The sequence below is a fragment of the Pseudonaja textilis genome, chromosome 11 (genome assembly GCF_049901715.1).
Source record: "Pseudonaja textilis isolate UNSWEBS1 chromosome 11, rPseTex1.2, whole genome shotgun sequence".
In the NCBI taxonomy this organism is placed as follows: Eukaryota; Metazoa; Chordata; class Lepidosauria; order Squamata; family Elapidae; genus Pseudonaja; species Pseudonaja textilis.
Genome location: NC_142000.1, coordinates 9,226,752 through 9,298,840, shown reverse-complemented (window position 1 = coordinate 9,298,840; position 72,089 = coordinate 9,226,752).

Genomic DNA, 72,089 nt, shown 5'->3' with positions numbered 1-72,089 from the left:
TCAGTCCACTAGAAATTCATTTCCCATATGACAAAAATCAGCTAATACAAAATCAGAAATCAAAAAGCTATATATAGTAGCAGCTAGCCTTCTTGTGTCTTTCCCCCCCTGTATTCCTGCAAAGTAATGAAGATTTGATTGCAATCAAAACCTAAATTATGAGGAAAGAAATGTAACAATTGATGAATAAATACAATGAGGTTAAGACAATTTAATTTCAATGATTCACAGCAAATGGCAAAACAAACTAAAACCAAAAAAAGGAGGGGGAATGATGAAGTGGATTTGTGATAAACAGAACTGTGAATACATTCAGAACATTCTTCCGCATTGTTTCACTTGAATCACTGTGTTAGTTGGGCAACAGCGTGAAAAATTACATGAATGGATGAACTATTATTAACTAGGATCAATTAAATAGAGACTGTATGAATGTAGCACACATTCTTAAGGTGGAATGCATACAGAGATAGTCTTCAACTTGTGTTCTGACCTAGGCTTTCCAAGATCATGAAGCAGACTCCTCGTCCCAATAAAACCTCTTTTATTTAGGTTAAAGGGAATTCCTTTCCTGCAAAGTCCCAGCAAACAGTTTTTTCATATTAAGCAAACGCTTTCATATTAAGCAAACGCTTAATAATAAAGCTCTTTCATATTGTTCACCATCTCTAGATGTGTTTTGTGATTTTTCTCACAACTATGGCAAGAAAGGTTGTAAAACATGGCAAAGCTCACGAACAAGCTCTTATCTGATGCCAACTTGCCTTGACCATTAGCAGATCAGACTTTGTGTTTAGGGAGTATGAAATAAAGTACTTTTGAACTCTGTCCTGCTCCCTGACTTCTTGCACAGGAGGCATTTTAATCAGTTTGCACTAGATTTTGATTTAATTTTAAAATCTATTATCCTTGCTGGTATCCTGCCTCTGGTCTATCACACTTGGAATTCCTGCAGCTACTGTGTATCGTCACCCTCACCCCAACCACACTGAGGGAGTCGTAATTTTAGCACATCTGTAGGGTGCCAAATTGGGAACACTGTCTTCTCCCATCTCTAAGGTTGAATGTTCTTCATAAATACAGTGACAAATTCCTATCTTAATTTATGCCCCTTATAACAGAGACAGAATTCTCTAAGGAAAGCTGTCTAACCATATGGCAAGAGGAAATGCTGCAGTGAACAAACTGGCATTTATTGTTTGTCACATAAAAAAAAGATGCTTTTTGAACATTTCCTATTTTCTAGGGTTTTGTTTCCTGTCGTTCAATCTTGATGTAACTGATATAATTCAGTGGGTGATTGAATCCATGTTGAAATGATGCCACAAGATAATAAACGATGCTTATATATTCAAACAACATAATATTTTGTGGGCTTTGAAAGGGGGGGTATATTTGTGAGAGGTTTCAGTGAGAATTTACAGTATATGAGAAAGAAATAGGTGAGTAATTAAGGAGGATGCTCTGGAAACTATATGTTTTAGTGAGATTGAGGATAGGTAGGTAGGTAGGTAGGTAGGTAGGTAGGTAGGTAGGTAGATGAGAGAGAGAGTAGATAGATAGATAGATAGATAGATAGATAGATAGATAGATAGATAGATAGATAGATAGATAGATATGGATGATGGATGGATGGATGGATGGATGGATGGATGGATGGATGGATGGATGGATGGATGGATGGATGGATAAATAGATAGATAGATAGATAGATAGATAGATAGATAGATAGATAGATAGATAGATAGATAGATAGATGATAGAGAGACGGACAGATATAATCTAGGCATAATAAATGGGACATTAATTGCGGAATTCTACATATAGCATTCCAAACTAACTTCTCCCTTGTCCTAAGTAACACTAGCTTCCAGGAACAGCATTAAAATGAAGAGAACCAGAACTTAGACTACATTAGGCCCAGGGTGAATGAACCACATCATGAAGACCATTTAGGGCTCCCAGATCATTAAGCAAAATGATGCAATTTTTAGCAAATAAATACTAAACAAACAAATACTGCTTTCAGTACCACATGATTCAGTTAAATGGTTTTTAAAAGCAGACTGAAGTGACGCCAAAGTGAGTTTTTGTTTAATTCTTTCTGAATATCATTAGGGATATTTAGAATAGTTTTAAGATAATTATTATCCTTTCTCTTATGGTCAAGCCTGCCCAAATTCAAATAAAAATATTTAGGAATTTGATAAGCAACTGCATTGTTTGATAATCAAGGGAGAATGTTTAATTTATCTTTCTATACCAAGTAGAATGGAATATATTTCAATATTCAAATATAAAAGCAATAAAACTTTATATTAAAATATATAAATCAGTATTCATGAGTAGACAACATGAGAGATCAGACCCCATCATGAATAATAATTGAAATAATTTTGGTATTCCTGAAACATTAAATACAATATAAAGAAAATATCTTATATCTTATCTCTCATTTTTAACAAAAATGGACCTTATTAGCTTATGTAGTGCATTCCAGAGTGTGAGATGAGTGGTACCTAAACTTGCCAGCTAAATAGATAAACAAGTTCCAAGCCTTCTCACACTACTGTCAACTATGTAATTTTTTTCACAATGTCTACAAAAATTATGTTGTTTCAAATCATTGTGAGGACAGTAATGAATGCCACCACATAAGTCGTTAGTTTTTTCACCCTACTTTTGACAACCATCACTATTTAAATCCAATGTTTTAGGATAATGTAGTCACTATGTTGTATTGAGTATATGAGGTAAGGATCAGGAGATGACTTTTGAAAAGAAAGAAAGAAAGAAAGAAAGAAAGAAAGAAAGAAAGAAAGAAAGAAAGAAAGAAAGAAAGAAAGAAAGAAAGAAAGAAAGAAAGAAAGAAAGAAAGAGAGAGAGAGACAGGGGGAGGGAGGGAAGGGAGGGAAGGGAAGGAAGGAAGGAAGAAGAAAGAGGATAATGTTTTGGAATGTCACAAATATAGAGATAAAAATAAAGTTATCAAAAAGCAATATTTTCTTATCATTATGAATTCATTTCAAGGTGATGAATTCATTTCAAATATGTTTCAACTATGCTATTGGGCTTCTCATTCTGAAATAAATGTTGCAACTATTAGATATACAGGTATATACAGCAGACATGAATTTTGACCAGATTTATTGAACATAGAACAAATTAGCTAATTGAGGTGTGTCTTTTTAAATTGCCACTTGCTAAACAGAATCTCACAAAAATTAGTGGAAGGCAAGGCTGGCAATGTTTCCCAGACCCAAATGTCACTGGACAGTTTCTCACATCGCTTTTTTTCATATCATGCTCTGAATTCCCCCCTTCAAAATCTGAAACAGAGTTAAGAGCCTTAATAGGCATTGCTAGTTGAGGTCATGGCTTAGATCTGTCTTCCGATTTGGTGTAAACATTTATTGGCTGCTTTATGCACACCCAATGATTTAACTGTGACTTCCAGAATTCTTTTCAACTTTCAACAAGGCAAGTCTTAAAACATTTATGCTTCCCAGAAATTATCCGTATCAAGTATTTGCATGTATGTGCAGTTGGGGAAGTGAGACTAAGGAGTCTGGTCATCTTGCTGATCCCACAAAATGAAAATAATCAAGCATGATGTCTAGGGAGACTCTCAGTCATCCAGGACATGGTTATCTCAAAGGTGCTTTTTCAAAATAGAATAGAATAGAATAGAATAGAATAGAATAGAATATAGATAGATAATATAGAATACAGAATAGAATAGAATAGAATAGAATAGAATAGAATAGAATAGAATAGAATAATAGAATAGAATATAGAATATAGGATAATATAGAAATAGAATAGAGAATAGAATAGAATAAAAGAATAGAATAGAATAGAATAGAATAGAATAGAATAGAATAGAATAGAATAGAATAGAATAGAATAGAATAGAATATAGGATAATATAGAAATAGAATAGAGAATAGAATAGAATAGAATAGAATAGAATAGAATAGAATAGAATAGAATAGAATAGAATAGAATAGAATAGAATAGAATAGAATAGAATACTTTATTGGCTAAGTGTGATTGGACACACAAGGAATTTGTCTTGGTGTAAATACTCTCAGTATACATAAAAGAAAAGATACATTCATCAAGAGTCAAGAATCATCAGGTACGACACTTAATGATAGCCATAGGGTACAATAAGCAATCAATCATATTAGGAAACAGTCAATATAAATCATAAGTATACAAGCGACAAAGTTACAGCCCTACACTCACAAGTGGGAGGGGATGTGTGATAAGCAGTGATGAGAAGATTAACAGTAATAATAGTGCAGACTTTGTAAAAGTTGAACAGTGTTGAGGCAATTATTTGTTTAGCACAGTGATGATTTTGGGGGAAAAACTGTCCTTGTGTCTAGACTCTAGTTGTTCTGGTGTGCAGTGCTCCATAGTGTCGTTTTGAGGGAAGGAGTTGACACAGTTTATGTTCAGGATGTGAGGGGTCTGTAAATATTTTCCCAGCCCTCTTTTTGACTCATGCAGTATACAGGTCTCAATGGAAGGCAGGTTGGTAGTAATTGTTTTTTCTGCAGTCCTAATTATCCTCTGAAATTGGACTTCCTTTGTTTTTCCTTGAAGATGTTTCTCTTCTCATTCAAGAAACTCCTTCAGTTCAGAACTGAAGGAGTTTCTTGGATGAGAAATGAGGGAAATGCTACTGCTTTCTAAAAGTAATAATTTTTGAACTTCTTAAAAATGTCTGCACCTACAGTATTCGCCTCCTTTCTAATATAAAGATGATCAACAAGGGGGGAAATTGAACAGAACTGGGCATTTGTTATTTCAACTAATTACTTGGAGGGGAAGGGGAAAAATAAGTTTCTTCCTGCTTTTCTCTCATGCAAACAATTCCGTTTTGTTCTTTAACATATGCTGCTTCTCCCTCAAAAAGTTTAATTGCTTCAACAAAGTTTATTTCCTGTGCTGAATTCAAAGCTGAAACATTTTTTAATCAAGCAGCATGAATGGAATATTTAATGAAAGAGCTTTAACCTTAGATCAATGCAACTGATGACCTTCTCTGTTTATTGTGCTCAAAAGAACAGGAACCTGAATCAAATTTGATAACGACAATGAACAATAATATAGAGCCAAGTCATCTGCCTGCATAAATTGTGTCAGCCTCATTGAATTAATTGAAGTTCTATTTATCTAACAGCTCAAGGTACAAGTCTTTTATTCTGTAATTTCAGATTCCAAATATTGACAAAAATAGGGGAGTGTACAGGGATGAGGGGTGCTGCATGTTCCCTAGGCAAATATTGACTTAAAACCATTCACTAATACTTGCTCTTTTATTGGGTCCCATGGAGTTGCTTTGCAGCTTAAGCTTCAACATGTGAAAACAAGATTGCTTCTCACAGGGGGGCGGGTGTGTGTGCTTTTTTCATGAATATTGTAGTGATTTGTATGCTCATTTAAAACAAAAATTACGAGAAAGTGGCATGTGGAAAAACAGTGTAGAAGGAAAGATTGCTTGTAAATCAATAAATATTACATCAACTTTTCAATGTAAAACTCTGCTAAAGGAGGTGGGATTAATCCTAGTTATCAAAAGGTTGAGAGGAAGGCGGGAAAGAAGCTATGCAGTGATGTTTCTTTGACCCATAAGGAAGGCATTCATTTTAACTGTAATTTTTTTTTAAAGAATAGAGCACTTTATTGGCCAAGTGGATTGGACACACAAGGATTTTGTCTCTGGTACATAAACTCTCAGTGTACATACAAACAGCAAAGTAATATAATTTGAAGATACCAATAGGAGAAGGCAACAGGAAAGATGACAAGGATAATAGTAATACAGCCCTAGTACATGGGTAAATATTCGTAGACATAAGATATTTCTGTGGGAATTAGGTATTAGTAGAGTCATGGCATGAGTTGGGAAAACTGTTTTTGTATCTAGTTGTTTTGCCATGCAATGCCCGACAGTGGCACCCTGAGGGAAGCAGATGAAACAGTTTATGTCCAAGATGTGAGGGGTCCATACTATCTTATCTGAAGATTATCAAATTGAGTTTTATTTCTATGTAATCTCCATTTAAAAATATTTATTTTCTTTAAGTTACTTTTATTTACTTTATTTTATATACCAACTCCTCCAAAGTAACTTTAGGAGACTTAGCGGATACATATCAGCATTAAAAGGGGAGGGAAAGCTCTAAATCTTTTCAAAGAGCCCAAATAAACTGTACTAAAAATAATTTAAAAATTGCATTTGGGAATGTCCTGCCTCAGTTCTATAGGCACTTTGTAGTCCTATTGTATAAGTAATTGGATTTTCCTTAACTTTGTATATCAAAGTCAAACCCTTGATTTGGGCTTGGAAAGCATCCAAGCAATCAGTGGAGCTGTTTCAGAATAGAGATGAGGTAGCATTGAATTTATAATCTTCTTCAAACAACCTGAAAAATTACATGTGGAGGAGAAATTGACTAGTTTTGATTTCTCTGTCCCTAACTTTGAAATACTGATGGAGAAAATAGTCAAACTAGGATTTAAAAGAAGAGTACCAGGTATTTCTTTCTTCATGGTTTGGTCCAGTAATATAGAACCAGCAATACACGAACCACAGTAACACATGACATCTCATAACATCTATTGTTCCCAACTCAACCAATATCAGCATACACTTGGAAAGGACTCTCACAAAATAAGGATATAAGGGAAAAGTGGTATAGACTTCACACCACACTGTGAATTGTTGCATAAAGAAAGCTATATTTCTGAAAGTTTGTTTAGGTTTCTTTGTATAGGCACCTTCGAGTCAGTCTTGACTCCTAGAAACTTCCAAGATTAGCCTCTGCAATTTTCTTGGCAAGATTTTCAGAAATGATTTGCCATTGTTCCTTCCTAAGGCTAAGAGAAGGTAGCTATTTGAAGGTCACCCCTGAGTATCTGTAATTTAGAGGGCACCAGAATTTGGGTCTCTCTTGCATCTTAATTCTAGACCAACCTGGCTTTGCAAGTTCAGAGAAAGTGACTGGCCCAAGTCAGCCAGCTGGCCTCAAGATTGAAATGGGACTAGAACTCATGGCCTCTCATTTTTCTAGTCTGGTACCATAACCATGAAACCATTCAGATGGTTCCTGAAAGTTGTATACCAAGAAACATATTATTGATAATTGCATGAAGGTAAAAGAAAAGATTTCTTCCAGCCAACTCAACTTTTAATGATTTTGTTTCTTGCCAATATGAAAGTAATCCAATTTTGTCCATGCTATTTTTTTTGTATTATTTTTATGTATTTTTTTCCACATAGCAGATCTGATCCCTCATGTTCTTCCACATTTTAGAATCCTTTAATATTCATGTAAAAGAGTCAAGTTTTGCCTTTTGCTATTCTCTTACTGGTCTATAAATCTCATGTTATCACTTTAGCATGGAATTCTTTTTCTGTATTGTTCTCATTGCTGCAAAAAGAGTTTGTGTGGGTTTTTTTCCAATAAAAGGCAGAATGGAAGTATATAAATAGATACAATGCATTACTGGCAGATAAAATGACATTAAACCATTCCACTTCATACTTCAGAATGGAGAATATTATGTTTCAGTTTACCCCAATATAATAAAATATGTTTGTGAGAATGTAAATTCCTACTGTTCTCCCCAAGACATACTTTTTATATGTACAGAAATTATTTAATGCAAAGGGATACTCATGCATGGAACCCAAGATTGAAATGATTAATAATTAAATTCAAGCCAGGTAAATCTCTTTCAGATCTATTCCTCAATAACTTCCGATTTTACCTTTTCATAGGTCTCTATGGTTAGCCAAGGAATATAATAAAATTATCTAAACATAAATACATTCCAAAGTTAGAATCCTGGACATGTTTCTCTTTTAGGATTAGCTGTCATTGATTGATTGGACTTTATTTATGTTCTGTGAATTATAGAAACACACAAAGGGGTTAAGAGTACAATAATGCATAAAGTGTTAAAGAAACTTGACAAAAGGTTTTGAGGTCCCAAAGCTATCCAACCCAAGTTGCCCACCTCCCAGCCAAGTTTCAAGGAAACATAGAAAAGAAAGTGGAAATCTCTGATGAACTAACCCAACCTCATAATGGAAAAATGCCAGTTCTTCCAAATACTGTTATTGTGGAGGTGCCATTTATGACAGAGCAGTCTTAATGAATATTGCTTTCCTTTGTCTTTCTTTTTGCCCTTCCCTTTGTGTGCTTGCAGAGTCGTGTCAACTCACACCTTTCAATTATGGAAGAGCTTTTCATTTTAGCAGTAGGCACTTATTTCAATATATCTTGCATTCTTTTGTCTTGCCTTTAAAAAAAATGACAGCAGACAATTTTCTTTTTAATTAGGAAAAGGGCTTCAGAAGTGAGAGAAGATGTGACATTTGACACATGGAGTGGGTGGAAAAAGGCACACAACACACATGTACACACAGAGCATTGGGGGTGAAACTTCTCCTAGATGTTTTCTCCTTAAATCATGTCTGGGTTCATTTAAACATGACTGTATAAATCTTGGCTTCTCTAGCCCAATACTCTGTTTTCACATCATGAGATAAAATGTAATAAAGTTTTATGCTGAGTAACCTAGGCATATGGGCATCTGTGTATTTTTTTCCAAGCTGATCCCAATGCTAAAATGGACATTCTAAGAATTCCCATAACATGTTTTCAACCTTCCAGTTATGCTCAGTAGCCAAAGCTCTGGAGATCATGGACTTATAATTCATGTTATGTGACCTAGATTGAAAGAGGTCTACAACAAATGGTGCTTGCAAAATAGAATTTCCTAATTCAACCGAGGAAAAAATCTGTAAATTCCTCTAGCCCTTTTTCCTCTGCAAAACTGACTTCATTTGATTCTAATTGCTCTAGATCCTGCTCTTCGGTGGCTGAAAGGGAGCATCCAGCTCATTTCACTATTCATGATGCACCCAGATGGATAAAAGCAATCTTTATTTCTTCATTGCTTCTAGTTAGACAGCTCAGCCATACATATTGGATATGCATGACAATCACTTTTAACCTTGAAAGAGTGAGTTTCCAGCTGAAGGACGCTTAGCATCCATTCAGCACCTGCATCTTCCCCAGAGATTTGGAAACTGTTTGGCTTTTCTACTAGAGCACCTGCCAAAAATCTACATGGGCCTAACATTGAATGTCAGGTGTGGTAAACTATAAGTCAGTTAGCATATCCTCACTCTAGCTGAGTACTGTAGTATTTGGTCACTTCTACTCAATAACTGGGCAACAATTTGACAACAAATAACAGTTTCCAAGATAGCAATAGCAATAGCACTTATATACCGCTTCACAATGCTCTACAGCCCTCTCTAAGTGTTTTACAGCCCCCAACAATCTGAGTTGAGGAAGGATGGAAGGCTGATTCAGTCTTGAGCCTGGTGAGATTTGAACTGCCAAATTGCAGGCAGCCGGTAGTCAGCAGAAGTAGCTTAAAGTACTGGATTCTAACCACTGCGCCACCATGGTTCAAGATAAAACCAATGAATGAAAAAGAGGAAATTGTTGATATATGCATCAGTACTTTTCTTCTCATAGATTTTGTTCCAAGTATGTTTTGTGTCATCTTCTTGGGGAATGTGTAAGGGTTCGTGATGTTGTTCTAGATAGAATCTAGGTCTGGCTGCATTATGAGCTGTAATTTATAATGCCTGGTAAATTTTGCTTCAGTCAAAATGGAGTTGACTCATAATCCTTGAATATATAGAAAGGTTTGTTCCATAATCAAATTCAAATTATATTGTCAGTCAAAATATTTACAGCTATATACCAGACAATATATATTGAAACAATTGTTTTGGATAGTGAAGCGGGTGGCATATACATTTAATAATAAAAATAATGCATAAAGAATATTTTCACAAGGATCAGAGACATCTCAGAACCACTGGAATCTACGTTGGGTGAAGATTAATATATTGACATTCTGCTTCTGTGTTTCCAACAATGCTATTTGACCAATACTGTGCTGTCTTCCAAAAACACACAATCCATACCATAATCATTACACTTAACCACAAATAGAGTGATTTAGTTTCCTCCCGCCTTCTTTTTTTCTGCTACTCAACGCTTGAACGAGACTAATAGGTCTAGCAACTTATAGTTTCACAGAATTAATCTCATAGATTCATAAAGTTGGAAAGAACCTTGGAGGTCTTCTAGTCCAACACCCTGCCCAAGGCAGGAGATCTTATACCATCCCAAACAATGATTGTCCAATCTTTTCTAGAAAACCTCTAGCAATGGAACCCCACAACTCTAAAAGGCAAGGTGTTCCACTCTCAGAAAATTCCTTCTTATTTCCAAATTGGGTCTCTCTTTAACAAGCTTCCACCCATTGTTTCTTGTCTTACTCTCAGGTACTTGGAAGAATAAGTCAACCCCCCTCTTCTCTCTCACAGCCCCTCAGAGAAGAGGGGGTTCACTTATTATAGTCAGCTTACAGTCTGATTCAGCCATGTTATCTTCCACCTGAGCTCATGATATCACTTCCAGCTTACTATGCCTTATTAAGCGTATTATTCCTTTGTTCTGCTGTCCTTTCTTAAAGGTAATGATTCCTAGCAAGCAGTAGAAAGATTTGCAGCTTTCTAAATTCCCATAACAATGAGCTGTGATTGAAGCAAGGAAAGGGACTGTGTATACAGCAAAATTTCTTCTTGTCGGCTAAGATGATACTTTATTCCAAAGTAGATTAGAATAATTCAAGTGACTGGAATGATTTACAGGCTAGTTTGGATGTACAACTGGCAGATAAGTGAAAGGGGAGGGGAAAATCTTGCCATTTAAATAAAATAATACGTACTCTGTTATACTGAAAAGCCCTTATCTTTACTGCAGAACCCATCGTTCTGGCACCTTTCAATACACACTTCTGACAAATGTGTGCAATGTTCTGTCAACAACAAGCTCCTCTATGTGAGCCTAATGCACTTAGCAATCATTTATTTGCAAATCTGCTTTTTATTTCCATTGAAAAGGAATATTTGGTCGGTAAGACTTCTTATTAATGTAAAAATAAAAAGTCCTTTGTTAGAGTTGTCATCATTACTGTTAAGCCCACCAGAATAGAGCTTACAGCTGGCATTCCATGCATTTTGCAAACAACACATGTTTAGGGAAAGAAGCAACTTGTTTAATAGAACAAGTAGCACTAATTCTGAATGAATGTCTCATTCAAACAATTTAGTTTGAATCGATAGAGTGGTTTGATTTGCCTTTTATTACTGATTTAGTAAATCATTTTTAAGGAAATCATGGCTTGGCATCCTATTGAACTCAGTCATAACATTCTTGAGGTTGAAAAAAGGGTAGGGAAGAAATTATTTTCATTCTCTTTCTAATATTAAATTAGCCTTAAATTGCATTTCCTAAAATGCAGCTATGAGCTAAAATCTGCTGCTTTACTTCTATGGTAATATAAATGGGGAAAAATATGCTTACACCAGTATATTAAGGATATATATACAGGAAATATGTGCAGAAAGTTCAACACATTGTACAAAATTACTTGAAACCTACAATATACATATACATATACATATACATATACATATACATATACATACACATACACATACACACACACACACACACACATACATACATACATGTATGTATGTATGTATATATGTATATATATATATATATATATGGCATTCAGCTTTGTTCGGGTATTTTCCCATGTCATTGTAGTTGTGCTTTTAAAGTTGTAGCGACGTTTCAGCAGAATCTCATCTGCCATCATCAGTCTGCCATCATCAGGCTGATGATGGCAGATGAGATTCTGCTGAAACGCCGCCTAACTTTAAAAGCACAACTACAATGACGTAGGAAAATACCCGAACAAAGCTGAATGCCATACATGTAAGTACCAGCGAAAACTTAAGAAAACTTAATATATATATATATTAAGAAATATCAGAAACATGAGTATATTAGAATAAATGTACATAAAATCTATGCATGATTGCATGGAAATAGTTCTGAGATTTGCAAGAGAAGAAAGTGAAAACAAACTTGAGAGAGATATTTGTCACGAAAGAAGGCAAATATACATGTCCCAGGACCATGTTGCAAGATCCTGTCTACAAATATATTTTGCAAGATATATTCTGACATCTGCTAGGAATGGAATGGTTTCCAGATTGGAACTGTATCTTTAGATCACAGTGAATATACTTACACTTTCAGACTTGCTTCTGTATTAATCTGTCTTTGTATTGAAGCATCAAGAATATAAGGCAAGATATATTTGTCCCTTCTTATTCTTGATGCTTCAATACAAAGACAGATTAATAGAGAAACAAGGCTGAAAGTGTAAGTATATTCACTGTGATCTAAAGATACAGTTCCAATCTGGAAACCACTCCATTCTGAGCTTCCTAGCAGATGTCAGAATGTTGATTTTGACATTTGAAATCTGTACCAATGGTGAATAAGCTGAGAACTCCTTGTTCTGAAACAATTCTCACATATTAACTATATTTCAGACTCCAAACACCAAGAAAGATATGTTCCAAGCAGATTTCTTTATGGTTCCTCACCCATAGACAGAATCTTGCCAAACTAAAGCAAATTTTCAGCCACATAAAGCAATACTCTGGGAACTATTAAGGAGGAGCTATCTTCACCCTCTTTCTCTCACACAAACTGTCTGAACTGAATTATTTCTTGTTTCTCTGGAATGTATTCCCTCTTTCCTAGGAATTCTATCAAAATATGTCTATCAAGGCTATCTCCACATTCCTTCTTCATCAGAGAGAGAGAATATTGTAATGTGAAGCAGAATGTTTTCATTGTTTGTGTAGCATTCACTGTTTGGATTACTCTCTCTGCCTCTTCTTATCATTTTTTATTTCCTATGATATTTTTTAAAAGTTATATTTGGTAATTGTGAGCATTGCAGCAGTTCATATGTATGTACTTGTTTGGTAAGTTTTGTACAGTCCTAGCTTTTATTTGAAATTAATAAGTTAAATGCATCCTTTGCATTTTTTCAGTAAGAACTAATTGCTTTAAAGGGTGTTTTTTTTTAAATTGGAAGATTGCAAAAACTAAACTGCTGAACTATATATTTTAAAATGTCTTTCAGTGTATTTGAGAACTGTGAGTTTTGACAAAAGTTTGTATTTGTTTAGCAACCTTTGTACAGTATTAGCTTTGATTTGAAACTACTAAATTAAATGCATCATTTGCATTTTTCCTGTAAAAACCATCAATTGTTTTAAAGGAATTCTCCCCCCAAGTCAGAAGATTGCAGAAACTAAGCTATTTTCTGAATTATATTTGACCATAGAAAGCACTAGCTATGTACATACTTTTTAAAAGTGACTCTTTAATTGTAAATACATAAAATTATGCATGAAGATAACCAACTAATGAATTGAGTTTGCTTTGATACAAACTATACTGTAGCTATATATTTGGTGACAACGGAGCCTTTGGCAATTAAAAAAAAGTAAGTGTAGATTACTAGGAAGATATAAATATATATTATCATTACTGTTTGTTTGTTTTTTTGTTCAGTAAACAAAGAGTGTAAAATAAAATAATGTTGGTAAAGGAATTATTACCAATCCACCAAAATTTTGCAAGAATGTAAAATAGAAAACATGAAATGTGAGTAGGTCTGCATACTGAAACGTGATGATTTGCTGCATCATCATTTGCTGAATAACCCACAATTTACTGCATTAATCTAACATGTTAATTAAAAAATTAAAAAAATACAAATTTCCCAAATATCACGCAATATGTGAAAATAAAAAACAAATGAACTTCATTTATAGTTGAATACAACTCTGCTTATGCTCAGTAGCACATTCTCTAAACAGGGCTGAACTCAGATCTGAATTACTAAACGCATCCCAATTTCAAAACTCACCTGACCATTTCTGATTCTTCTCTGCTCGATTCTTTAATAGTAATTGTTATGTCCTGAGGACTCAAGGAGTTCTCACTCAGGTCCACTCACTTTGTGTGGGCGTTATTCCCCCATTCCCATTGGTTGGTTCTCCCCAGCAGCCAGCTATAAAAGCAGGCTGCGGGGTCCAACTGGCTGCTGATTGCTGCGAGCCAGTTCCAGGCTTGGCAAGCACGGTCAGCCCTTTATTTGTAAAATAAAGTACTGTTGCACTCATGCTCTGGTTCAGCCTCTCATTGCTCAAACTTAACACTGGCGACGAGGATGGGATGGCTACCAGAAGCACCTTGCAACCGCTGAGTCACTAGCCACCGATCTACAGCCCAGAGAGCGATCGGCTGGCGACAAGGAAACGCTGATCCGCAGCCAGAGAGCGGTCAGCTAGCGAAACGAGCGATCAAAAAGAGCAAACGCAGATCCGCAGCCAGAGAAAGCGGTCTGAGTCAAATAGTTAGAAGCGTCTGTAGCCGCTTGTTAGCCCGCTACGGGGAAAGTGAAGCGCTGCGAGCCGCAGCCGCTCTGCATTTGGCGCGAAATTCAAACGGGTGTCATTTGAATTTCGAGCCAGTAGGAATCACAGCACAGCGCTGTAGAGAGTCACTAACGCCCACTTTTTGGCGCGAATCAAGACACCTCCAACGGCTAGCAGCCAACGTGGTAACCCAGAGAGAGAAAGAGAGGGTAGCAAAAAACCTCTCCAGAGCTGATATCACTAGTAACTCACAAGCGTTCGTAGTCCCAGAGAGATTTTTTCCGCAGGTAGCCCAGCCGTTCCAGCACCATGAGTTCCAATCCAGTATTCCCGGCGTTTAAACCAGACGAAGAGAAGTGGGAATCGTATAAGAACCGTTTCAATCATTACATCGATGCGGTTGGCCTGTCGGATGCGGGAGAGCATCGGAAAAAATCCTATTTCCTAATCTACTGCGGAGCCACCGTTTACGATACCGCTGCAGCACTCGTGGCGCCGAGAGAATTGAAAAAGCGTTCCGTGGTCCAAGTTGCTTGAGATCCTCACAAACCACTACGCTCCCAGGCCTTCACAAATCGCCAGGAGGTTCACGTTCCGAATGAGGAAGCAATCAAGTAAGGAGACCATCAACCAATATATGGCCGCCCTCAGAACAGCAGCCCTGCACTGCGGGTTTGGAACATACCTGGAGGACATGCTCCTCGATCAATTAGTTTGTGGGGTCAAGGATCTCAACCTACAGAGGCGACTGCTAGCTAAAAAAGACCTCAACCTCGCGCAAGCGGTAGAGGAGGCCCTAGCAGCCGAGCTAGCAACGAACTCAGCCACCGAAATTCAGGGCCCAAGCGCCAAGCTAGCAACGTTCCCAGTCCATTCCGAAGAGGTGGAAGCGGAGGAAGGCCACAACGATGAGAACGATGTCCATCGCCTCACCAATGACAGACGGTCGCAGGTAGGGGCCAAACAAGAATACACTGGTCCACCCAAGCACATCACCCTGTGCCTAGCCTGTGGGGGATCACATCAAAGGGCCACCTGCAAGTTTAAAGGAGCCGTTTGCAACAACTGCCATAAGAGGGGCACATTGCGAGAGTCTGCCAAGCTCCCCAAAGCGCTGCACAAAGACCCCGTCCTCGCACTCGGGACCACAGAGGCAAGTATTAAACTGTCGCACGCACCGCCTTGCCAGGCGTACTTGCCACTCTGTTAGTAAAATTTCTCTCTCCGTTTCCCTAGAAGGTAAACCGTGCCACATGGAGGTTGACACAGGGTCAGCGCTCTCAATAATCTCGTGGAACACCCTCAAGAGACTCCACCCCAGCCTATCTACTACCCGGCTTCAGAGATGCCAGTTCGGTCTGAAGGACTACCAGGGAAGGCCATTCCCGTGATCGGCAGAGGCAAGTTCTTTGTCAGTTTTAGAGCTTTTAAAGGCCACCTACCTCTAGTGGTAGTTAACGGCAATCTACCCACCTTATTGGGGCTCGATTGGTTTCCCCACCTCGGCCTAGGGTTAACAGGAGTCCATGCTGTCTCAACCTCAGACACTGACTCCTTATTCGCTGACTACGCAGATGTGTTCAGCGAGGAGCTGGGGTGTTATAATGGAACCCCATCTCGTTCACCGTTGACCCCCAGGCAGTCCCAATCAGATTAAAACCACGTAGAGTTCCATTTGCTATTCGACCAAAACTAGACGCTGAATTGGATAAACTACTAAAACAAGGGGTCATTGAGCCAACAGATTTCGCCAAGTGGGAGACGCCCATTGTCACACCCCTCAAAAAGATGGTAGCCTGAGAATTTGCTCGGACTACAAGACAACAATCAATAAATATTTACAAGTTAGCGCCTACCCCGTGCCCGTCATTCAGCACTTATTGCACACATTCGAACCGGGCAGTATTTTTGCTAAATTGGACATGTCTCAAGCATATCAACAGTTCCTGTTGATAACCAAACAGCGGAACTTCAGACCATCGTCACTCACAGGGGTGCCTTCCGATGCAAGCGTCTCCAATTTGGCGTAAGTGTTGCCCCGGGTATTTTTCAATCCCTCATGGAGCGGATTTTACAGGGCCTCCCTGGTGTAGTACCCTACTTCGACGACATCTTGGTCTCGGCCAGGGACAGACCCCAACTCTTCCAGAGAGTGCGAGCAGTGTTAGAGAGGTTCAGACAGCATGGCCTCAAGTTAAAAAAAGAAAAATGCGCCATTGCCACTAGACAGGTGGACTTTCTGGGTTATAAAATTGACGCCTCTGGCATTCACCCCCTGGAGTCCAAGGTCAGGGCGATCCACGAAGCTCCCACACCAACCTCCAAAACGGAGCTACAAGCTTTCTTGGGGCTCCTAAACTTTTATGCATCCTTTTTGCCCCATAAAGCCTCAGTAGCCGAACCCCTACACAGATTACTAGACAAAAAGTCACCGTGGCACTGGGGGCACAAAGAAGACCAGGCGTTTAACGCCGTCAAATCACTACTTACGTCAGAGGCAGTGCTCATCCAATTCGACCCCAACCTTCCTTTAGTACTGGCAGCAGACGCATCCCCTTTTGGAATTGGGGCGGTCCTTAGTCACCGACTCGCCAATGGCGCCGAGGCCCCCATCGCCTTTTTCTCCAGGACGCCTCGGCCACGGAGCGAAATTACAGCCAAATAGACAAGGAAGCCCTAGCAGCTGTTGCAGCCGTGAAAAAGTTTCACGAATTCCTTTTTGGCCACTTCTTCGAACTGGTCACCGACCATAAGCCCCTCCTGGGCCTACTGGCCGGCGACAAACAGACACCTCAAGTCCTCTCCCCTCGGATGACAAGGTGGACACTTTTCCTAGCGGCCTACTCATACAAACTTATCCACCGCCCGGGCAAAACTCTATCCCACGCTGACGCGCTCAGTCGCTGCCCCTTACCCGCTCCGGCTGAAGACCCAGCTCCTGTCAATGCCATTTTTGAAATCACCCAGTTGGACCTGCCCATCACCGCCCTTGACATCGCCGCCAAAACCAAGGCAGACCAAACGCCGCCCAGGTGCTCGACTGGGTGAGGAGGGGTGGCCGGGAGGCAATGTTGATAACAAATTCGCACCCTTTAAGACTCGCATGCAGGAGCTGTCCAGTTTGCAGGGTTGTCTACTGTGGGGCACTCGAGTGGTCATTCCGACCTCGCTGCGCACCCGAGTCCTGGAAGCGTTGCACGAGGGACACCCCGGCATTGTGAGAATGAAGGCGTTGGCACGCAGCTACGTGTGGTGGCCGGGTCTAGACGAGGACATTGTCAATTGGGTAAGTTCCTGCAGCATTTGCCAGGAATCCCGTCTAGATGTTCCTAGTGGTCGTGGACACTTATTCCAAATGGATAGGCGTGGCGCAGCTATCCACGACCACCACACTAGCAATCACCAACGTGTTAACGCGCCTGTTCGTTACACATGGACTACCCGACTCCTTGGTCTCCGATAATGGCCCACAGTTCGCATCAGTAGAATTCAGCCGTTTTGCAGCCAACCTAGGCATTCGCCACATTTTCACAGCCCCATTTCACCCTGCGAGTAATGGGTTGGCTGAAAGGGCCGTCAGGACCACCAAAGAGGCCCTCGCTAGGTTTGGCAGAGATGACTGGCACCACAAACTCTCACGGTTCCTGATGAGCCAGCACTCAACCCCCTGTGCAGTCACCAATAAGTCCCCAGCGGAACTTCTGATGGGCCGGCGCCTGAGGACTGTATTAGATAGACTGCACCCACAATACTGCCCTGACTCTCCCTCGCTTCCACTTCGGGGGTTAGACATTTTATGTTACAGGAGCCGATATTCACAAGGAATTTCGCTGGGGACCCACTTTGGATTCCGGCGAGGTCATCGCCGTCACCGGGCCGAGATCGTATAGAGTCAGGCTGGAGGATGGTCGCGTCTGGAGGAGACACATAGACCAACTCAGAAGGTGCCTCAGCAACCTCGCAAACAAGAATCCAGAGTCTCCAGTCGAAGGGGAACCGTCTCATCCGCCACCCAGCCACACCGCACCCAGTGACCAGTCTGCGCCAGCGTCGTTCCGGTCAGCCCAAACTCGGACAACAGCGCCCAGAGAGTTGACCAACCCACGAGCTTGACCCCAGAAACCAACCCGGTGGTTTCCGAGGATGCCAGTCCAGAGAGAGTGTTGGCAACACTATGCCAGCTCAACCGTCACAGACTGATACCGAACAGTCAGACAATGTTCCCGAGTTGCGCCGCTCCGGGCGCCAACACAAACCCCCATCTACCTCAAGGACTATGCGTGTTCGCATCTGGGGGAAGGGTGTTATGTCCTGAGGACTCAAGGAGTTCTCACTCAGGTCCACTCACTTTGTGTGGGCGTTATTCCCCCATTCCCATTGGTTGGTTCTCCCCAGCAGCCAGCTATAAAAGCAGGCTGCGGGGTCCAACTGGCTGCTGATTGCTGCGAGCCAGTTCCAGGCTTGGCAAGCACGGTCAGCCCTTTATTTGTAAAATAAAGTACTGTTGCACTCATGCTCTGGTTCAGCCTCTCATTGCTCAAACTTAACAGTAATGGCTCTTAGACTTATATACCACTTCACAGTGCTTTACAGCCCCCTTTAAGTGGTTTACAGAGTCTGCATATTGCCTCCAACAATCTGGCTCCTCATTTTACCAACCTTGGAAGCATGGAAGGCTGAGTCAACCTTCAGCTGGTCAACATCGAACTACTGGCAGTTGGCAGAGTTAGCCTGCAATACTGTATTCTAACCACTGTGCCACCATGGCTCTTAATGATTTATTAAATTGAGTAAAAGAGCTGATGTAGTGTTTTTTTTTTTTCTGGGAAGCAAAGTATTCTTATCCAATGAGCATCCACAATTATTAAAGGAAAGTTAAAAGAAAAGCCTGGATTCTGATTTGTTTTAAGATTCATCATTGGAATGAAGTGGTATATTTATTTGTAAAAGAGAGGGAATCCCATAGCCCGTTCTACCTCACAGGAAGTGAAGCTCCCCTTTTTAATAATTTCTATTTAGGCTATTAATTGTCAATTCTGGAGGCAGCTGGGATTCTAACTTGATTGGCGATCTTGCTTGTCCATGATTCAGTTTTCCCTCCAAACACAGGGATATCAGAGCTGTGCCTGGTTGATATCAGCAATATGTGTAATAAAGTTTAGGAGGGAGGGAAATTTACACAAATGTTTCATCTAAACTAGACCTTAGGTAGAAGATACATAAAAGAAGTAAATAATGCATGAAAAGTAACCTGATTATTGCAGATGTGAGCTAAGCAATGTGCTATGCAGGTACAGAACTTATTCTTTTAATGATTTTTCATCTCAGCTGATCTTTGGTATCAAGGAATATCTGAGGGCTTTTTCATAAAAAGATGATTTTAATGGGGTTTTAATGGATACTAATTTATTTTATTTATCTCAGTGTTTGTTCTCTCTTGGCTTTTAAGATATGCAATGTCTTGGGAGGGAAAGTAGCACAGTACTTGAAATGTTCCAAATTAGCATATAAGTGAACAACTGGTTTTTGTGAGGCACAGTTCTTTGGATTTCAAATGTCAGCAAATCCACTCATCTAGCAGTGTGCTGAATAATAGAAGTTGCAATTGGAAATGTAGCATTCAGCTTCAAAGCAATGTTTCGGCTTCTTCAGTGAGCCTGACTTTTATGTTCCATTATTTCATTTCAGTTGCTCCAGATGAAGACGACAATGTCTTCCTTTTGTGCATGCATAAATAAGTTTTCCTCTTGCAGGTATAATGTAATAGTTAAGATGTGAAATTGGAGCAGAAGAAACCTATTCATCCAATGATATTCACTGGGCAACTAAGCCAATGGCTATCACTTAGCTTACCTATTTGATAGGGTGCTTGTTGTGAAGAAAAATAGAGGCTTTTGTGCTCCATATTCTATTTAGACTTTCTGAGTAAAGGCAGAATAGAAATCACCTCCACAGGGTGTGAATTTGTGTGACACAAGTAAGACAATAACACATAGCTAGAGACCTAAATATCTACTGTAGGAGCTACAAACAGTAGAGCTACCAACAATATTTGGTGCGACCGTACATGGACAAAAGCAAATGAGTAAAATAAAGTTATTAAATCTCACACAGGCTTAACAATAACCAACTTATCTTTATCTTTATATTTTAAAAAAAAATCTAAGAATTCTACTTCTTCCTCTTGGGTGATAGCCATCATGTCACCAAGATGATTTTTCTTTTTTAATCTGGTCAAAGCTACTAAACCTCAGTGACGCAGTGGTTAGAGTGCAGTACTGCAAGCTACTTCTGCTGCACCCAGCTGCTTGCAATTTGGCAGATCGAATCTCACCAGGCTCAAGGTTGATTCAGCCTTCCATCCTTCTGAGGTGGGTAAAATGAGGACCCAAATTGTCCTCATTTTGTCCTCAATTTGTCCTCAATTGACTCTGTAAACCACATTGTGAAGTGGTATATAAGTGCTATTACTATTGCTAAACATGCTAAACATGCTCAGTGTCACCTCGAGCCATGAGATGGGCAGCATATTAAATAAGTAATTAAGTAAATAAATAAATAAATGTAAGACAGATAACAAGCTATAGATATACATGCTGGTCATGTTTTCCTATGTTCAACAAGCTCACATTCATCAACAGGATATATAGGTCTGAAGCAAACACTCTAGATTTTCCTTCTGGAATTGAATTCAGGAATTTTAAGCTCTGTGTTAGATTTTGCAGCAGAAATTCAAAACCAGAAAGCACATACAGATGACTGATTCAGCAGGATTCATTAACTTCTTTATATACATAATAATATGAGTAAAATTTACAATACCAATAGTAGATTCTTCCACAAGCAGCAACTTCAGAGATCAGAGCAGAGACTAGTTTCAGTTTAGAGCTGAGAGCACAAAGCTGAGCCACGCCCAGATTCCTTCCAAGCTCAGCCCCCAATTCAATTCCCATTGGCTGATCTTGGTACCCATGTCTCTGCCAGTTCATGAATATTCTGACACTCTGGACAGAGGGTATCCATTATTATCAAATGGGCAAAGGACATATAAGAGCCACTTAAAAATCCATCATGGATATCTTGGCCACATGCTGGTGTACAACTGGCTTAGTCTGAACAGAGATTGTTTTTATGAAATGTTTTCCAATCTGACATTGACCCTGATCAATCACATATGAATTGAAAGCAGGAAGGCTCATGTCCATTCAGACCAAATCAATCATATACCAGCCAGGAAACACGTGGCGCAAAATAATACTATATGGCCCAGAGTGACTCTTAAGTGCAATAACTAAATACATGCAAAAATGCAGTCCACTTTATTCATCTCTAATTTTTTCCTCTCTCTTTCATATCAAATTGAATAACTGAACTAGAAAAGAAATGCAAGATAATATATACTGCCTAGATAAACTGCAGACAAAACATGTGTTTTACCCGAAATCCAGTCCGTGGCAAATCATATAAGAAACTTATCCAAAAATTTGTCTGCTCTCTTTTGGGCATGTGAATATGATGGAAAATACTTTGTTTCAAGGTCCCCCCCCCCCAAAAAAAAAAAAAAGGATATGAGCATTTAACGAAACCATGAATGAGGTGTGGAATTTTGTATTTACTGTGATTATATGGAGAACAAAGGACTGTTGTGAATGAACCATTTTTCATTATATAATTGACTTTTCCCTGGCTTCCCATGTTCCCGTGAAATCTCAGGAGAAGACGACACCAGGGAGAAATTTCTCTCAGGATAATAGAATGATGTTCTTGGGATGGAGAACTCCATAGAAGAACTCTGGCAACTTTTTAGCAATAACAACTCATAGGAAATAAAATCCAGACCCAAATTCTAAAATGAGGTAAAGAACTGATGCTTCTGCTTAGATGGAAGTTTTTTAGGAAATTGGAAAATGGATCCTAGAATATCTGTCTTCCAACTGGGCATTTTGAAACATTCAATAAAACAAATAGGAATTGGTGAATATGATTATTTGCTCTTCTTGATGAGCTTGATGAGTTTTAATTTTTAAAAAATTAAATCATTGAGCGTTCTGATATTTAAAAAGCTCCTGGCAATCACTGAATGAAACAACCATTTAAAACATTTAGCTTGTCCTCTCTGGAAACAAAACATAATTTATTCTAGCCCCTTCATTGTCACATTCTAATCATTATGTTGATGAGAGTGGTGGCTTTTAAAAAGAAAAGAAATATTGAATGAGACACCCTGAACTTCTATCACACAATTATTACAGGTAGAATCAGGCAGGGTTGCGAAGGTCTCCAGATGACTGTCTGCTCATAAACCAATGTCCTTTAATTCCTTTTTTATGGTTAATGGAATACGTCATTTTAATCACTTAAAAATAATTCATTGGAATAAAATTGCTTTCCCCTCTTCCAATCTTATCAGTCCTATTTTTATAAAATGGAAATCTCATTTAAATTTGTTTGCTATGCCATTTGAACACGAATTTTCAGAATGTAATAGAGTGAGAATGGAAGACTGATGGCATCAATGAAGTTATTAATTTGATAACCAAAAGATTCGTTCACTTGATTTAGACAGATTTTTCCCCCAGCCAAGTTTATCTCTGGACTCTATTAAAATATGAGACACCAAATAAATAAGGATTCTACATCAAGCTCTTCTGCATAAATTAGAAAGGACATCTTCATTATTGATATGGAAATTAATCTGAAAATCATTTACTTTTAATAATCCTGCTAACTGATAAAAAGCTTTGAACCCTTAAAAGGTCAGACACCAAATTCTAAGAAGTTAATATTATCAGAATATAACTAATGTGGGCAGGCATAATAGTCTAACCATTTTCTTCCCCTCTCTAACAAACAGAGTAGATTAATTTACCATGAGCAACATAAATTTAAGATAAAGAACCATGCTTATATATTTCATCACTGGCCTTCAGGGGGTTAGTTGCAGTAAACAAATGAATTGTAGCCTTATGTAATATGGGTAACAGAATTAAAAACATATGCTTTTAGAAAATAAAGAGGAAAGAGTGGCCATGTGCTTTAGATGCCATATCTTGGTATGACATTAGTAACTGATGGATCCTGAACTCTATCCTAAACAGCTTCAAATACCTAGAATTATTTCTATAAGAAATAGTAAAGGATTTGTTCAAGTCCTATCAGAATTTCATTTGCCATATAAAACTGCAGATATATGCTAGCCTGTTCCTGAATGTAAGATCACTTAGAATATTTTGTTAATCAAATTAAATTTCCTCAATTTTAAAGTTTTAAAGTAAACTTGAAAAAGTATATGCTCAGTTCTGGTAGGCATTGTGAAACTACCTTGAACATCTATTAATTCCTTCTAGGGACAGGAACTGGCTTAAATCCTAAGTTAAATTCTCCAATCAAAGAGTAACAAAGTCTCTAATGAAATTCCTTCAGCCCATTTATAGTCGGGTTCCATCTTGCTGAAATCTTCTAGGACTTATTTATTTATCGTTAGCCAATCAACACATGAACTACAATTCTAGTTTAAACCGACAAAGTTTAAAACTCCAAAAGATCTTTATAGACAGCAGCTTGAATTGAATTCATGCTCTTCATGAAGTAGTGGATAGATAAACCTACATTACGTATGTTATGTATAATAACAGACTTTTACATTTAAATCTCAGTTTTACTAATGCTTGAAAGAATTTAGACATCTTGGTAGACAGAAGTCTCAAATATTGAATATTCTATTTTTTCCCCCAAACTTTAACTGCCTTGATTTTTAGGAAGAACAGGGCACACATAATTTTTGTTATACATTAATCTATAAATGAGTTCCACACTGTCTGACATAACAAGATAATTTAAACAGCCATTTCCTAGCTTAGATGCAATTCACAATAATGTTGTGGTAGTCTTTAGAACTCCAACTTCTCCTCTGCTGAAATTCTGGGTGTCTTTTTTCAGCATTTAACACAACTTCAACTTTACATTTTAATTAAAGGTGCAACACTGTCAAAGCTCCCATTTTCATTAAATTTAAAACTTAAAAATGTTTTGATCCCACACATTTTATCCAAAACCTGGTACAAATCCATCACATGGAACCCTTAGGCTGAAAAAAAAATAAGATGTTCAATGCAGATGATGATGGGGATTGTACTATTCTGCTGATGCTGGAAGAAATCAAGTTAACTCTGGCTTTAGAAAATTCCGAGAAAGTGAAAGTATCTACAGTTCAGAAAAGGTTAAAATAAATTCTAGGTTTTTGCATACCTATGCATTTCATTTATATGTCTGCAGAGAGATTTTTTTTAAAAGAAAACCCCAAAACTTTCAAAACACAAAGACATCGGCTGCCTCCGTGAGGTAACGTCTGTGACATTGTTTAAGAGGAAGTTTAAAAATTACCCATGGAAAAATGAATCTGAGTTGCTATTTGGAAAGCATTCAAATACTTATACTGCCCATTGTGTTTTCCCTAGAAACAGCCGTGTTGATTCTTGTCCTGATTTGTTTTTAATTAAAATAGAACATCATTTGAGCTGAGATAAGCTAAACAAATATTCAGTCCTGAAGATGTTTTTATTTTATTTTCTGAAAGCAAAGTTGTAACTCTAAATTTTGGTTAAGGGCAAAAAATGCTGATTTATCTTTTCTGTAATTTCGTGAACTTTGCTGCTATAAAAACAGTTGAAATAAGTAGGGAAAGATGGACAGTAAAATGTCCTTAAGTAGCAGAATGTCCCAGAATATATAATTATGAATTTCTCAAGGACCTGTAAATTCTGCATTTATTTGCAGGTTATATTTCACCATTGAGGAAGCAGCTAGTGCAACCTTTAGCAGCCTATTGCCAATCTTAAGAGCTATAAAATCTTTCAAAAACTATGGCTTCAGGCCATTTGTGTAATGTGTTCTTTTCTACAAGATGCAAACAATGAGTGAAACCCATTCAATGAAGAATACACTTGAAAATAAAAGTATCTCACCTACCTTAAAGCCTTCTTCACACTGGTGCCATCCATGGAAGGATTTCTATTTATTAACAGAAGCTTTGATCTGGGACCACCACTCTATGAGAAAGGAAAATAAGGAAATATGAATAATTACTTTTAACTCAAAAACTGACCAGATATCTGACTAACTGAAGTATTGAGAATTATTCCATGTATAAAAAGATGAATTTCCAGGTAGCTGAGTATATCTATCATATTAGCAAAGTAATATATACATGACATGACAATATAATACAATACATACGCATATGCATATACATATACATAGATACACACACACACACACACACACACACACACAGAGTTTCTTTAAGTTTTTGTTAGACATTTTCAGGTGCTAATTTCTCAAAGTAGTTGAAGTCATGACCCAACTCTTTTAAATGGGTTCATACTTTTGAAATAACATTGTTCTATGTCCTTTTCTTCTTGTTTCTTCCTGTGTTAAATTGTCCCTTCAGCATTTGCCTCATTAAATGTTCACTTAATGGTCTGTCAGCCATAGCACTTGATTTAGCTCAGAAAGCCATGTGCTTTATGAGGAAAATATTAATCACACATTGACTATGATACGGCCTTCTTTTCAATAAAATGTTGTGATTGTTCTTTCTTCTCTTGCTTTTCCCTTCATATCAGCATCAAGGAGCACAACCAACATACAGTATTTAAACTTTTGGACTGTAACTGTTTTATGATATGGAAGTTGCAAGCATATGCAGAATTATGTGGATTAATATCACTTCCAAAATTAAATAATAATAATAATGCATTGTATCTTAACTTAAAAATGTAGACTTCAAATCTTTTAATAATCTAGGAAGAGAATTTTCTCTGTTGTTGCTCCTTCCCCCATCTTCCCCCAGATATGAGATGCATCTCCATTCTGGCCTCCCTGAAGAGCATCAAGATCTGACTCTTCCAAGGTAAAAGAGTGCCATGCAACCTTGGGGGTGGTTGGTATCTTGAGGGCATTCTCCCCAACTGTTTTAACTCTTAAACATTTCAACCTTGTTTTCATTTTGTTTCCAATAGTGCTTTTGCTTTGTTTTTATTTGTATTTCTACCCACTAAGAATCAGTAGGATTATGTAAAAAATTGATAAACAGTTAAATAGAGACATTGCTATAGAAGGCTACTTAGTGTATGACAATGGCTCTAATCGCCTTTGGTGTCTTCTATGCAAAACTGGAGTGGGGAATCCGTAGCTAAATTAATCATTGCCTCTTCCTTTCCCTTTTGCAGCTGAAGGTTTTTTCCCCTCCTCCCCCTTCAAATTTGGAAACGCAAGGTTATACATTTCCGGAGGACTTAGCAAAGTATAGCAACAATGCTTTCAGTTAATTTATCACTTCAGCTAAGAAAGTACCTGTCTTTGGCACTCTCTCAACTGCAACCAAGGGGAAACAGAAACGAAGGGCTATTTCATCATTTCTCCTGAACAAACAACTGCTTTGGAGTGTCATTGACAAGCACTTAGCTGGCAACCATTCCATCATGGTACCTAAACTGTTTTCCTTCTCATTAACTAATCTGGAAAATAGGGGTGACAGGGAAAAACAAAAGTCCCAAAAGCCACACACACAAAAACAGATATTGAGACCCTAGAAAGCATGCAGAGAAGAGCAATAAAGATGATAAGGCATCTGGAGGATAAACCATACAATGAAAGGTTGAGATAACTAGGTACTGTACAACCAGACTGATGAAAAGAAAGACTAGGAGCAATATGATAGCAATCTTCCAATATTTGAGGTGCTGTAATAGAGAAGCATAATGGAGAAGAAGCCAGACTAGCCGTTTGAATGCATGTAAAAATGCAAGTAGAAAAATAAGGACCACTCTGATGGGAAGGTAACAGCATTCTGTGCACCTTTGGTATTTAGTCATGCCGGCCACATGACCACAGAGATGTCCTCAGACAGCACTGGCTTTTTGGCTTTGAAAGGAAGATGAGCACTGCCTCCTAGAGCTGGAAAAGACTAGCACATATGTGTGAGGGGAACCTTTACTTTAATAGAGGAGTGAGGGGGTGACACCCCCCTTCTCCAAAGAACCTGAGGGCAGGACAAGAAGTAATTATTGGAAGACCATTAAAAGAGATCCAACCTAGAACTAAGGAGAAAATATCCTGACAATGAGAACAATTAATCAGTGGAACAGCTTGTGGGGACTCTGTTGCTGGAGGTTTTCTGGAATAGCCTGGATTTGGCCAGGATGGTATAGAGTCTCCTGTTCTAGCTAGCAGACTGACAAGGTCGTTTCCCACCTTATTATTCTATGCTCTATTGCTCTATATGATATTAAGAAAATCATATGTATGTAGTCACCCATAGATAAGTCCTCTATGAACATCTTACCCTAAAATTGACTGCATTTGGCCTTTTTCTTCTTTTTGCTCTTCTCTCTCTCTCTCTCTCTCTCTCAATCTGTGTGTGTGTGTGTCTGTGTCTGTGTCTGTGTCTGTGTCTGTGTCTGTAAAATTAAAAGTTTTACAAAAGCAAAGAAAATTAACACAAACTGGTAAACAGGAAAGGAAGCAAAGAAAGAGGAACAAAGTAAAAGTTCAGAAAGAAAAAAATTAGAAAAATAGAAAGAAGCTTCCAATTCTAAGATGATTTCTGATTACAAAAAAAAAAAAAAAGCTCAGTTTTTCAGCTAACCAGTTTTTTTTTTCTAATCATCAAAACCACCAATCATAAGTGCTTTTTTCCCCCTTTTCTATTTGGTGCAAGATTGTCTCTAAGGGATTTCCAAGTCAGCCATAAATGTGGACATTTCTCCAATCAAAGAATTTAGCCATCTCCACTAAATGCCCTCATTTTCACCATACATTCCTTGTTTACTTTTGAACATATATTATTTTTTAAACTATTTTAACCTTACAAATATTATTACTGGGATAGTCTCTGTCTTCCAAATTTGTAATAATATAATAATATTTGTAAGGCGCTCTAGGAATCCTGGGTGAAGGGCTACAAAAAAATAAGGTTAAAATAGTTGAATTAAGTATAGGAGGGAAATCCCGCCAGCACACTTTTTGTCCATTCTCTTATTAAAAAAATAAAATAAAACCTTTCTTGCTTGGATGAATTATTGCTGTTCACTCAAGCTCAAAAGACAGATCAAAATAGATTTTTGGAATGTACAAGTATCCAGGAAGTGATTTTATACCGCAGTGATAATCTTGTCAGAACTGTCAGCATATTCTTTTATCCATGTGACATTTTAACAGGCAGGGTAGCCCCAGTTAAGCTAAGTAAGCTATAAAGCACTCCATCCAGAATGACTGACATCAGCGAACTTATACAAGAGAACAGCCCATTTACAAATTCCCGAAAACATCGTTCAGCAGCCTTGAAAATTGGGGCTGAACTCTCCCAATCTTTAGAACAGGACATTTTCTTTACTTAAAGAATGATGGATTGAAGAATGGAACTCAAAATAACGTTACATTAAAATTCCTATTAACTCACTCGCTACGATCCACTTTCTTTTCTTCTTTTTTTCTCCTATCTCTTCCTTTTTAGCTGAAATTACTGCCAGGATGTATCATGCTTTCCCAGCCTATAACTTTTTATCTCAGCTCCTCTATGAACTCTCCTCTCAAAAGGAACCTTGGGGGATACCACATCCAATGCAAGGACTGTGCAAACCATTATGTGGGATAAAGAAGAAGAACTTGGAGAAGACACATCTATGAACATTAATTGACAGTCAGAATCTTCTCTTTTCTTCCACTCTTCCCAGTATTAAGAATCTTCTCCAGAGAACTGAAGACCTTTTCCTAATATGTCCAAGGTAGCCTGGTCATTTGTACCTTAACTTGAATGTGATTTTGGATAACCATTTGTTGGAAATGGTACAGGGTTTCCTGCCTGAACATGGAGTTGGGCTAGAAGAAATTTTCTGACAGTGAGAGCAATCAACCCACAGAGCAATTTGCCTTCAGAAGTTGTGGGAGCAGGGTGGTATTCAAATTGTTTTACCACTGGTTCAGTGGGCACAGCTTGGTGGGTGTGCTATGTCTAACACTGGTCCGCAGCTTTCCCCATACCATCTGAGACCCGCAGTGCCAATCAGCTGAGAGGATAAAGAAAAGTGCAGATGCAGGTGGGAGGCTGATCCTGAGTTTTTCTCTTCTTTTTTCCTCTCAGCTGATTGTTGAGGATTTTTTTCCTCCTCTCAGCTGATGGTTGGCTTTTTTTTACTACCGGTTCAGTTCAACCGGTCTGAACCAATAGCATACCACCACTGTGTGGGAGCTCCATCACTGGAAGCTTTCAAGAAGAGACTGGATTGCCATCTGTCAGAAATGGTGTGGGGTCTCCTGCTTGTGGGGGGGTGGACCATATGACTTACAAGATCCCTTCCAACTCTGTTAATATGTTAATCTCCAAAGTCCCTTCCAACTGTGTTGTTGTTGTTAGACTCTGTATGGTATCTTCCTAATTTGAAAGGCCATTGTTAAATCAAACCATTTTTTTAATCTTTGATGGTATCATCTTTTTTATTTAATTACATGCCAACATCCAACCCTCTGAGTTTCCTGAAGAGAAAAGGCAGTCTAAATGTCTAGCCAATAACAATTAAATAAGTAATAATTAACCTGATTGAATAAAAGAATGAGAAGAAAGAAATGAACCTAACAGAGTGTGCCTGGATAATTTAAGCCTTTTAAAGAGCTCTTCTTATGAATCTCTTAATATTGCATATAAACCAAATTATTTACTTATTTTACACATTTTGAACAATGCATCAGTTGCATTTAAAATATATAAGATGGAGAGAAAAAAGGTAAAGCTATCACAAAAGTGCCACACCTCATGCCTCATTAGAACAAACATTACTTTCTGCTGTATTTTTGTGCTTTACGAGCTTATGCAAACCTTATTGGGATTTTCTTCCTTGGCTCTGAAGGTCTTTAATTTTTGTAAAGTATGATCAGAAAAATACATTAGCTACATAACAATCTTTCTGCTTTCACACCCTATGCATCTAGACAATTATTTATCAACTGTACTAAAATCAGGAGGAATCCTTGTTTCTTATAGCTGGCTGACTGCCTTTATGATAAGATAGGATAATGAGGTGTTTTATTGGTTTTATTGTACTAGGAAAGTGGACTTCTGTGCATCATTTCACTGAAATCACTAATGCACTCTGGGTGTTCTGGAAACCCAGACAAAAATCCAGGGCATCAAGAAACCACTAGAAACTCTGGTGAAATAATACACGTTTTAAAAATTCTGCCTTATGATGCCAATAAATGCGGTCAGAACAAGAACATATCTGTTAAGCTGAATCAATTAGCTAGATTTTTTAAAAAATATTTAACTGTTTATTTTATTTTTTTATTTATTAAAATAATTATTTCATTTTTTTATTTTACAAGAATGTGAAAACTAGCACCAACCCACAAACTAATAGAGACAAAAAGTGAAAGAAAAAAAGAAAGAAAAAGAAAGAAAGAAAAAAGCAAAAGAAAGAAAAAAAGAAAAGGAAGTACAGAAAGAGAATGAAAAGAAATAGAAAAATAAAACTTCAATTTTTTTCTTCTGCAGCTAATGGAAATACATTTACAATATTAACTCTTGCTTTAGGACTACCAAAAAAGCTCACTTTTTTTCCAATTATCCATTTGTTTTTCTAATTTTCTTTTCCCCCAATCAAAGAAGTTTGGCTAGAGGGGTGGTGCAGTGATCCAGAGGTGGAGTTCTTGCCTCACAATCAAGACGCTGTGAGTTTGATCCTAGGTGGAAGCAAATATTTCTCTCTCTGGGCACACTGAGAATATATCTGCTGAGTAAAACTCCGCATTGGTGGCAGGAAGGGCATCCGGGCCATTAAAACATTCTGCTAGCTCCATTCAGTTGCCCAGACTCTGTCCCACAAGGGATTATGAGGTTGTTAAAAGATGATAATGATGATTGATGATGATTATGATGATGAAAGAAGTTTGCCTAACCATCTCAGCTAACTCCTCTTCACCAACTATTCCTCCATTTGGGGGGGGGGGGGTGTCTACTCTTTCCATTTTTGAGCACATAACAAGCCTTTCCTCAACCCATTACCTAGACTAGCATATCATTCTAAGTCACAGTTTAACTATGTTCCATTATTTATTAGAATTATTTATTTACCACTAATCTCTCAACATCCTTAAATAGTCATCATGCAACATGTCAGTGTGGAACAGCAGGCTGCCTAGAAAAATGGCAGGCACCTGTGCTTTCTTCTCTCTCCTGTACGAGCCGTTTTCTCCAGCATCAGCACAGATGAGTTGCCAGTAAAGCCACAGTCCTGAGAACAGGTACAGGAGGAGAATAAAGGAGAGATGCATTTTGGAATCTCTGCAGCCACCAGCTGAATAAAGAAGAAGGAGAACATGACCCAGAGGAAAAGGAAGGAGACACAGCAAAAGTAAAATACAATATAGGAAAGTTCAAATCACTCTACATCAGGGGTGTCAAACTCAAGGCCTGTGGGCAAAAATCTGGCCCATGGGGTACTTAGATCTGACCCACAGGACCACCCTGGAAACAGCAATGGATTGGCCCACAGTGCCTCTACCAGTGAAAACAGCTTGGGAGGGCCATGTGCTAAAAAAACAGTTCAGGCAGCTTTGGCAGAGGTCTGTATTTGAGCCCTGCGCACACTTGCGAAGCTCAGCCGAATCGCACGATTGCCGCACCTTAGCTAAGTTTAAAAAAAAAAAAACAGTTCTGGCAGTTCACCAGCATTAGTAGAGGTCTGTATTTGGGCCCTGCACACGCTTGCAAAGCGCGTGCACAGAACTGATAGGAAAAATTTGGAAACCCACCAGTGTTAACATAATAATAAAATATATTATTGATCTAAGAGAAGATTTAGTCCGTACCTGCACAATACCAGAATCAACTATTACAGCTTCCTGAACTGATGGTCTTACAACTAGGTTTTAACATCTCCAGCAGTCCACTATCTCCCAAGGTTATCCACTCCATTGCTAAGCATTACTTCTCTTTAGGAAAATATTGCTGATGTCCATCAAAATCTATTTGACTTGTAAGTTAAAGTTGCTATTTCCTGGTCTGTCTCTTTGAAAATCCTTTGAAAAAATGAGCAATCAACACAGCCATTTATTCTCTGACATTCTCTGATTTCTATTCCAGGACCAAGTAACATATTGTATATTTAGACATATACAGGCAATGTATGAATGTCAGGAAAGCATAGCATATGGAAACCATGTCCTATAGAAAAAAAATTCAAAAGTCTTGGGCATGAAGGCATTGGAGAAGATAAACTTCAATATCTAAAAAGTTACCATAGAGAAAATGGGACATATTTCTCCCTGATGTTGCAGGCGATTGATATAGAAACTTGCAGTTTCTATCCATTAAAATTTCAGTCAATCACTTGCAGGAACTTTAAGAATTACCTGCTAAAATGTTATACTTCAGAAAAAGGTGATTCCTTGACTGCATGTATTGAGAATCCTTCTAATATACTCAACTAAGAAGAACATTGGATGATCTCCAACCCACTTTTAAACAAAATGACTGAGTTCCTGCAGTAACCATAATGTAAACCTAAAGAAACCAATTTGGAAGCCATTTGTATGGCTGTTTTATCTATCACCATGATAGCCAGGTTTGTACTTCAACAAAACCCATGAGGTGAAAAGTATAAACCTGTTCACTGGAGAGTTTATACTACACTACAAAATACCATTTCTAATTTGTGAACCAAGCTATATAGGCACAACAGAGTCTGTGCTTCACATTTAGCCCTGTTGGCTTTCATAGAGAGAAGCAACTTAGAACTAAGGAGAAATTTACTGACAGTTAAAACAATTTATCAGTGGAACAACTTGCCTCCAGAATTTGTGAATGCTCCAACACTGTAGGTTTTTTAAAAGATGTTGGATAACCATTTGTTTGAAGTGGTGTAGGGTTTCCTGCCTAGGCAGGGGGTTGGATTAGAAGACCTCCAAGGTACCTTCTAACTCTGTTATTCTATTCCATAGTCTATAGTTAGGCCTGATTAGTCACACATCACAGACACAAGTTAAGTCAAAAACCAAACTAACATGTAATAGAAACCATTTCATTGTATTAAATAATGAAGAAAAAAATGAAACTTAAAACATACCTCTATCACAGATACTGAATAGAAGCGTTAGGTGATCCTAAAACTCTGTAATTGCCTCTGGGCATTGTCAGAAAGGTCTGTTATTTCTAAAGTGTGCATAAATCCTCCCCCTCCCTCAAAGGATTATCATTATCCTTAGAAACTGGAGGGTCCTAACAGCTGCCTGCCCATCCGTGACAGCAGCAGCAGCTACCGAGGCTAGATTTATTAATGACTTGAAACCCAAATTACTGTATTTTGTTACACTTGATTTCAAATAGCATGGAACATTATTTTGCAAATTATTATTAATAGAGTTCACCCTGAGTTTTGAAAAGCTGAAGCACTAAAGCAAAGTAGTAATTGAAATCTGACTTCACAGTTTTTGCAGAAAACACCTGCTCACTCTTGAGCGGCAGTGTTTAAGTCAGATGAAACCCATACCCAGTTGGGTCTCCCAGAAGATGGATGTAAATCCATCTTCTGGGGGACAAAATGACATTCAATGTAGAGAAAAGTAAAGTCCTACACTTAGGCAAGAAAAACCAAAAGTATGCATATAGACTGAGTGAAACCAGGGTCAATAGCAGTAACCGTGAGAGGGATCTTGGAGTCTTAGTGGACAACCAGTTAAAGATGAACCAGCAGTGTGCAGCAGCAGCCAAAAAAGCCAATGCAATCTTAAATTGCATTAACAGAGGGATACAATCAAATCAAGGGAGGAATGATAGCAGTCTTCCAATATTTAAGGTGTTGCCACAGAGAGGAAGGGGTTAAGCTGTTTTCTAAAGCACCTGTAGGCCAGACAAGGAATAATGGATGGAAACTGAACAAGGAGAGATTCAACCTAGAAATAAGGAGAAACTTTCTGACAATGAGAACAATGAACCAAAGGAACAGCTTGCCCTCAGAAGTTGTGGGAGCGCCATCACTCAAGACTTTCAAGAAGACATTGGGCTGCCATTTGTCAGAAATGGTGTAGGGTCTCCTGCTTGGGCGGGAAGTTGGACTAGATGACCTATAAGGTCCCTTCCAACTCTGATTATCTGTTATTATTAAATAAGGATCAGGATTCTCAGATTCATTTTTCTGGCATCGACACCTTCCTCTCTTTCCAAACCACTTTTTCTATCTCAGAAATTGGGACAGAGATTTACTTGTTAAAGGGTTGTAGATAAATAAATAAATAAATAAATCTACACCATAATCCACACCATGTTGAGAGGATGATTGTTATTATTATTTCTTTCTGAATTATTTATGGCCTGTGGTTTGTGCTAAAATTTACCAATCCATGAAAAGATCAGGCAGAACAGAACAGAACAGAACAGAACAGAACAGAATAGAATAGAATAGAATAGAATAGGACATGTGTATTTTAGATCTACTAACCTGTAGAGTTACAGGTAATATAACTACCTGTATAATTATTGCTGATCTTGTCCCACAAGTTGGTGTGATCACTGGAGGTATAGTTTCCAATATGAACTAGAAGCTCCTCCAGCCCAACAGAACAATATTCCCTTCAACCTGGAGATAATTTTGACTTAGTAGAACTTGATAGGCCTGTCCCAATGAATTCATCCCATTCCCTCATAAGTTCATTCCATTAAATTATCATCGCCAATCACCATATTTTGGGGTGATGAATTCCATAGGTTAATCACAGGCTGTGAGAAGCTTTATTTTCTGTGTTCTAAATCTCCTTCCAAATATTTTCACTGCGTGCTGGTGTTTTAAGAAGAGGGAATGAGACTTTTCTAGCACAATATTCATCATGCCAAATTGATTTTTTATCTACCTCTATCACATCCCTCTTCCATCATCTTTCTTTATGAGCAAAAGAGCCCCAAACAGTTTAACCTTGACCCAAAGAGAAGATGATAACCATCACTTGGATTAGCCTCCTTGGCACAAACATTACCAAGAGTGAAAAAGAGGTTTTCAAAGTAATATAAAAGGCAGCCAAGAATATAATTTGTAATATTGCTTCCTATGTCTACGGTACAGACCTAATCTCTTCTACCTCTTCAGCTATAGTGTACTGTGACAGTGACAACATCTACAGTCATGAACTTCGTAGAATACCCAAATCACATACACTCTTAGCACAAGTAATAACCCTATCTTGGAAGAGTCCTAAACAAAAAAATACTCATCCAAGGAATATCTAATAGAGATTTTTCTGTTCACTTTGCATATTTTAACTGCCATCATATTCCAGATTTCCATGTCTAATTTCTTTGAGGCACCCTACTGATGAGACTAATCACCTTTTAAGGCAAGCTTCATGCTACTTCAAACTGATTGCCATGAGTTTTGCTATGCAGCTTCAAATGGCTTCAGAGATGTTACTGAAATCTTGCTTGATGAAATTGATGAAGTTACAGCACTTTGCAATTTCCTTTAATAAGCACCTTACCCATGTCTGAACTGCACGATCTGCATACAAAAAGCCACTTGGAAACACTTTCCATCTGAAATGAGTAGGTCAACACTGTTATGAATGGTGAAAGTTTTCAGCACCACACACCTATAGTTCTGTGTCAAAATCTTCCTTTCTACGGAGTTCTCTTTTTGCCCTTTGTCTGTTTTTCTGCCTGAAATTCAGAATTCTTGGGGTATTTATTTGTGCAGAAGGTTCTTGGGCTGTTGTCTTTATTATATCGTATTCTATTTTATTCACCATAGAAGTCTTCCAGTAAGTACTTACTTATCCATCCATCCTCCATCCATCCATCCATCCACTTATTTACTTATCTACCTAGAACTTGTCCAACATGAAATAGGAAGTTTCTGAAACTGCTGCAGAAGTCTGACAATTGTTTTACCAAATTATCATAGAATTATTAAATTGGCTGTCAGCAGCTAATACATTGCTTTTCTTCTAGTATGGATTTTCCCCTAAAGGGTACTGAATTAGCTTTCTTTCTTTGTTTTTTGTTTTTTTGAAAATTTTATTTGGGTTTTCACAAAAACAAAATACAAATAAAACATCTTTTTTTTGAAAATAGCATGGTCCCAGGTTATCACTTCTTCATACAGACACAAAACTCAATTTCATGCTCATTTTTATATTCTATTCCATATTTTATTACCATTTTATATTTTCTACATAGTTTTTCCCCTCTTCTAATTTTCTCAACTTTGTTTTGATTATTTCAGTTCAAATCATTATATTTATACTTTTGTCTGTCCTGTTACAATTTCACATTATCTTTTCTTATTAAACAATTTTTTCCCTGTAGTTACCAATTAGAGTATGACACCTTTATATCCTTTAATTTTATCCATTCAAGCTCTTATTTAAGCTTCAATGTATAGCTTTAAGATTATAGCATTCAATATAGTACATAACTTCCAACTGAATTCTGCTTGGTACATTCTTAAAATAGACACTATATTCTTAAAAAGAAATTATATATATATATATGTGGATCTTTGGTTGTTCGGGTTTTCTCCCGCGTAAGATTCGAAGTATCTAGGCAACGTTTCGATGAAGTCTCATTCATCATCTTCAGGCTTCTGTCTCCGGCTCTGTGCTTCTCAGAGTAATGGAGATTGCAGCTGTTTCCTCCTTTTAACTGCCAGTTAAAAAAAACCCGAACAACCAAAGATCCATATATATATATATATATATATAATTTCTTTTTAAGAAATTATATTATATATATGTAATATATATAAGAAATTATATATATGTGTGTGTGTGTGTGTGTGTGTGTAAATAAAATACATTCCATTCCAATTCAATTCTATCATTAATATGTATGATCTTAACATCTTTAACATTTCTTTTCAATTGAATATCATACTTCCTTGGGAACACTTATAAACTTTCCATAATTAATTCCTTTTTTTCCCCATATTTCTCACTTATATTTTTATAAATCATTACCAATAATTAAAAATGTTCCCTTTTAATTCTTTCAATTCTTTCAATCATTTTAATTCATTTATTTATTAACAAACATCCCACTGCATTACAATAAATATTTTATCCATCATCATATTTTCTAAAGTTATTTCTATTTGTAATATAACAAAGCTATCTTATGTACCTTTGCAGAATCCCTTTTACAATTAAATTTTCACCCATTATCTCTAAACAAACTTATGGTTACAATCCTTATATCTTTTCCCTGTTTCTCCATTTCTTGCTACTGTTTTTTACAACCTCTTTTCCCTGCCTTCTTTCCCCTCTTCTTCTCCCTCCCCTTTTTACCCCCTTGTCTCTCTACTTCTAACTCTCTCATCTGTAATCCCCTCTTCTGTTGCTTTCTAATATTATACTTATCTTTCAAATTGTTGTTCTTCTTTTTGGTTGTTTTTTTCTAATCTTAAACCTTTCACTCTCTGTCCCCCCTTTTCTTTTTTCCCCCCACTTAAAATTATTTAATCATTAAAGATGGCTTCTTCTTTGTCCCAATCTTCTTGTTCTGCAAGTGTTTCTTGTTTCTTCTCATAGTTCCAGATCTCCATTTCTAATAATTGAAACATGAAGCCAAAAGAACTTTTTTCCATTTTTTAAGTTCCATTTTCAGTTCTTCTAAGAGTGATACCATTTTAAAAACTTTTAAACAACCACCGAGTTAATTTTAGTCATCTAGATGCAAAAACCAAAAATCACCAAGTAATCCAAATAATCCAAGGATATTTCTACTTGCTTCTTTTTTCCACTTTCTCTTCCTGGGGTTCTATTATTTTGTTACCAAGTTTCCATTAAAATGTATCTTTGAGGAATCTTGTTAAAATTTCACTGTAAGTTCCTTTTAATTACAGTTCCATTCCTTAATTCCAGGGAGTCTCCTCCATTTTTCCAGATCCTGCCCTTCTATTCTTTTTTTTCTTCCTTTCCAGCTTTTAAAAACTTTTAAATGTCCAGAAATCTTTATTTATCCCTTTGACTTTTATTTTCAGCTTAGATGCCGATTAATGTCAAAGTGGATTTTTTTTCAATTTCTTGCTTAAGTCTCTTGGATGTCAGTATAAGGAAGGGAAGAAAAAAAAAAACGTAATCCTTTCCCTTCTCTCTCTGCTTTGCAGCTTCAAAATCTTCTTTGGGGACAATGTTGTTAAGTTTAAATTCCAGGGTACCTTATTTGTTGCTTTTGCTGTTTGACCTGGTCAACCCAAATTTTCTCCTCTTATCTTCCTCCTGCACATTCTTTTCTGGTCGAGTTCTTCTTTGTGGTGGCCATTTCTGAGCACCACTACAACCGCCTTTGGGAAAGGAAGTAATGGCCAGCTGAGGAGGAGAGATGAGGCTCTCCTCAACCCTGCAGGCAGTCTCCCCCTTCTTCACCACCTCTACAGGGTGGCTTAGCCCTGAAGCCAGCCAGCTCAGGGCGCTCCAGCGGCGGGCACGGATCGAAGCCTCAGAGAGACGAGGTTTCGGTCTGTCACCGAAGAAGCTTAAACTGGAAGTCCTGAATTAGCTTTCTTGTTCTCTAATACAAAGAACACAAAATCTATACTCAAATTTATGAGCAATGGATAACAATAATATGGCTTACTAGCCTTATTTATAAAAAGCCACAATGTCTCTAGGCCAAAATGTAAAGCAGCTTTTAAAGATGAAGAATCCCACTGATGTAAATTCAAAATATTCTTAACTAGTTTATCAGTCCTATTTCTTGTCTAAATATTCAAAGTTTTCCAGTTGAAACAGTACCAACATCTTTTGGTGCTTGTTTTGATAACTCAGCCCTATAAATATTTGCTTTTCATTCATTCTGCAATAATACCTGGCCTAATCAGCAACATAGAAGATTCAGTGTCATTTGATACCCTTCATTAGTACTGAGAATGATCAATTTTCTCTATAATAACTAAGAAGATTTGGGTTTAGCTAGTTATGCTTGACTTTGGAAGCTAAACAGGGTCCAGTCTAATTAGTATTCCATGCAAATTCACTAGGAAGGGCCAAGAACAGTAACTCTGAAGTTTAAAAAAATGTTTTAAAAAAACCTGGAATGGATATTCTATAATATAGCAACAGCAATAACACTTATATACCACTTTACAGTGCTTTATAACTCTCTCTAAGCAGTTTAAAGAGTCAACATATTGCCCCCAACAATCCGAGTCCTCATTTCACCCACCTTGGAGGAATGGAAGGTTGAGTCAACCTTGAGCACCTAGATTTGAGCTTCTCTTTAAGAATATAATGAGCTTACTACTAAAAAGTAGCAGTAGGAATGTTAGGATGGTTAGGAAAAAACCTTGGATTAATCTCCATAGACATTCATTATAAAAATAAAGCCTTTTCTGCATGAGTGAGGAAGAGTGACTAAATGAGCCATGTAATAGACATGTGTTTTGGTACAACCATTCCTTTGAGCCTTTTATTTCTTGGATAATCTTCCTTGTCCAAATCTATTACTGTCATCTTAGTATTGATATCTCCACAGGTAAATGTATTTAATTATAATGTCATTACATATATTGTGACATTAGCCACCTCCCTGTCATTTTGAAATTATTCCAGTGTGAATAAATCACATATAATAACTCCAACTTCACAATGCTAGATGGGACATCTGGGAATTAAGAGCCAGATGTTTTCAGACTACCTTAATGTTTCAGTGATGGCCTCAGCATTAAATATGTGCATGCATACATTAACATCTGTTTTGTGGGGAGTAAATATACATAAATGGAATAGAAAAATATGCATTACATGTGCATCTTCCTCTCCCTTCAATTTACAGATTACTGTGAAATCACATGAAAGAGCATCACAAGTATATATTATGTAGACATTGGAAGTAGACTGAGTTGTTTAATTTCTCGAGTACTTATATATTTTTTTCCTTATTTGAAGATGCATGACAAAGACTTACTGCTGCTACTACTACTACTACTACTACTACTACTACTACTACTACTACTACTACTATCTCTTTTATTCATTAAACATGAAATTCAGTCAATGGGAGATTTAAAAATAAAATATCATTGACTGACGCTAATGATTGATACAGGTTGCTGCCAGCATCCTAGGCATCAACCTATTATTGTTATTATTATTATTGCTGTTGTTATTTCAGACCAGAGATATTAGGTTGCTTTAGGCTTAATCTTGGTAATTACTGCAGATTACTTTTGTTGAAAGAGGTAAAATGCGGGGGACGAGCGGTCTGCCACCTCCAAGTGGTGTCCCCTGGATGCGCGAAGCCGTCAAATGCTGACCGTAACTGAGAGCAGACCCTCCGACGACAGGCCCACGCGACAGGCCGGCTGGAGTACTCAAATGCCGCATCAACATGGTGGAAACGTCCACTACAAAACACACGTCCAATGCTACCGCGTTCGGGGAACCGGCGGGCGCAGGAGACCATTGGCCTACGCCAAAAATCAGCGAAATGGTCCACGCACGGAAAGCACGGCGCACCTGCACCGTGAGAAAGCTATGGCGACTGCGTCCGGGTCCGATGCGCACGGAGACTACCCGATCCGTGTGAAAAAGCAAGCGGGAACAGAGGACTGCCAGACGCTCAAGGTGGCCACCTGGGCGTGGATTCGCTGACTGGACGCTCGACCGAGATCGTCAGGGCCATGCGGGACAGGAAGCTGGACATCTGCTGCCTCCAGGAAACTCGCTGGAAGGGCAACAAGGCTACGACTATAGACGGCTACAAGATCATATACACCAGCTGTAAGGAAAACCGCGGCGGTGTAGCTGTGGTTGTCAGTCCAAGCTGGCAAAGCTCCGTCGCAGAAGTTAAGCGCCTCACAGAGCGACTGATGATAATCGTCGTGGCGACCAGAGGCAGCGCCTACACACATCTTGTCCGCCACGCCCCTCAGATCGGATGTCACGAGGAGGAGAAGGATACCTTCTGGGAACTGCTCGACATCCAACTCAGGCAGATCCCACACGAAGGCGACATCATCATCTCGGGCGACCTGAATGGTCATGTAGGGCGGGACAAAAGCGGACACCAGTGCCACGGTGGGCACGGCACAGGCGATACGAATGAGAATGGCCAGAGGATCCTGGACTTTGCCGACTCCCATGATATGACCATCATGAATACCTGCTTCATTAGGCGAGAATCTCAACTCCTCACCTACCATAGCAGAAAGCGGAGCCACCACACACAGATCGACTACATCATCGTGCGACGAAGAGCCGCTAAAAACGTGCTCAGCGCCAAGGTGTACCCGTGCGAATCGAGCAGTCAGCACAGGCCGCTGATGGCGAAGATCAGGATCAACAAGCCCAAGACCAGGATTGACAAAGGAATGCAGACCAGCCACGAATCAAGTGGTGGAACCAGAAGAAGATGGCGGGACCCCTCATCAAACCGGAGCAGTTCCCGCAGATGGTCGACGGGCCACAGGAAGCGTGGTCCATGCTGAAGAGCACTGTTCACACTGCCGGCTGCCAACAGCTTGGTTGCACCAAGCCAGGACGGAGACGCATCGAGCGAGATACATGGCTCTGGACACCGGAAGTACAAGATGCCGTACACCTGAAGAAACGGCTCTACAAGGCCTTTCTTCAGGACAAGACCAGCGAGAAGCTCTGCGAATACAAGGCGGCCAAAAGGCAGCCAAGAAAGCAGTAGCGAAAGCCAGAAGCTCCCACTACGATGACATCTACGAGAAGCTGAACACGCGAGAAGGCGAGAATGAGATCTACCGCCTAGCCAAACACAGACACAGGAAGACCCTGGACATTGACCAGTTTCATGGGATCAACGATGAAAGGGGAAATTTGATCGTCAACCCCAGAGGCGCTGCGGAGAGGTGGCGGCAATACTTCGAGAAGATCTCCACCGAGGAGTTCCCACACCCACGAACCCGCGAGGTGACCCAGTTGAAGGCCCAGTCTCAGGCATTTATGCCAGCGAGTCGCCGATGCCATCAAGGCCATGAAAAGCGGTAAGGCAACAGGACCAGACGACATCCCTGCCGACTTCTGGAAAAAGGCACTACCGGGCTCGGCATTGTGGCTGTGCGAGCTGTTCAACAACATCGTCTCCACGGGAAAAGTGCCACACGACTGGTACCGCAGCACCACTGTTCCGATCTGGAAGGGAAAGGGCAGCCCAGCGGACTGCTCCAACTACAGACCGGTCAGGTTACTGTCACACACTATGAAGATCTTTGAGCGCGTCCTTGATAAGCGCATTCGGGACATCGTCGACATCAGCGTCAACCAGGCTGGATTCATCAAGAACTGCGGCACCACCGCGCCATCTTTGGTGTGCGGATGCTGATGGAGGCTCACAGAGAGAAGAAAATCCCGCTCCACACTGCCTTCCTAGACTTGGAAAAGGCCTTCGACCGAGTCCCTGCGATCTCATCTGGTACGCACTGCGAGATCACGGCGTGCCTGAGCTGCTCGTACAATGGGTCCAACTCCTATACAGATGTCACAAAAGCCGTGTAAGCGGCAGCTGGGATATCAGAGGAGTTTAATATTACCGTCGGCGTACACCAGGGCTCTGCTCTCTCACCACTGCTGTTCATTCTGGTGATGGACACAATTACACACGACCTGTACACGCCCGCCCCATGGACGCTGCTCTACGCCGATGATGTGTTCCTGGCCAACCTGTGCAAGGCTGAACTCGAGCACCGAGTCCAACAGTGGCACGACCGCCTCGAGCAGTTCGGGCTCCGGCTGAACCTAAAGAAGTCCGAATACCTGACCACTGATAATGAAATGACAGGCTCCATCCACGTGAACGGGCAGGAGCTACCACGCGCCTCCACCTTCAAGTACCTGGGAACTACTCTTGGGAAGAAGGCCTACTACAAACTGAGGTGGCAGCCAGGATCAATGCAGCGTGGGGCAAATGGAAGTCCGTCACGGGCGTCCTCTGTGACAAGAAGATGCCGATGCGCCTGAAGGCGAAAATCTATAACTCTGTGGTGCGCCCGTGGCCATATACGGCGCAGAGTGCTGGCCGGCGACCAAAGAAGCCGAAAGCAGACTCCAGATAATGGAGATGCGAATGCTCCGATGGTCGGTAGGCCTCACCCTACTCGATCGCGTCAGGAACGAAGAAGTGCGTGAGCGGTTCAACGTCGTGCCCATCCCCACGGTCATGAGGCAGTCCCGGCTACGATGGTTCGGCCACGTGAGCGCCGCCAAGGAAGAATCCATCATCAAATCTGTAATGAAGGTGACTGTCGGAGGAGTGAGACCGCGTGGTAGACCTAAACAACGCTGGATGGACACGATCAAGGCCGATCTAGAGATCGCGAAGGCAGACCCGACACACGTGGCAGACAGAGAGGTGTGGGAAGCAGTACTCAAGGACATTAGCGGACCTCGCCCGGCGCGAGACAAACGCTGAAGAAAAAGAAGAAGAAGAAGAAAGAGGTAAAATGCACCTCAATCTAGCCTAGGGTTAAATTTCAATAAAATTAGCTTTTCTCTAATAAAAACAAGGGTCCTTTAACTTTTAACAATAATGAGTTGTTAATATTTAATGAAATACATCTAGTTAATTTATTTAAAAGCATCTTTGCTCTGTTTTTTTTAAATCTAAAACACTTCTTAGTGCATCATTCAGAAAATTATGTAAAACTATGCAAAAAAATTGGACACACAAGGGAAAAAGTGCAAGGGAAAAGAAGAAATGTTAGTGTTTATGATTGGGTTGATGTTTTTCTTGTAGACAATAAGATTAAGTTTTATGTTAGTTAAAATCAATTTGTTCTATCGAAATATTATTCTAATGTAATTGTTCAATTTTATATATAAATGCATGAGTCAATTTTATTTTTCATAAGATTTCAAATACATTGAAATAAACTATTTTCCTCTCCACTTCTTCTAGTTTCTCCAATAGATTGCTAGATCAAATATTTTTTCTTTAAAAAGGATTCCCTTTTCAATACAATTGTTTGGAAGTTGGGATACTACAATCTAGCAAGCTGAGATTAGAAGGTGATTGGCTGAAAACCCTGCCCTCATTAAAACATACAGCCAGGAAATAGTCTACATATTGATGCAAAGTTAAAAAGATATATTAAAAGGTCCAATAAATCTGTGATCTACATTTACTAGTCATTAGCATTTCACTGAAAAATCTGATAAAATGCAATTCCAATTGTTTCAACAGTCACACAAACCAAGCAGATTAATATATGTTCAGCTTATATTGGTTTAGTGAATAAATGATAATTGAATACGTCCAGGCAACATTCTGAGATAAAGCAGAATAGACAATATCAGCAATAGTGATAGAAGGATACAAACTGTTAAAAAAAAAAACCAGATTGCGCAGAAATGGATATGCACACACTTAAAATGAAGGAAAAAGAGGAATCCGATTACTACTCAGTATGGCGTAGATGGTACGAATGGTTAGGAAATAGAGATAAGAATTGAAACAGAATAACCAAATAGGAGAACATTCAAGATAGTGATACATAGATATGTATACATGTAGAACACATAAAGTTAGAGATTAATGACCACTGATGAGAGATATGTATATAATAATTATTGATGATAAGTATACATAACAACTATTGGAAATATGTACGAATAGTAGATAGAAATGTAATAACATATATGTGGATGTAAATGCTGTTGAAAATATAATTATAATTTGTATGAATAGAAAACAATAAAAAAAACATTATTAAAAAAAAAACCAGACCCCATAAAAGAGGAGGAATGAGGAATGAACTGGATTCTGTTTTATTTACCCCCTTGGTGTCCTTCAATTTTTCTTTCTTAAAAATAAAACATGCAACCTATTCTCCAAAGCATTCTGAGGGAAGAAAAGCATTCATGGATGGAAGATTTTCATAGGGAGATCCAACCTAGAACTAAGGAGAAATTTCCTGACAGTGAGAACAATTAATTTGTAGAAGAGCTTGCCTCCCAAAGTTGTGGCTGCTCCATCACTGGAGTTTTTCAAGAAGAGGCTTGATAGCCACTTGTCTGGAATGGTATACAGTATCTTTCTTGAGTAGTGGGTTAGACTAGAAGATGTCCCTTGCAACCCTATTGTTCTATTTTCTTTGGGCCTACCAAAGGATTACAGTATACTTCCTCAGTCTAAATGGATAGAAATTGTGGTGGAATGCAGACCATGGTCACAAGAGAAAGGGATCTTTCCCAAGGAGCAAAGTGACAATGTAGCTTAGAATCTTTAGTATACAGGAAAAGCGTGAAAGGGTACACGCACAACTATAGCAGTTCACAGGGTGTATCTAACAATCATGCTTAAATTGGGCAAGATTTTGTCTAGGTGAGCAACAGTAGATAAACACTCCTCAGAAGTAACTCTTCATGTCATTCTTGGTTCTTTGGATCTGAGAGAAATTCACCACCAATTTTCAGCAGTCATGTTCAGAGAATGCTCTGGGTGGTGCGGTGGCCTGAAAGTGGAGCTCTTGCCTCACAATAAGGAGGCTGTGAGTTCGATCCTAGGTAGAGGTAGATATTTCTCTCTCTGGGCACAATGAGAATATATCTGCTGAACAGAGCTCTGCATTGGTGACAGGAAGGCCACTAAACACTCTGCTAGCTCCATTCAGTTGCCTAGACTCCACTCTGGGATTATGGGTCATTGAAATGATGATGATGATGTTCAGAGAACACTTTGGATCATAGATGAGACTACTGGAAAACATTTAACTAAACTGTGGGACTCCCTTCCTTAGAAAATCAGTTTAAGAACTTCCTACATAGGAAGACATTCATTCCATACAATACAATGAAATCCTAATTTTACTATAGGTAAAAGTATGCTTCAATCCCTGATCACCTGGCTAAGAATGGAAGAAATCGCATCAGATCAATATGTCATTCTTTCTTTCAGATCGAACCTACGTAAAGTACATGGAACAGAAAGCTTCTATTTCAGCTCAAGGATGAAAAGAAGAACAAATCAACCTGATGCTGCCTTTCAAGTGTGTATACTGATTGTGTATACTGATTTCAAGTGTATAATTCTGATTAAATCTCAGAGTTATTGGTGAAACACTAATGGGAAGTCTTGTAAATGCAGTAGAAATTATACTGGAGTCTTGTAAATGCAGTAGAAATTGTCAGAGTGATTAGTCCAGATACTGAGTAGACCAAAATAAGCACTAGAAAGGGCTGCTTATTGCTGGTCAAATTTTCAACCTTTCATTCTTTCAACTATTTTTCCACCTCCTGCCCCCCTTCATTGTTTATTCACTTTGAAGAAAGACAAAATGAAAGCAGTGAATTTGGCTGAAAGGTTCAATTGAGGTTTCCAATGTCCTTGTACTTATTTTTGCAATAATAGTCAAGGATATGGGCAGTGTCCTCTATCATATAAGTGTCTGTTTAGTGGATAGGTAACCTCACTGCGAAAGATGCTTCTGTTTCAGTGAAATCTCAAGTGAGAATAACATTAAAGGACTTTGGAGTTCAACGGATTAGAATGTATGACAATCATGTGTGTTAACTTCCATCAAATATACAACAACAGAGTTGGAAGGGACATTGTAGATCTTCTAGTCTAACTGTCTGCTCAAGCATGAGACTATGCTATTCAGACAGATGGTTGTCCAATTTTTCTTAAAAAGAATGATGCTGCACCAGGAACTTAACAGATAACAGAAAATCAGAGTTGGAAGGGACTTTATAGTCCACCCTTCCACCCAAGCGGGAGACCCTACACCATTTCTGACAAATGGCAGTCCAATCTCTTCTTGAAGCTCTCAAGTGATGGCACTCCCACAACTTCCGAGGGCAAGCTCTTCCATTGATTGATTGTTCTCACTGTCAGAAAGTTTCCCCTTATTTCCAGGTTGAATCTCCCCTTGTCCAGTTTCCATCCATTATTCCTTGTCTGGCCTACAGGTGCTTTAGAAAATAGATTGACCCCTTCCTCCCCTTCCTCAGCCCCTCATATACTGGAAAACAAATATCATGTGTCCCCTGGTCCCTCTCTTTACTAGAGTTCCTGTAACTGTTCTTCATATGTTTTAGTCTCCAGTCCCCTAATCATCCTGGTTGTTCTTTTTGTACTTTTTCTAGAGTCTCAACATATTTTTTATAATGTAAACTTCTGGAAGCAAGCTATTCGACTTATTATTTTCATGGTCAGGAAATTTCTTCTTAGTTCTACATTGGATGTCTCTTTGATAATTTTTTTCATTTCCTGAAATTATCCTAGAAAAATGAAAACCTCTTTTTTCCAGGAAAGAAAGAACGTATATAAGCAGAAAGGCAGAGTATAAATTTAAACACACAAATACTATAAAGTTGTAAGAAATTGCAGGACAGATTTTTGACACAGCATTATTTAAAATAAATCTACCTACATCTTAATGGAAAAGTTGCAGTGAGATGCACATTTTGTTAATATAGGAGAACACTTGGAAAATCATGTGCACAATAAATGTTCTGATTAGATTACAGAGAATAGCATTAATGCCAAACTGGTTTGGCAGCAAACTTCTGGGGAACTTAGAAACTCTCTCTCTTTCTTATATGCCTAAACATTAAATCAATTATTTTAGTTGCTGCAAAGTTCTTGTTATAATGCTCTGATTCTGAAGATTTTAGAAAGAATTGGCCCTATGATTCATAATGGCTAGAAAACTGGGGATCATTAAGGATGCAGAAATGCCAAGTGCAAATATTGTGGGTAATTACTGGATATAGTGGATACCACTACCAATCTAAATTCAAAGGACCATTTAACATCTCAGACCTACCTTATTAAACGGAACAAAAAAAATATGATTATGCATACATTCCTATCATACTATTTCCTTTCAAGATAAGCAACCTTATGCAGAGCACAGGAAAGAATTAAGAGTTAAGAAGTCAAATAAATGAAAAGCATGAAATGGGAAAAGGAAATGGGTCTCAAAACTAGTATAAAGTGTTAACATCAGTTGTGTTTATGAATGCATGACTGCACTACAGTTCTTTGCAATTTAAATGCAATTTAATAGCTCCATCCAGCGTTTGTTAATGGCATATTCTTGTCAAACAAAGGTAACGCTTGGAGGGATGAGAGGGAATTTGGTCCTAAAGGAAGTCCAGATATATATTTGGTTGAGGGGGTGAGAACCCTATGGAAATGAATGCCTGTTTTATACCTATTGATCAGAATGCCTGCAGAGTTGCCCAGCAGAGATAGCAAATTTAATCACAGTCTCTCTATGTTGAATGCAATTAAATTTCCAATGTTTAGGGACATTGATCTCACTATATTGCCCATATTTAGATACCAGCTAAATATATTATCCTCTCTCATTTACAATCCCCAATCAAATCAAATTTAGATCTAACAACTTAAAGCCACTTTTCTCAAGAATCTGTCCTGAGACCAAACATTTTTATAAATAACTTAAATGAGAAGATAGAAAGAATCTATCAGTAAACTGGCAAAATAAACAAAGTGACGAGAGGGGGAAGGGATTTATAATAACTCTGAAGACAGTCTCAAGATTTAGTTCAACTGTGAGAAATACAGAGTTCTGCAACTAGGTAGGAAAAAGCAGGTGCATAAGTACAGGATAAATGGTAACAAAATATGTATATATGCTATGGCTGCTGCCAAAAAGCTGGTGTAATAGTGGGCTGGCATTAATAGAAATATAATGTTTGAGATCCTGGGAAAATATGGTTCCATTCTAGGCTACATCTGGTATATCCGCTCCAGTTTTGCTTGCCAAAATATAAAATGGATGCTGAGAAACTGGAAAGAGTACAGAAAAAAATAATCAAGGTAGCGGAGGACTTAGATGGTAAATCCTATGAAGAAGCATCTGAAATATTTAGCCTAAAGAAAAGAAAGCTCAAAGGAAACACGATGTAGTATTCCAATACTCGAACTGTTGAGTTAATGAAAAGGGAGCAAAGTTATTTTCCATGGCTTCTGAAGGTAGGACAAGATCCAACAGATGGAAGCTATACAGTAAGAGATTGAATCTGAAAATAAAGAGCATTTTTTTGACTGTATTATTTATCAGAATGACCTGTCTTCTGAACAGGGATAGCAATAGCACTCAGACTTACATATTGGTTCATAGTGCTTTAAAGCCCTCTCTAAGTGGTCAATATACCAACAAGCTGGATCTTCATGTTCCATCAGTGGAGGCATTCTGACAATGATTGGATTGAAATTTTTCTGGGAAGATCTAAAGATTCCTGATTTGGACAGGGGACTGGACTGGATTAAAACATGAGACAAGTTAAGAAAAAAAATCATGTTAAAATAGCCTGAAAGAGACTATAGCTGAAAAGAAGCTATTCATATACAAGATATTGAGGCTATGGAGATTCTCAATCATCCAGGTCACAGTTGTTCCAAATGTGCTTTTTTCAAGAGACAACTAGAATTTCTGTTTTTCCTTCTTTAAGCTTCCTGGATGAGAAGCGAAATGTCTTCAAAGAAAAACCAGAAAGTCCAGTTGCTTCTTGAAAAAGCACCTTGGGGACAGCTATGATTTTTTTGACAACAGTTATTGAATGAGCTACAATTTATGTATTCTCTAAATGTATAAGACCTAAAACTACAGTTTACAAACTAAAATTATTTTACTAAAATAAGCAAATAGATCATACGATGAAGTGCCATAATTGTAAAAGGAATTAAACTGAAACTTATCTATCCAACAAAGACAGCCAAAGTTTGGTACATAAACCAAAACCAAAATGGAAAAAAAAACCCAAGTTGGTAATTACCACTGTATGCCAGATTCAGAACTCAATTAAATCATCACCTTCATCGCATTATTCTAAGAAAACCAATTTAGATGATCCATAATGCAGACCAGTCCACATACAAATCCAAACTAGATTTTAATTAATATTCAAATTGCCTCAGTGTTGATCATGGGGAATTCAAATATGCATTTCCTGTCTCTTGCCTGTCAGCAGAACTGGGCAATATTTAGTGCAGCAGCATATAATACCAGCATGGAATCATCACAGCTTGGGTGCTACCTGGAATCTCCATCATTTCGCAGCATATTGAATTTGAAACAGTATTGATCTCGCCGATGTTATTTGAAGACTATTTCCATCCAAAATGAATGGTAGAAAACTTCCTCTGTTCTTAGGTCCGGTGACTGCACAGTGGGAAAAAAAGGCAATATGAAATCCCAGAAAAATGGCTTGACTAGTATGATTCACTGATCAAGAGCTCATATAGCAGTTCTCATCTGAAGAGACGGCTTCTCAGAACTCTTGCAATTTTTGTGTGTTTGTGAAACTACCTTCTTAAATTGTGCTGACTGACAGCCCATTGTACAAGATGTCACATCCAATTGTTATCTGTCATACTGTATGACAGATGCATCTGGTAACCAAGATCCAGGCTCCAAAAAAAAAAGCAAGAGAAAGAGAGAGAAAGAGAGAGAGAGCCATGAAGCACTCAGTTTGCACAAAAGGTATGCCTTTTCTTGCAATGGGGGTCAAAGAGTTGACTAACTATTATTTTGAAGACATAATAGAGTGGCTGCTGAAGTTCATGGACAGAAAAGTGCTTTGAATGTTGAAGACCCTCAACGTTTTGGCTTACTCAGAAAAATTATTTCCTGCCTCTATAAGGTGTTCTGTTGAGGGATCTTTCATTCCTGGAGCTAAGCCTGACTGAAATTCAAGTCTATTTGCTCCAAAAGTACATAATCTTTTGATAACCAAGGACAACACTGATTTTTCAGTTTCATTCCAGGCAAGATATAGCACAAACATGTTTGATATTAATTATATTAAACAGGTTAGTGCTTGCACTTCTTGCAACTATGCTCCAGAGTTCAGAGGGCTGCATATGGTCCGGGGGCTCAATCTTATCCAGCTCTATTCTCTAATATCTTCCCTAAAATACTGATTTTTCAGACACCAATGGCTAGATTGGATTATCTTATTAAGCTCTAACATGGTTTGTTGGTTTTGTCTTAAAGCATTGGAAAATCAAGTCATTATGCCATTTTAAATGAAACATTACACTTTATAATGATCCAATGATTGTTGATAGAAGCTTCCACATATATACATAGGGAAGAAATTCACCCTATTTATCTAGCAACAAGCTCATAACAATTTTTTAAAAAGTAAGGTGCAGTAGATATAGTAAGTCAAAATACTAAAACAGCAGTTACAAAAAGTTATAACTGATGTTAATCTAGTTGGGAAATGTCTATAAGAAAACCACCAAGCTCAAAGATCACCAAGGACTCCACAATTCAACCCCAAGCTAAAATTATACTCCTCCATTAGTATTGTTTCCTTAAGAACAACCATGTGAAGGAGAACAGCCTTTTCTATCATGGTTCCTGTCGTTTGAAAAATCCTGTTCCCTGACATAAGATCTGTATAGACTCTACTGACTGTCCATAAGGATGTGAACACCTGTCTCTGCCAGTTGGCCTGGTGCCCCAACAGGGGAGTATCACACTGGAGTGGCTGACAAATTAAGACAAGACCCCTCCTTCCCGCATTCGCATCTTGCTCCCTTCCTCTATCATCTTGTTAAATGTAAATTATGGTTTGTTGCACAATCAGCCAGACTGGATTTGGCATTTTTATCCAGCTAACGAGTCCTGGAGTTAGGAGGATATTGATGTTTTGTGGTATTAAAGGGATCTTTGTAGGATGTAAGCTGTTCCAGCTGACTTTTACAATTGACTGGTGGTGAATTTGCAATGTCAATTATGTACAAGGAGTGATTCAGTTGTTTTGAGTTACACCCAAGACTCCTATTACTATTGGTACCACCCTTGCTTTCTTTTGCCATAGGCATTCTATTTTTGTTACGAGATTTTATTGTTCAATATTTTATCAGTTTTTAATGTTTATAAATGAGATGGGAGGCAAATAAGTCAAATAAATAGTTCTCTGAAGGCCTTCCCTTGCTGCAGAAAAATCATCTTCTTTATTAACATTTAACATGATATAGCTACTCCACAAAACATAGGTAAGATGAGCATCACTAATAACAAACTATGGACTTTGTAAATAAGCCAATGAGTGATTTTGGAGTAATATACCAACTTGTCCTGAATAGAATCAAACTATACATTCCAGTTACTGTTGAAATGCATAGTCTGTATAAATCCATTTGGTTTTAAACCAGATGTGCAAAGATGGAAAGCTCCAATGGGAATGGTGATTTTTCTCTTTAAAAAAAATAAATAATTCCCATATACCTCTGTAATCTAGACTCATTTATTTAATAATTTTGATCTGTGTGGTTTTAATGATTCAGAAGTTATAATGAAATGCTAGATGCCCTTTGGTGAACAACATGCCTTGTTGGTCATTAAATTCATTAACAGCATCTTTAACATTTGTTTTTGATAGCTTTGATCATTTCCACATCTTATGTTAAATAATTTCTACAGACTTTTAATTCCAAAAATAAGCCTAATTAAATCTTTACCACATCACAGCTTGTGATGTATATTTATAATTGGTCAATTAAACCTTGAAAAATGTATGCTTCCGTCGTGAAATATTTTCCCCCATCACCACCTTGATATCAATTATACACAAAGATGCTCTTTGGGAAAGTTCACAAATAAAAACATTTTTCTGACTTTTATCATTCTGATCAAGACATGAACTGTTCTAAAGCTGAAGATATGGCAATTTCTAACATGCCTTGGGTGACCCTTAATCGAAATATTGTTTTGAAAACCCAGAGAATAAGGGAACAAGGAGCCTCTAAACCTGAAATGAACATTGAGACGGAGTCCTCAAACAGTGTAAAAATGAAATGGTCCTATGTGAAACTAAAAAGAATTATGTTTTTTTTCCTAGCAGCCCAGGGCTTAAAATTATCATGAGAATACACAAGGAAAGCTATTAAAACACTCAGGCATTACAGCTCGTACAGGGAAGTAGATTTGGCTACATCATGTATTCATGTATCTGAACAAATCTCTAATACATAAAGGAGCATAATCATAATCTAGATTTGACAGAATGGCATGCTCCAGATCCCAGCAGTGAATTAGAAATGTGATTTCGCTACTGCTGAGAACTGTTTTGTTTCTCCTGAGATACAGATAGCCCCAACCCTGTCAGTCTTCTCTAGAAAGCTGTGAAGATGTGGCTTTTCCTTCAAACACAAGGAACTGGGATGTTAATGAAGCTCTGATGAGAATGTGGATACATGGTGTTTGATTTTTAGGAGCCCAACCTAGGTTCTTTTGAATGGATTTGTACAGTTGGTTTATTTCAGTCAATCAGTTGGTTTATTTCAGTCAATCAGTTGGTTTATTTCAGCCATTGCCCATCAAACAGTTGGTTTGGTTTTATTTCTATTTACTGCCCAGACTTCCTTGGCCAGCTATATAAATTTGTTAAATAAATCTTAACAGGGGAAGACCAATTTTTATGCAGACACTTCATAGGAGAATAGGATACACAGAGAGAGATACCTGAATGCCTGGAAAGATGCAGATAATTTAGATGGACCAATGAGGTTTGCACAGCATTATACAACTAAGAACTTTCTGCCATCCTGTAACATGATCTCAGAAAACACAAGCTGTATTTATACCTGATAAGCTTGGCCTGGAAAAATAGCAGGTACTGAAATACAATAGTTTTGCACATAGGATGATTAGCTCTAAGAATACAACTCTTTTAGGACCAGTTTATGTATTTATTTAGCATATGGCACATGGTAGCTAGAGATCACCGAGGTGGCTTGCTGCCTCTGTGAATTTTTTTCAGGCGGTGTTATCTTCATCCGCAGGGTGCTGAATGCTGGTAGGCATTCGGGGGAGGCTCTTTTCTTGTCCCTGCATGGTTTATTCACGCATGGGAATCAAACCACTGAGTTGCTGACCTCAGCAGTGCACAAGCCTAGTGTCTTACCACATGAGCCACTGCAGGCCCTTGGGACCGACCGGTGGTTAGAGAGAGAAGTGGGCAGGATAGTAGAACTAAAGTACCACTGCAAATCAGAATTAAGTCAATTTTCTGAATTCATTCCCCAATTAAAATCTGTGCAAGAATGATTCATATGCTCAAACTTTGGGATGACTAAATATATTTCTTACGTTTTGAAACATAAAATTTATTAATAGGTATATATTTCATATGTTAATATTTCCGAAGATATATTTTCAAAAAAAAAAAAAAGTCCTCAATCTGTCATGAAGAAATAGAACATAAAGAAATTGCATGGCAAGGTGAGGACAAATAGAAATAGATCTTTTTCCAACTTTGTGGAAATATGAATAAGACATTATTCTGAAAAACGTACAAGTCTGTGGGATGCCAGCAACTTTAAATATCAGAATCCCTTTTCTTTCCTTCTCACACTTCTTCTTAAAACATTGATTCAGGGAACCTTACAAATAGAAAATCATTATCTTGCTACCTGATGAGTCTGCAGGTCTTTCATAACAGAAAGATCTTTTAAAACAGCAGGACCAAAGCTTTCAGTTGAGGCAAAGTCTATCAATAAAGGTCAGTGTGACAATGTGATTTATTGAAAACGTCTGCTGCTCCAAGCAGTGAGTATTTTACATTCCATTATACAGGGCAAGAATTTGTTTATGTGTGTTTAGGCTTCCCACTGAAACCTTGTTCAGATTAAAAAGTCCGTCGTTATATAGTGTTGCCTTCAAGAGATAAAGGAAGTAATATTATTCAGCTTGCATAACTATTCCTATCAGGTACAAGAAAGTGAGGGGGGGAAAATCTGCAAACCGCAAAGGTGGGAGAAAATCAATCAGCTAATAAAATTGTTAATTGACTAAACGCTTCTTCCAACAGACTACAAACACCATTTGTGCATAAAGTTAAGAAAGGTGTTTTAATTAAACTGGGTGCTCTCTGCATAAAATATCGCAATGCATAAAATGGGAAAGAAAACTTCAAATGCTATAAAATTATTTTACATCCTTGTGTCTTTGAGACATAAATCCTTCTTTCCTAGGGCTATCTATGAATCTATGAAATCTCAGGCAAACTAACCATAGTTTCCATGTATGAGTAAGGTAGGATTTTTTTTTAAAAAAAAGAATATATGTAGGCAATGTAGATATGTATACAAAGAGACACATAACAGCTAGAATCTTCCTTTTTGCTTCTTCTGTTTGCACTTCTGCTTTTATTACACAGCAAATCAGATCTCAGGAAGTATCTGGTAGCACTTTTTCCAATTAACAAATTTGGTGTTCTTTGATTTTTTTTGCTGCCATAAACTCCCATGGTTCTCCTTCAGCCTTCCTACCATGCTTCATGCCACCAACCAATATCTGCCAGCAAAGATAAATGTCTCTCTAAGAAAGGATGAAGCCTCTTATAGGTAAAAAGATGGCAATCAAGTTGGAATGGAAGGTGGGAATGAATAGATTATACCAGTTCCTGAACTTAGTTTTTACAGGAATGTACATGGACTCTCCATCTAGCCAAACTGAGGGGGAAATGTTAATTTCTGAACTTTTAGTGGTTCCCCTTTCTCCTGAGAAGCATATATCACAAATTTGCAAACTTGGAGTATATCCCAGATCTTATTAGATACTGCTTAAAAGTAAAAATATTGGAATATCTTGTAAACTGTACTTGTCTTATAAGGAGCTTGCATAATAACTGCATCACCACTTTTGTCATTTGCCACTTTGACATCTAGTGCAGAAACAACCGAATGCATAATACAAAATAACAGAGTTGGAAGTGACCTAGAAAGTCTTCTAATCACCCCCCTGCTGAAACTGCCCAAACTCTTCTTAACAACCTCCAGAGATGGACCCTCCACAACTTCTTAATATCAGTGATTGTTCTCACTGACAGAAAATTTCTCCTTAATTCTAGATTTGGATCTCTTTTGAGAAGCTTCCATCCGTTACCTCAGATTATGCCAACTAGTCTTCAAGTACTCAAAGATGGCTATCATGTCATTCCTACTCCTTCTCTTCATTAGGCTAGACATTCCCAGTTCCCACAAATGTTCATCTATGATTTCTCCATCATTCCCCTAATCATCTCTGTTGCTTTTCTCTGAATGAAACAAAGCACGAAAATCCAAGTTTTGAACTGAGATTTTTCGGTGACATCTCCATCTCCTGCTTTGAAAAGTAATGCTTTGCTATTCTGAAAAACAACAGAAAATTTTAAGATGAGGAGAAAGATCATTGAACACATAGGAAGAAACAGCTTGTGACAGTGCCTCTCTACAAATGGCCAAACAAAGAAGAATCAGAAGACTAATGGTCTACTAAACATAAGCAGTTACCAATTAAGCATAAATAAAGCCCGTAATTAACCCTAAGGCAGGAGGGAGATTTTTAAATACTTACAGGCATTATAATGTAAGTTAGACAGTCTGGCACAACAGGCAGAAGCCTCATGAGTTAATCTCTGAATATAGAACAATTAACATCATAAAATAATTTACTGTTTTTATTGCATGCCAAATCCTTTTATAACCCAAACTGAGTTGAGAAGGAGGATCTGTTTGCTTCTCTATACTAGCTGATTGCTCTGTAATTAATTTTGCATGGCTGAAAATGAAGCTAAACTCCTCATCTGTGTTACAAAGAAAGGGAAGGGAGAACTCTGAAAATGAGCTTGCTTGCTGGAATATGTCTGGTTGGGTCCTGGACTTGAATCACTCACAGAGGGGTGAGAGGCTTTCTCACTCAGAGAGGAGACAAATGGTATGTAAGCTGAATGTCCTTTATTCAACTGTACAATCCTTTCTCCCCCATTCTACAGACTCCTAACTTCTAAAACTTCAATTCCAAGTAAAGAAATTATAAAAAAAAACTTCCCCCTAGAGGATTTTTACAGTAATTGACAAAAGCTACCATCAAACCCTTCCAACCATAAGCTAAGCTCTAAATTTTATCTCTCTTGTGTCTTATTCTTATTTATCTCTTTTTGGGCAAGATTGTTTTATATTAAATATTATTTGCATTTTGTGAGATGGGAAGTTCTATAGATTTGACAAATAACTAAATAAAGATATAACCACTAGAAATGTAACAAGAAATTCTTAATCACCTTTAGAATAACAAAATGAAAATATCTTTCAGATGAGAATGAAACATCTGAAGATTTACAAACCTTAATTTCTCCAAGATGCAGTTCCTTCAAAGAAGGCTATCTAAGACTTACACAAATTTGAAGTTGTGTGGCGTATGTATGAATACATCTTGAGCATGATATGAATTTAAGGCATAAACTCTGTGACAGATTCCTGGTACTTGGGTGATTTCTTACTGACCCAGTCATTGTGGTTTCTACTGTAAAATATGGCTTCATATAATAAATTAATCCTGATAATTAATGATGCAGCAAATGATTCAACTTAATATATAACACGTAAAATAAGCACAGCAATTGCAGTAATAGTTATTCTTTGCAGAAAAAGCACCATCAAATTTAGCAAGTATGTTGGAATTCTCAGTGTATCTGGTTGTACTGAAAAATCTGCTATAGAGGAACAAAAAAAATAGACAAATTCCAGTATTAATATGTATTAATTTTTAGGTGACATTAATTCATTTTAAAAAATTCTAAGGATGTTTATTAAGATTGGCCCTGAAGCATTTTTAGATATTCAAATAATGAGGCTCTTTGTTTTCAGCCTGCCAATTTTAGTACAATAAATATGTAAAACAAAGTAAAGTTTGTAAGTTTGAGCAAGGTATCTCTGGCTATTTTGGTCTTCACAGGTACTGTTTTATAAGACAAGATGATTAGTAACGTATTTTTATTTATTTATTTGATTTGATTTGATTTGTCAATCGCTTACAAGATAATAGATATAAGAATAAATATGAGTATGAATACAGGAAATAGGTATGAATAAATGGGGACAATAGGACGGGGACAGTAGGCATGATTGTGCAATTATGCACACCTCATATTGTGCACCTTATGCACACCTTACATTCCTAATTATATTCCTTATTTGTTATATTGTATTCCCAACAAATAAGTAAAACTCTTGGGAGCCTCCTTTAATTGCTAATTCGCTGAGTTAAAATATTAGTCTCCAAGATAACATTGGAATACAGGTTATAAAATCAGGGGAGAGATGGAGGGAGGGGGGGAGGAAGGAAAGAAGGAAGGAAGGAAGGAAGGAAGGAAGGAAGGAAGGAAGGAAGGAAGGAAGGAGATAATGGGGAAGAACTGAGTTTGACTGAAATTATTCAGTGTGAATTTTCACTCAGGCTCCACTTAAACATGCAAAGAGCTTACACATGATGATACCCTGCTGAACCTGAGATTAAGGTTTTGCTTTGAAGGAGAATTGTGCCCTGGGGTGGGGATAAGGGAGAGAGACTGACAGCAGTGGCAGCTCACTGAGCTGAAAAGACACCCCTGATCATTTCCTATCTTTCAGGAGCAAGATTTGCTTATTCCAAACCTACACCCCTGTGACAATTTAATCCAGCATGCAACAAGCAGTTATTGTTGGTATTTGCTTCTCTACCAGCATTCACTATTTGGACTGCGGTTATTAACTGTGGCTTTTGCCAGATCTATGTTCCCCAGAGTTTAGAACAGAATCAAGATTGCTCACTATTTGAGGGAAATGTAATAAGTAATTTCTATGCTTTATCAGTGGAAGAAGCTGTTGAACTGATGCCAGGTCAATGCAGTGGATTGTGAGATAGCAAGTACAGACATTAAAAATATCAAGCAGAAATTGTGATAGTTGATAGGAAATCAGAAACTTAGCCAGAATTAGAAGTAAAATCTATTCTGACCTGCATTCCATTCCATGATCAGCAATGTTGAAAAGCAAAATTTAAGACAAGATTCACCAAATTTTTCACTTCATCAACCCCTTCATGAAGTTTCAGGTTGTTCATAGATTTCCAAATGTTCGTATTATGAAAATAATTTAATAAATGCTACTTTCATTCTAAGGATTACACATCGCAGTAATATAAATAACAATGGATGGTCCCATTGACCATTCTGGGGAATCCTGAATTAAGACAATAAGTTGTCTTAATTATGATTTATATAATTTGATGTGGGATGATTAGGTTAAAAACATTACACAAGAATGCTTGGTGTAGCTCTGCATCTTCTGCCAGTTAAGTCATTCTGATTTAGTCCCACTTGACCAAATCCAGATGAAATATCTACACCTTCGTCTGCAAATTGCTGCAGTTTAAAAAGGTTTGAAAAATGTTGCAATGTAAAATGAGCATATTTTGGCAGTCTAAATCCATCCATCCATCCATTCATTCATTCATTCAATGCCACTTGACTCCAAGCAACTCACAAAATACGTGTTAAAATGCATACAAGTAAATAACAATCAATTGTTGTAAATGATAAATTACAAGATGACAACCCCCTAATCTCAAATGGGAGTGAGCATATCTCTCTATCATTTTAATTTTCAGACAAGCTAACTTTTTGTTTTCAAGTTTTTGGTGAATAATCTATGAAGCTGAAGAGCAAGGAACAAACCAGCCATACTTGTTTTGATCAGTTTTGATGGCAGGAGTCATATTACATGCTCCACAGACTTCTGGTTTCACACCCTCACCCTGAATAGGTATGGGACAGCATCCTTCCATGTCAATATATCTATGGTAGCTGTTACCTTTTTCGTTCTTTTTTATTTTTTTGCATCTTGTTTCTTCCAAAGACAAGTCTAAAGCTGGAGAATAGGTCAGATACAATGCTAAGGTAAGAACATTATCATTAGATACAAGTGAGACACTCTCTTCTTTTGTGGGTTTGTTCTGAAACGCTGCATCTTCTTAACTGGCTTTTACGGCACTCTCAATATTACATTTTAGACAATTCCAGAGCTACAGCACAAGGTTTTATTATAAACATATAGCTATGTATCTATTCAAAGAGTATGGCTTCCTTCTACTCCTTATTGTATTCTTTCATATGGGTTCATCCATGTGAAATTAATACATGCACAAAGAGGAAACCAGGAAGGAAATAGATTGTTGCAGGATCATACATTTAAATAATAATGATCAGTAATACAGGCATTATAGGCTCTCATTCCAGATAATACACCACATGCAGACTAAATTATTTTAATCACAGCATCTGATATCTTTTCCTTTCAGCTGACCTATTTTTCTTTCTTTTAAGGATAATATTTCAATACATGAATTTATCCGTAAGTCGAATAGCACCTTTAGGCATTTAGGCTTGGCCTAAAATGTCTGCTTTTGTACTTGCACAAGTGATTATAATAATAAGCAAAAGTTTAACTATAAAAGACATGGTCATTTGTTTTTTGAACTGACTTATGCCCATTTCATGTTTATGCTTTAATTATGGAGTACAGAGAGTTTGACAAATTAATATAATCAGAGAGCTTAGGAACCTTGAATGAACCCATAATTAATAACATGCCAAGGAACCCTTTCTACTGAAATCAATCTTCTACATAATTTGGTGCTTCTGTACTGTACTTGGCTTGTAGTGAAAGTCACCTTCCTTGTACTGATTGGTGTTGTTTCGGTGACAGGAAGGCAAGATAAGTCACTCACAGTTATAGGAGTGACTTCATACACTGTATCAAGATACTACAGTTTCTAAAAGACTAAGTGAACAAGGGGCAAAGTGACTGTCTCACATCATGAACTAAGTCACTTTTCTCTTAATGAATACATCTCCAATCATCTTGACAATAATGGTATTCCAAAAGCTGCCTAACCATTTCTTTGGGGGGGGGGGGTGGAATCTTCCCCAGACTAACACATTTTCAGTTTCTCTATCTGAATCTTACGGTGATTGAGAAAGTCTTTGAAATGTATACTGGTAATATGTGTAAGTTTCTTTTATTATGGGATGAAAATATGTGTAGCACTTAGCTAGTTTTGAAAAACAAACAAGAATTATTGATCCTGGTTATTACTTGGGTGCATATCAGCAAGACTGTAGCTCCCAGACTGGAAAGTTTAAACCGTTAAATAAAAGTTTCACACACTTGAAGACCCACAATATCACACCCCATGTTCTTGCTAAGAAAACTACATGGATATGTCAGGTCGCTAAGAAAGGAGTCTATCTTGAGGAAGTCTTTAAGCCTTTGAGATGCTACCCCTAATGATGGCATTTTGCTGCTTTGCTGTTTACCCATATTCTGTCATTATTTCTTTCCTTTAGATAAAATGTAAGTATAGGGAGACAGGAAGGCTACAGACCACTGGAGACATGACTGCATAAGTGACAGGACATTCACATATATCTTTTTATCATAATTATGAGTATCCCACACTACATCCAATTGGGGAAAAAGTTTGCAAATTTAATAACAAGAAATACTAAAAAGGCAGAACATTTTTTTTTTTTTTTGAATGGCACAATCTGGAACTTCCAGTATTAAGTAATTTAAAAAGGAAAGCCGACATTATGAGACTGCTAAAGCCAATTAGTTAATACATTTTTAGGGATTTGGGGTTAAAATAGACATCAAGTCATTCCTGATAACTAAGATTAGGAAACAGGATAATAGGGGGTTGTAAATGTGCTTTAAGTAGAATAAGAGAATTATGAAAGCCATTTAGACTTTCTTTCTACTATATCTTACACTAAACAAAATCAAGATTAGGTTGTTTTGAGTCCTCCTCCTCCCTCAGCACTTCATTCTTTCATTCCCATTCCCAAGGCTAGATTTATTGTACATACTATCACAACTCAGTTCTTGAAAACAACATATAGCCTCTTTCAAATGCAAAATCTGTGCCTGAGATCAACCCTGCCTTCCATGTATCACTAGGGTACCACAAAACATGGAAAGATGAGCCAATTAAATGCAGTGAAATTAGCATTTTATTTGTGTGTGTGTGTGTGTGTGTGTGTGTGTGTCATTTAAATAGGAAACAATTACATATATTAATTCAAGCTTGAGATTTAATATTTTCAAATGTTTATATACTATCTCAATCATGTGGGAATTGATCTCTAGATAAAGAAAATGGTCTTACAATCAAAAGATGGTTTAGCATCCAAAACATAAAGATACGGCTATATGTATTCACAGAATTTATTAATATAGATCAATCACAGATATCACAGCTTCGTTTTATTTATATCTATATGTTTAGTAAATATATGTTGGTATGATTGGGGAGATTAACTTTTTTTTTTCTTCTCTGATTTTCCGCATTATTTTCTTTATTGAGTTCAGATAATTAAAAAAGAAATATGAGTCAATTAAGTTTTTGTTCAGTTCTTCCCCTAAGGAACATGCTGAGCAGATAATTTGCTCTAGAGCAACATAATGGACAGTTTCCCAGCGGTGGTAACTTTACTTCATCCCATCTCCTGGTTTTTGAGATGTTTGTATGAAGTTCCAACTTTCAAAGCATCTTGCCACTCTGTGTCTAGTCATTCTAAGAATTGACCTCATCTTTTCAACTTGCCAAGTAGCCAGCTGGTATTCCTTTTTCTTGTTAAGAAAAGCACATGCAGCAAGGGAAAACTAAAAGGGGCTATTGCGTACATACAGATTGTTATTCACTCCAATTGGCCAGCTGGAGGAAGTGTGTTCCATGAGGAAACAAAACATATACAAGAAGACGGTAACTCCATGACCTGAAACTGTTGCCAAGAATTTGAGAAATGAAACCAGTGGTTCTCTACAAGTACTCCAAGAGTACATCAGGTGGCAGGTCTCCAAGTGTAGGCAAGCTGAGATTCAAGCTGTGAGCACAGAATGTCAATGGAAAAGTTCCAAACTCAGAAGAACGTTTACATTTCTGTCTTTTTCCTGAAACATATGCAAGCTCTACAATAGGTCAATAATTTAACACAACTGTTTTTCTTTCATGCAAGCACCTTTCTCAATGAGAAGCAAAGTGTTCTTAGATGTTAAAAAGGATGCTAGAGTGAGCAAGTAGTCTTGCAAGTGTACTTCTAACCACTTAAGTAGTACATTACTTCGTTGCGTACCACCCAGAATCCCTCTCTGAGGAAGATGGCTGGTTCAAAAACGTGATAAATAGCTCATAAACAGGATTAATATGAATTAAAACTGTTTATTAAGAACTCTAATTGTCCACATTGAATGTGTTCTACCTTATTACCACTGGATTTCTATCATCCCTGAAGTTCTACCTTTCCATTCTATTACATTCAAACATCACACTGAGACATTATTATAAAACATGCTGCCATCAATCTAGTTCTCCCCCTTTTTTTTCAAGACCAGGCAAATAATGCTTTGGCTACAGTTACTTCGTTTTATTTATTCTTTTCATGTTCTAAGAATGCCTATAGGATTCACAGTCACAGAGGTATCCTTAGAAAGAAATAAAATGGTTAGGGACTAGTGGTTTGCTTTGCAGCATGTCTGCTTTTCTTTTATTCATTAAGAACACTAGGTGAGGTTAAAAATTGGGACAGATAGAAGCATAGTTATACAGCCGATGACCTAATTCTTAAGAGCACTCCTCACAGTCTGAAAAAAAATCAGTCAGTCTCATGTCAATCCCAACTCAATTGGCAGTGCTCCATAAAACCAGATGAGATGTGAATAGCAAAAAAAATTAACTCATGAGACTACTTCAAAAAGAACTTACTCAAGCTCATTGTGCCTCATCTGACTGCAAGAACATCTAAATATATGGGGTTATTCTTGACTGCATCTTTATTGAAAGACATATTTTCTTATCAGTAAGTGCTTTCTGACATCTGACATTTGACCTGTAGTGGTGAGTCTCACATACAATAGAAATTGATTGAATGTTCAATCAATGCAGCTATATATAGTAATATATATAGATGTAGATATAGATATAGATATGTTTTCTTAAGTTTTCGCGTGTATTTATATGTATGATATTCAGTTTTGTTCGGGTATTTTCCCACATCATTATAGTTGTGCTTTTAAGGTTGTAGCAATGTTTTGGCAGAATCTCATCTGCCATCATCAGGCTTCTATACAACACTATACAGAAGCCTGATGATGGCAGATGAGATTCTGCCGAAACGTCGCTACAACTTTAAAAGCACAACTGTAATGATGTGGGAAAATACCCGAACAAAGCTGAATACCATCCATGTATGTACCCACGAAAATTTAAGATACACACACACAAACAAACAAACAAACAAACATTAGGTATTGAAGGGCTTGCCATGTTCTGATACAGATCCAATAAAATACATATTTGCCCAGGCAAAATGGAAAGTAAGGATAAAACTATACTGCTCAGCATACTACAGTACATGGAGGGTAAATAGTATCCACATTAGTATCTCTCATTGCCAACTTACTCAGGAGAATGTGAGAAGAGAGTTTCATTTCTTCTTGAAAAACTAGTCCCCAAAGTTGCATGTTTATAAAAACAAAGGGCACATAGTATTTGACTAGCACATTAGGAGATAACCTTCTAACCACAATTAAATGAATTATATTTAATCATTTTCCTTTTATATCACATTCAGTATTACAATTCCACAGCAACCGTAAAGCGGGCAAGAAAGGCCACATTCAACCCTTTCAGAAAACTCATTGTCTTGATCTCATGAATGGCAGCTTGTTATCTGATCTATTACCACAAACACCTCCAAATCCATCAAACTAATCTCTAGATATAAATCCAGTCCAACTTCAGAATACAAACTTAACACAAAGGTATAATCAAATGTAGAAAACAAGAGACAAGCCAAAGCCAAATGAAAGGAATTGAAATATGAGGATGGAGTCTATTGCCTTAAACCTTCACAATTCCATACTCTTCCACTAATTTCATCAAGCCCAAATCTCTTTCCTTATACCAGAAACCTCTGACCCAATAACAAATTGACCCTGATCAAGGATTTTTTTCCCCCTCATCAATTCACACCTAAGGAACTCTTCCTAATTCAGCTATTTTCTGATATAATTCAGCAATTATACCCAGTTCCATTTTTTTTACTTTTTGCTGGATATAGATAGCTCCTGGCTTAGTCAGCCAGTTCCAAGACAGGGGTGATAATATTGGTAACTTGACATAGTTGCTAGATTCCCCATCGGGCTCTTTAGATGCCATTTCCTAGTCCTCCTTAACTAAGGAAGGCTCTTGAGACAAAAACATGACTGTCACATAAGCTAGATATGCCTATTTTTAAACTTTCAATACATGTCTCATTCTTTCATTTCAGGAATATAAATAAGGAATTTTTTTGGTACTGGGTTTGTCTATTTCTTTTCCATATAGCTGAGTTAGCACAGCTTGAACATAGCAAGGAAGATGCAAATTCAGAAATGCTTGCACCAGAGTGATATAATTGTACCATTGATTACTATTTTGACTGTTCCAAACAAGGATAGTTACAAATGTCTCCACCAGCAGTGGAATTCAAATTTTTGTATTACTGGTTCTGTGGGCTTGGTTTGGTGGGCGTGGCAGGGGAAGGATACTGTAAAATCTCCAGTCAGAGGTGATATTTGCTGGTTCTCCAAACTACTCAAAATTTCTGCTACCAGTTCTCCAGAACTGGTCAGAACCTGCTGAATACCACCTCTGGTCTCCACATTAAAGTCCAAAATGAAATGTGAACTTTGAAATTTATTTCAAAACAGAATGGAAATAATGCTTTAGAAATTTTCCAGCATGCTGTATGAGAGAGTGTTCATTTATGAATTTAGAGGGTTTTTTTTTAATTTCTATTGCTTCTATCCTTATTACACTATGCAAAATAATACAATAATAATGCAATAAATCTGCCCATTATATGAAAGTTAATATTAAAATGTTTAAGTACACATGTGTGCTTCTCTAACAAAATGGTTAGGAAAAAAAGGAACCTGCTCATTCTGGAACTAAGTCTTCAACTAAATCTTAGTTTTCAACTAAACTAAAATTCACAAAGGTGGAGAAAAAGACAGAATGAAACAGAAACAGAATAAGGAGAATCTCCCATTCCCATTCATTGCAATCTAAATGTGCCAATCAATTTCCTTTTTTTAAAAAAAAAGTCTTCTATTCAAAGTCCCTATGTAATTATTTAGGTCTATTTCAAATACTAGCAATATCTGTAAAAATCATATTAGCATTCTAATATCAAAGTTTGTCTTGTTAGCGCTGAGTAATCTATCAAAGCCCCAAACAAGATTTCCTGCATTTATATAGAAATACTTTTTGAAATAATAAGGGGCATTTGGTAAAAGAAAATCCAATAAAAGTGCCCTCTAGGACCTGAGATTAGGGAGGAAAAGCACGTTAAATTCCACAGTTCTAATTGTAAAGCAGACAGTAGTAGATGGTTCATAAATAATAATAAAACCTTGAAAAGGCCCCGTGAGCTGTGTTTCTGGTAAATGACAAGTACCTTGGATTATGATGATTAATTTCAGCAGGATGGAAAGAGGGAGGGTTTCCTCATTTGGAAAACCCACATACACACTCAGGCAAATCAACCAAGCATTATAAACCTATGGAAATTATGAACAGAAGAGAAGGAACATGATCTGGATGGGTAACAGTAATGGAAATAAAACAAAACTGTTCAACTGAACTGGAAAACTGATTTCAGCTTTGCTGGAACTCTGGCTATCCAAGTTAAAAGAATTAGTTCAATATACTGAAAGTGAAATGAAATGTCAGAAATATGCTAATGCAGACAGAATCCATTTGTAAAATGACTTTTTGATATTGGCTGATAATGCTTTTGCCCATTATTGATAAACCCTAAATCGTCAATAGTTGGAGATTGGCTAGCTGTACAAACAGCAGTCCATATTAGCAGCAGTCTGGTAAAATAACATAAATGGTGAAAATAAATTGGCAGTGGTAAATTTTCTGCTGCTCCAAACAAGAGATATCTTTTAATTAGTTGAAACTACATTCCTAAATGGACTTCCCAGGGAGTAAGTTCCTTAAACACAATGGGAATGATTTCCAATTAAGTAACAATGTACTGTAGAACATTCAAACTCAAATTTTTCTCAACCCTTCAAAGAGGAAAAATAGGAATATTCATATCATAAATAAGTAGAAGTAGACATAGAAACACAGAGAGACCTGAATGTGCTCACCAAAGCATAGGATCTACCTTAATTCTCTGGACAGCTTCAGATCGTTAGTTGAAAAATGCAACATCTTTTTGAAGGGTGCAGTGAGAAAATGTCCCAGAAAGACATTCCTTAATTTCATGACATTCCAATTGATTCCACAAAGTTCCATTGGTCATGTGAAAGGCAAGCTATTCCACTTGACCAGTAGAATGGCTTGCCTTCAGAAGCTGTGGAAACTCTTATCACTGGAGACTTTTAAGAAGAGACTGGACATCCTTTTATCTATAATAATATTATAGGGTCTGCTGCTTAAGCAATGATTAGGACTAGAAGCTCTCCAAGGTCCCTTCCAACTCTGAGGATGATTATGGTAATTCATTGGACCTTTTAGTAGTAGTTTTAGTAGTAGTAATACTTTATTGTCATTGCACCTCATACAATGAAATTAAATGCCATCTTCAGTGTACATTATATACATAAGAAAACTATAAAAATGAAACAAAAACACACATCCTTCACATTCTGTACAATTCAATTGAAAACCTCTGATATTGCATTTATATTGCACTATGCAATAGAATTCAGTATAGTTACTACTCTGGGATAGAAGCTGTTTTCCAGCCTTCTCTTCATTGTTCTCTCAGATGGTAGTAGTTCAAAAAAGGTAGCTGCTTAAGTCTGCCTAAATCAAACAGGTAGGGGTGTGTGTGTGTGTGTGTGTGTGTGTGCGTGTGTGTGCATGCACACATACAAACACACACACACACACACACATATATATACACACATATACATACATACACACACACACATACATATTGTATATGTGTGTGTGTCAACCCTTTATATAAACTTTATATTTAATATTTGTTAGCCATCTTTTTGAATCTTAATGATATTCACCGCCATTAGAATTCATGGTTCCCAAATCTTTTACCCAGAAGAATCACTGATGGATATTGATTTCCTACTACTACCCATGTTGTTCACAAGCATAGCAAAATTAATGTGAAAGTCAGAGTCAAATAAGTCCCACTAGTGTCCTCCATGGTGTGCTAAGAAGTGCATTTTCAAATATATATACAAAATGGCATCCAGGGTAGATTGTACCATTTGTTGCACTACAGCAATTAATAGGAATGAATAATTCCCCGTGAGGGATTCCAGTTGCCTTGATATCATCTTTAGGGATTAGAACCTCAAAAGAGTTGAATAAGGTTAATACAGAGAGTAGTTTATGAACCACTTAATTCTTTTCCTTCAGGTGCAATTACATCATAGGGCTTCCTTTTTAATTCCTCAAAGGTGCTTATACAATATATTGTCAGCTATCAACGAGAGAACATAAACATTACAAAACTGACAGAGAAGAAATTATGATAGAGTAAATATTCCACCAAACTCAAGATAATGTGCGTGGCTTGAAAATTTGGAAGATTGCAGAAGTAATGTTTAATCGCTTCTTATTTCTCTGGACCATTGTTCTCTACATTGCTTTATATACATACTGGTCAATTGAGAATCCAAAACATATATGATATCTTATATTACAATAATTTAAATATACAATATTGAATGGAAAAAATACAGTATCAAACCAGAACTTTGACCATGGAACTGTATAGTTTATTTTAGGAGATCCAATATATGGCCTTCTTGTATACTTTTTTTCTGCTCTCAAACCACCTCACAACAGTGGGCAGAGCAAAATATTTTGGCTTTCTACTCTATCTTTTCTGAGAGATTGTTTGACAGGGAAAATATGGGTGCCTTAAATCCAAACTGAGGCTGAAGTTACACATTTCATTCTGCCTTAAGTCTTGGACAGCCCGACTGTTAAAATGCAGTCCTGAGAGAAGTTGGAAAATTACTATCAGCAACTTTCCTCTTCCAATGTAGAAATTGAATCTGAGACCCTTTATACGAAATGAAACAGTCTCCCACAACCTTTTCACAAAGGAGGCGAAATAAATGAAAGAACTGAATGTTTGATATTTTCCTAATTAAATCGGAAATGAGGAAAAGAACACAGGACAGAATGACAATAGAAGCAAGTAAGCAATCCATATTCCATCAGCTCTTTTTATGACTGCTGGAAACACCAAACTCATGCCACTGAAATGATGTGGAACAAAAGGAAGGAGAGAAATAAGGAAGGAACCTATGTTAATTCTGTTATATTATAATTAAACCCCCAGATAATTTAAGAAGCTGAGATAGATACATAGATCAACTGAAAACTAGCCAAAAAAGATTGCCCCTCTGCAAGAAAAGATTGAAATATGTAGATCTACTCACCTCTCTTAAAAGGAAATCAAAAGAATGTTTTGGAATGTGCCTTTTTCCACACTCAAAATGAAAAATCATTCGTTTTAAGCCTCCCAAATTCAAGTCATTGCAGTAGCAGAGAAGATGATACAGACTAAATTGATTAATTATAATAAGTTATCCAAACCTAAGATTGTACAGGTGGTCTACAGCACAAACACTTGGCAAATGTTTCTTGGTTATGCAGACTTCCAAATAGGTAAGAATGTGGAAAGTAAATAAGATATCTTCTAAAGATTTTTACCCATTAGGAAAGCTAATTAACAGATTTCTTTCTTGAAAACTGTCAAATAAACCAAATAAGGCTGTCAAGTTATTTTTGTCTCTTTGATCAAATCATTTGCTAACAACTGTCTACAGCAGCTAAAAACAAACTCTTTATTGTACAGTTACCAAGATCTAATGAAAGTCTAAAAGCAAAACTATACCTTTTGCAAAGTCCTGAAGACCTGATTGTATTTCCACAAGTTTATTGTTGGATTCTTTGAATTTGTTTTTGTTTAAATATTAGTAGTATATGTGTGTTGACTTTTTTTTTTTTGAAAAAAAATCTCAGCTTCTGATTGTCTTTTTATTAGGGTAGCATTTTGCTGGAGTATTTTTTATTGTTGAAGGAAGAAAGGGAGGGAGGGAAGGAGGGAGGGCCTCCCAAGTAAATGCTAGTTTGCCCACTGTCATAAATATTGCAGTGTTCCATCTTTAACAAGCTGAGTATGTGACATTAAAACATTCATGTTCACCTAGGAAGTTCTTCTTTGCTCTGGGATCTGTCTCAATCTTGCAAAAATAATAATAATCACATGGCCATTGTTTTCAACAAGATCACAAGGTATAGGCTAAAGCATTCTGCTACCTGATGAAGGATAAGATGTCAACCTGTCATTGTACAACAGGTGATTTTCTTATACATTTGCATCCTACCTGATCAATACTGATTACTTCTTTTTTTGGACCATGATAGTTTCATGGCCACACAACATATGACTCACTCATTCTATGAAGTTGCGTTCTAGAGAGCTAAGAACAGCTAGGATACTTCTGATGCTCAGACTCAACCATGAGCAAAGATATCTGGCTATCACGTGTGATCAATCCATGTGTATTTCAGCATGTTCTTTACAATTAAACATGTTTGCACTGCACCAGGATGGTGAATGTTTTGATACTGTGTGGTTGATGCTGCTTTCAAGCAGTGAATGTTAGATGCCATGGGATATTTCAAGGAAGCCAGGATGAAAAACTTGTAACAAAGAGGCCATTGCTAAGGTGGCCACAGAAAAGCAAAGCGTCTTATATTCCAAATACTACCTTGTTGGTGACAGATAACCCATTGGTTCCTGTTCCAGTTCAATGAGACCTGGATGGGGAAGCCACAGGAGGAAACCAAAATTGGAAGGCAATCACAGATTGAAGAAAAGTTGAGAAACACTGCTTACAACAGCTAGGCGAACACCCCAGAAGAACATTGAGTCATTGGGTAGATTAACAAAATAATAAATACCCATGAATTGAGATGGGGGAGTCTTGCTGCTGTAACCAGAGGTGGTATTCAGCTGGTTCTGACCAGTTCTGGAGAAACAGTAGTGGACATTTTGAGTAGTTTGGAGAACCATCAAGTACCACCTCTGACTGGCCCCACTCCCATCTATTCTCTGTCTCCTGAGTCCCAGCTGATTGGCTAGGTCTTGTTTGGAGAGCAGGTTAGTGGGGTGGGGAAGGAATTGAGATTTTAAAGTATCCTTCCCCTGCCATGTCCACTAAGCCATGCCCACAGAACCCATAGTAAAAAAATTTGAATCCCATCACTAGCTGTAACCATACAAACATGTCCAGAAAAAAGCACACAGTCAGACTCTGTGCTCACTGATGAATGATGCACTAACATCCAGAAGGAATTGCAGTTTTTTTTTTAAGCCTGAGACTTCTGAAATGCAGGACCCCAAAACTAGAGATCCTCTAGAGAAAGGTCACTTCTGCAGTGTAGCTTCTCCCCCAAATAATCTGTTTTGAGAAAGGAAGGCAAAACCTTTGCATCCTTTGGAGCTCTTACATGACCATGTTACTCACAGCCAGGACAGACCAGGATTCTATAAAGGCAGAATGAAGGTACTGCCTTTGACTGCCATCAAAGAAGATTAAAAAGAGATTCCATCCTACCTAGAAATTGGAAAATTTGCTCTGGGGTATCTTTGAAGTTCCAGAAGCTGAAATGATGCCTACATTAGAGCATTGCTCTTCAGGGTCTCCCTGCAACAGCTTCAAAGTCTTCCAATTGTACACGTTTTCACTGAAATAAGTAAGCTATCTTGGGGCAGACTGATTTTGAGAATTAAGTAGGTAAGGAGACCGACT